The sequence below is a fragment of the Malania oleifera genome, chromosome 6, assembly GCF_029873635.1.
Source record: "Malania oleifera isolate guangnan ecotype guangnan chromosome 6, ASM2987363v1, whole genome shotgun sequence".
Classification (NCBI taxonomy): Eukaryota; Viridiplantae; Streptophyta; class Magnoliopsida; order Santalales; family Ximeniaceae; genus Malania; species Malania oleifera.
Window position 1 is genome coordinate 78,443,908 of NC_080422.1, and position 72,089 is coordinate 78,515,996.

The 72,089-nt window shown below is 34.0% G+C and overlaps 1 protein-coding gene across 3 annotated transcripts; it reads left to right on the top strand.

Moving 5' to 3' along the window:
* The first annotated feature begins 3,922 nt into the window (after positions 1-3,922).
* Positions 3,923-9,702, top strand: LOC131158247 (uncharacterized). Of its 3 annotated transcripts, none has more exons than XM_058112985.1 (11): positions 3,923-4,092; positions 4,366-4,434; positions 4,555-4,613; positions 4,707-4,764; positions 5,162-5,201; positions 7,753-7,866; positions 7,962-8,017; positions 8,155-8,215; positions 8,507-8,598; positions 8,683-8,919; positions 9,302-9,702. In XM_058112985.1, exons 2-11 carry the CDS (start codon positions 4,390-4,392, stop codon positions 9,452-9,454), a joined length of 915 nt encoding a protein of 304 aa, XP_057968968.1. In that variant the 5' UTR covers positions 3,923-4,092; positions 4,366-4,389; the 3' UTR covers positions 9,455-9,702. The 3 variants fall into 3 exon arrangements, with proteins under 3 accessions (XP_057968968.1, XP_057968969.1, XP_057968967.1); XM_058112986.1 differs by having other exon boundaries at positions 4,369-4,434; XM_058112984.1 differs by having other exon boundaries at positions 4,025-4,434.
* The last annotated feature ends 62,387 nt before the right edge of the window (positions 9,703-72,089 follow it).

Here is a 72,089-nt window from a genome sequence, read left to right on the forward strand (position 1 = left end):
CCCAAACATCCAAAACAATGTAGTTAAGAATGCCCTCCATTTTGTGTGTGGTTGTTTTATGCAAAATGGTCTTATTTGACGTAGAATTTTCTGTAGCTCCACTTACAACTATGTTATCCAATAGTGCATAGAGATTCCTGGCTAACCTTTATCCCTTCATCACCATCAAGACACCTTTATACCTGGCATGATTCAAATCCAAAGTTGTCATCACTTGTGAAAGGTGATTGAACAACGTATTCGTGTTAGCAGTGTCGTATTCATTATACGATGGAGGATGAAAAAATGTTTCCTTTTGCATAGTTGAAGCTCCACCCATACTCTTGCTTCGAGGGATGCGTTTAACAAAAAGTTTAACTATATACACATCAAGACAAGAACTTTGTGGGTCCAATGTAATTAGCACATTTGCATCATCCTTTATTGGGACTTCGACATACTGTTGACTTTTTGAGTTCGATTCTTGTTTTGATGTTGACAAAGCACAAGAATCTTATGTGTGTTTTTAAGTGCTTGAACAAGTTTATATCTTGGTACACACTTAAGGCGAAGGGAAATGGAAGCCAGAAGGAACTCAAAGAACACATACATTTGGCGTAGTCAATGAAGTGAAGAGCACTGAAGAAGACATATATTTATTTTTTTTGTAAATGCATTTTTTTTTAATTTGTTCAGTAATAATGCATGACATGCATGATATGAATTGCTAAGTTCAGATGATCGTACATAAACTGTAGGGAACCAAACAAGGGCCATAGACCAACCTTAGAGACCAATAAATTTTCAAGAAAAACCTTTCTCTTAAAAGATGTACTCATACGAAGGTTTTCAAAATAACTTAAGGTGAAAAACCGGGCCAAAATGAATTTTACAAAGACTTGGTCGACCGACATTGGGTTTTTGGGCCTAATTTAAAAGCCTAGTCGACTGAACCCTTCCAGTATTAATTAGCTCAGTTGACCGAACATATTGTAGGCAAGAAAGTCAAAAGTTTGACTAAGCCTCGATTAACTGACCGATTTACGTTATAAATGCTTCGGTTGACCGAAAAGGTCAGAAGTCAACATGTTGACTTCACTCGGTTGACCATATTGAATTGAACACACTGTCCTCAGTCGATTGAATCATTAACCACTGACACCCCAACTACTTGGTCGACCAAATATGTAGTTCAAGTTAGCCTTGGTCAACCGAACCTAGATGAGTGGCCAACCAGACCTTTGTCTTAGTCGACTAAACCCACAAAGGGTTCAGAATCGCCCTAAGATGGTCGACCAAACTTGTAGTTAAAATTTGCCTTGGTCGATCGAACCTTGTCCTTGGTTGACCGAACCTCTCAGGTTGGTCAAATTTTTACTACAGTTAAGCAAGGTTAATTTTTATTAAACATAATTAAACAATTCCCAAAATGCCTTTTATGTCCTCAATGGTTATATTTTTTGTGGATATCTATATATACTCCCTCATTGGTCTAAATTAAAAAAGAGATTAGTATAAAAATTCTCTAAAATTCTTTCTCCCATTTTTACACTTTCAAGCAAAAATCTCTTACTCTCTTCATCATTCTTTTGCAAAATCATCTTGTAAGAGAGCATTTGTTTAAGGCATATATTTCATATCTTTGATTTCATAAACCATTTACTCTCAATTGTTTATACATTTTTCACATCATCTTTAGAGAGTAAATCCAAGGTTTCTCCCATATATTTTATTTGATAAATATCTTTGGGAGCTTACTTTGAATAGCTTGTGAATCTTGCACATTTATTGCAAGTGTTCAAAAGCTTATTTGTGCTATATCGCAAAAATACTTTTTGAGCATTAAACCCTAAGATCTCCTGTGATTTATCCTTTGTATAAATTTTCATTTGGAGATATTCCTTTGGGTTAAGATCTTTGAAGTACTTATTGTTTGCTCCAGTTAAATCAAAGATCATATATATTTGTTTGTGAAAAATTGTTTGAAATCAAAAACCCTATGTTCTCTTTACTTCATTTGAAAAAAAAAAATTGGAGAAAATTTCTATTAGGGGTTGAATCTTTGAAGCAATTATCATATACATCATTTTCAAAGATTGCAAATATATTTTGAGAAATTATCCATACTCACATTGAGCTTCATTTCATATCACACGTGAGGGCATCGTGCTTTAATTGTTGCACACATCTACTTAATTTAGAAGCACATTTGTTTGTAGCTAAAATTTATTGATTATCTGTTGTATTCTCGAGGAGTTGTCGGAAGAGGGAGACTAGTCTTGTGAATAGTCACGAATTGCTCTGACTTGGTTAGGAGACCACCGTATTGGTTCAGACCCGGTTAAGAGAACTACGTGCACCATCTTGGTAAGGTGTTGTAAACAGTGTCGCTCCACCCGTGAAGTGAGCAACTAGTGGAATCCTTGAGCTGTGGCTTAACGCAAGGACGTAGGCAGTATTGGTCGAACTCTGAAAACATATTTGGTGTCAATTTTATTTTTTGCTATTTACTTTCTGCACCTGCATGTTAATATTTATTGTTCTAAATGTTCGATATATTGAGATTGCTTTAATTGCTTATATATCTGCTCAGTAGTTTATCTGTTGAATTGGTATGTGTTTTAGACAGACCTTAGGTTGTGGTATACTGCTATTGGATTAATTATACCTAAGAAGATATAATTTTAAATTTCTAATTCACTTCCCTCTTGGGAATACACCAAAGTCAACACATACACTATATTTCCACTATCCCCTCATTGCGGATATCTTGAACTCAATTGTAATATAATTATTCGGATAAATGTCTAATCCTTAATATATTTTCGGTTTGAAACTTTCTAACTTCATCCTCATTCTAACTTGAATCACTTTCGTTGCCCTTGTGCTATACTCAATATCGGTCGACCTATGCATAATCTCACCGTCAACGTATAATAAAACCATAATTTTGTTAGAGGAACTTGACGTCACTCTAAATTTTTAACACAAATTAAGATATTTAAATTTTCAACTAAACTAATATTTCTTTTCTTAATAAAATGAAATATTAAATTGACCTCATGTAATTATTATTTTCTTGCAAAAATAGATTTTAACTACAATATGAAAAAATGTTAGACAAATAATAAATATTATGATTAAATTACAATAATATTGAAAAAATCTTATTTTATATATATAAGCCATTATTTCATATATATATATATATATATATATATATATATAAGCCGTTATCTCAAAAAAATATATTAATATAAATATACCATAATCATAAACATACCTTAATATTAAATGAAATTATATTAGTGAAAATGTTCACTGACAGTGTGCTCACTAATCCTTGATAGAGAGTAGTTAGAAGAGTAAATCGCTGAAAATGTTCACTCAGCAGTTGAAGGTGGTGAGGGAGGGTGGAGGAGAAAGGAAAAAGAAGGAAAAGGAAGAAGAAAGGAGAAGAGACGAATTGCAAGTGGGAGGGAGAAGGAGAGGGAAGGAAAATAAATAGAATACTGGGGTGGGGGGAGAGGGGGCACGTGAGGAGGGAGTGGGGCGCAGGGGGTCAAGGCATGTAGGGGGGAGTGCCGAGGGAAGGGAGTGCGTGTGGGAGGCCACGTAGTTGCATACTAGAATCGACTTTTGGAAAGTTGGTTATGATTTCACTTTTTTGTTTTGTTTTGTTTTGTTTTTTTTTTATTTTTATTTTTTGCACAGTGGCCTCAGGAAGGGGGTGCAGGGTTGGCCGTGGCAGAATAGACTTTTAAAAAATCGATTCTAACTTACAGGTTTTTTTTTTTAATATTATTTTTATTTGTGCCACGAGGGCAGAGGAGTAGGGTAGGGGGTATCAGACATAATTGATTTTTGAAAACTCGGTTCCACCATATTTTACTTTTTTACATTTTTTTCATATTAAAATCAACTGAAAGTCGGTCAATTCTATAATAATTCTCCCACCTGCTCTATAATTGTGTTTATTTTTATTTTTTATTTTTTATTTTTTAATATTTTCCTAAAATGCTTTGTGAAGAACTCTGGGCCGCTTTGATGAGACCAATAGTGTTGCTGCTTGGGCAGAGATCATAGAGCTTGGATTAGTAAGGGCAGACAAAGGTTAGCGGCTTTCTTTTCTTTACCGCTCATAGTCGCTCGTCTTCTTCAACAGATTCCCTGTGAAATCTCCCTCCCACCGGGGAGCACTCAACAGTGAACACCTTCACTTCTTCCTTATTATCCTTTCTCTGCTGCTGCTGCTGCTTATTCGTCTGAAGATTGATTCCAAACCACCACATTTTGTTCTTTGAACGGATACACTTCTGCTCTGGTGCCATCATCTATCTTATTGTTCGTCTGAAGGTTAATTTATTATTTTGTTTTATTTCTCAGTAGAAATTCATAAAGGCAATTCTAATGGAAGCTGGATCTCTTCAAAATCCTACGAATGCCCCCAAGAAGGTTCGATTTTTTAATTTTGTTTCGAAGTTACCCTAATCTCTCTGTAGATGGAAAAATAAAAACACTCTCTTTCCTTTCAACATTCTACTAGAATGTTAATTTTTTTTTCTTCGGTTTCAGATGAGATTTGCTCCGAAAATTCCTCCACGCAAAGTACCAAAGGCGGCCGTACCCAAAGCGTTGTCTCGATTAGCAGCTTTTGTTGTTAACTCATATATTGATTTAAATCCGATTTAATTTTTAACTTATGTTAGCCTGGTTGTTGTTTGCAGTGAGCAAGTTGAAGATGCTGATGCCGTGCAGGCCAATGATCTGTTGCGACGTTTCAAGGTATTGTGGTTTGTTTTAGGGATTTTTGATTGAGTTTCACATTAGTTGTTAATGAAAAGAACATCATGTGTGTATATATGTACACTATAGATATACATAAATAACCATATTCAATCAATTTGGAACTTTTTTCTAGATAATCTACACTAATTGAATCTCATTTCTAATGGTTGATTTAATGAAACACAAACAGTTTAAAAGCTATAGAGTGGTCGATGGTGTAAGATCAAAAAATTCTTACACTTTTGTTATTGGAATCCCTGCTCTCTCTCTCTGTCTCTCACACACACACACACACACACACACACACACACACACACACACACACAAACGCACACCCACCCGCACACAGAGATTTTTATGCTACAATTTTGCTCACTCATGTTCATTCACACAGGAGGGTTCGTCAATGGGAAAGCCAAAAATTGAAAAGAAAGGTAGGATCCCTTTATTGCTCTACACTTTTGCTGTATTGTTTTTATGTTCGCGTATTATAATTTGCATTTGCTTTTTCTGAATCGATAGAGATGTAGTGTTATGTTTCATTGCTGACACTGAATTTATTGAACATGTTCATGGTAAGAAATAGTTCTGCGAGTCTTACAAAGCAGGATGTTTAGGATTCTATTAGGGAAGTTCTCCTTTACTGCAAAGACGTGGAAGTCTAAGCTTCTAGATGTCCTAAATAATTGTTGAATTTTAACATTTTCATTTTCTTCTGTTATTTTTTATTACTTGCGTCATGCAGCCCTCATCTAAGCAATTTTATGTACTCTCTCTCTCTCTCTCTCAGCTTGCCTAGCTAGAAAAAATGCTCTTTTCTGAGCTGCTTCCAAGTGTTACTGTGTTAGTTGAATGCAACTATCAATACCTCTCTTAGTGCCTCAAGCCACGCCATTGCCCATAAAACTGGATTGACAGGAGTCTTCGTTTAAAATTAGGTTTTGGTTCATTGTCCAAGACTTCATGTAATGATTTCTTCTTTGATTTTATGGTGTGATCCCAAGGGGGGTGAATTGGGATTTAAAAAAGATTTGGTTAATTTAATATTCGCCGATTCACCAACAAATATATCATTTAAAATTTAAAGGCATGTATGAAAAATTAAATATAACAAATAAATATTCATACATGTGCGAAAATTAAAGTGCGGAAATTTAAATGAGAGAGAGAGAGAGAAGCATTTTAACGAAGTTCGGCAAATCCCGCCTACGTTCTCACCTTGGGAAAATCACCCAAAGATTACACTATCTACTCCTTAAAACCGAGTGGAGCTTTCCGTTACAATCTGCTTCTTATCAGGGCGAAACTTCCCTTTACAATCCGTTGCTTACACAAGGCATAACTAGCTCTTTATAATCCGCTGCTCTTAGGTGTAGCTGCCTATCAAAGTGATGTACCCTCACGTGACCCATGGTTCACAACCTGAACCGCGAAGGGCTTGTTTATAAAATAACTTTTCATACAATAAAAATGCTTCTAAAAAGCTGATTTGTACACATTAAAAATTAAATGCACTTTCATATGATTTAAACATGAAGTTCAATAGAGTCATGATTTTTCTCTCAAAAATATTTTTCAAGTAAATCGATGAGAGTATGGTAAATGATTCTCTCTTCAAAAACAATGACCTTAAAAAATAGTCAAGCCTTTCAAACATAAACATATATAATTGAATATGTGTTCAAGGCTTTTCACAAAAAGCTTTTCAAGCAAAGCGTGTATCAATAAATACATGCTCAAAGCTATCTTGTCATGATTTTTTACCCATAGATTTTCTCGAAGAAAATATTGTCATGAAAAAGAGTAGGAGAAGCTAGGGATTTCTTTCTAAATGATGACCTAAAAAACAAGTATGCTTTCAAGCAAAAATATATATGAGATTATATATATGCTCAAGCCTTTACTTGAATAACAAAAAATAATACCTCCAAAAGAATTTTCAAGAAGAGTAGGAGAAGTTTAATCTTTGAAGAACAACAATAATAAAGGGCCTTCAAGCTAAATATATATGAAGGATATATAAGCTCAAGCTCAAGACTTTCTTATATAAACAAAAGGAAATTTCTCTAAAAATATTTTTCAAAATAAATGAGTATGGGAGAAATTTTGATCTTCAAAGAACATTTGAAAAAACAAGGCATTCAAGAAAAATATATATAAGAGATGATATATGCTTGAGCCCATTCAAATAAAAACCCCAAAAGATTTTCCCCAAAAGTATTTTTCTAGGAGTAGGAGAAATAAAGAAATTGAAGCATACTGGGGTATAAAAATGAAGAGAAACAAAAATTTGTAAATATGCTCCCAAGATGTTTCTCCCGCATTTTTCAAGTGTATTTGGCTTATATTTATAGGCAAAAAGGGTTTGTAGCCGTTATATAGCCGTTGGGAGGAAGAAAAGATATTTTATTTTATAAACTAGTCGTTTTCCACCCGTTGGAGTAGTTCTTCCTGTTGGACTCGTTGACTAGTCCATGCACTCGTCGACTAAGTAATGCATGCACAATTAATTCCTAATTACTATTACAACCCAAAAATTGGACAAGTCTTCATGCTTTTGCTCCTCGAATACACCATGGAATATGCTAGGGTTTGCTCGTTTTGGCGCTCTTACGGCTTTCATTAGTCATCTGTCACTTGTGCTTCCCGAGATGTAAGCTTGTTTACATTCAATGCACAAATGAGATGCTTGTTGCCTGTCATAATCAAAATAGGGATCGGACTCAAAAAGTCAACATCTTCTTCAGTCTATCTACAAATTCCAGTAAAATGTTTGTCAATTATGTGGTTCTATCAATGACTTGTTGACAAGGCTGTGTTGTATTATTCTTTTTGTCAAAGATGATGGGATTTTGGATTGATGGTTTCCATTTATTGGGGAAGCAAATGTTGCTTATCAGATTTTCGACACTAGTCTTGATTCTTTAATTAATTATATCATATATTAAGTATATCATTTTTTTTTTTCCCTTTTCTGATTTTCAGCTACGCCTTCCCAAGTTGCCTTTGGATATGGAGGTCAATCAACTTTCATAAAATCATATGGTGCCCCCAAGGGTGGCAGCCATAATAACAGATACCAAGGCCCAACTTCTGATGGTAACAAAATTTCCCCCTCCCCTTTATTTTCATCAGCATTGGTTTAATTAGTTGTTAACCAGATGAATATTACACTTGTGATGGTGTTTTTACAGGTGGTAGTATCGACAACTTGGGCTTACGGGAGGATAAAGAATACAAAGAACCATGGGTATGTGAAAACTCAATTCTACCATCCTGTGCAGCCATAGAACTCTGCACTAGTTATTGTTTTCCTGGTTTCTGCCCTTCCTTTCCGCCCTCTGCCTTCTCCCCACCTCTTATTTTTCTCGCCTCATGCCACTGCAGGATTATTACAGTTATTATCCTGTAACTCTTCCTTTAAGAAGGCCATATTCGGGAAATCCAGGTATGCTTTGAGATGCATCTCAAAATGAATCGCTGTGTTACATGGAAAAAGTAGGATACTTTAGTAAACCGTGGCAAACTGTTATTATGTTCACATAATTTGGCAGGCCACCACCATTTACCTAGCTGACATCTTATTAGCCCAGAAAAAAACTGACATCTTATTACGGTGGATCAAGTCGTTTACTTTCTTTTTTCATTTAGAGTTGAGGATTCATGCACCATTATTTTGCAGGGGTGTGTTAGCACCTTAATCATAGATTGTATGTAACTTGCTTTTTTGTGCCTGTAGAACTTCTAGATGAGGAGGAATTTGCAGAGGTTTCAGAAAGCACTGCTTATGATGAAAATTTGATAAAGCCAGCAATAGAGCTTGGGCTAATGGTTGGTGTCTAATAAATAAATATCAACAATGTTTATATGTGCACATGAAAATCCTTTCTTATACTTCTCGAGGATGATGGGCAGGAAGAGGACCTGGAACCAGGAATGTTCTTTCTTCAGTTGCCTGAATCTATGCCTGTGAAAAAGCGATCAGCTAGTGCAGAGGGGCAGGATACAACTGGCAGCTTGAAGCAACCAAGTGGTGCGGGCAACCTACAGAAAACCTGCAGTCTGGATGATTTGCCAGGAGGTTTCATGGGTAAGATGCTTGTGTACAGAAGTGGTGCAGTCAAGCTTAAGCTTGGGGATACCCTTTATGATGTAAGTGCACACCGTAATTATATGATTGGAGCTGTATATTTGATTTCCTGATTTATGTTCCAATGGCTTGTTTTAATCCATATTGGACTGATTCTAAAATTACAAGAAAAAAATCTAGATTAGAAAATGAATATAATGGTCTTCATCTTTCTTCTATACAGAAAAGTGAAAGTGATATAAAATGCTTATATAAACTTGTGCAACTCTGCAATAATTTTCTCTGAAAAAACTTTCGAGGTTCTAAACTTCTAATGTTGCAAGATATATTTATTCATATTATTGCATAGAGACTTTAAAAATTCAAGTAGTCAATCAATTGCAAGAAAATGAGAGCAAATTTTATTTCTTTTGAGGTATCTAATTTTTTTGAGAGCGGGTGCAGGTTTCCTCAGGTTTGGATTGTGTATTTGCCCAAGATGTTGTAGCTATTAATACAGAACAGAAGCATTGTTGTTCAATAGGCGAGCTGAACAAGCGTGTCATTTTGGTCCCAGATGTAGACTCCATTATAAGCAGAATGGCTGATTTAGTGTAGGTTTGTCCCTTTGCTGAAAAATTTTGATTTATACATGGATAAATATGATATTTAAGAGAATGCATAGTGGATTAGCTTGCATCCTTTGAAATTCTTGCAAAAATTACAGAAGAAAGGTGATAAGCTGCAAGAGAGTAGCACATTATATGAATGGAAAGAGAAGGAAGGCAAATATACTTTTTATGTTTCTAAGGGATTATCTCATTTACCCTTTTCACAATTGGATGAAGTTAAGAGCTTATTGGTAATCTCCAAATTATCACACAATTTTGCATGTCATGCAGTCTAATGCCTTGGTCTTTTAGGTTACATGATCAGTTGATTGTGCTTATTGCTGAAGAAAATGTTGTTCTCGACTTCAAGATTACTTTTAGGTATTGTTTGAGAGCATGAATTTTGAGTCTTGAATATAGACTTGTGTGCATATAGAAGAAATTCAATACAATTTTATGCTATATTTTGTTTAAATCCGTACAAAACTAAATTCGAGTCCCGGAATTAATGTTCCCAATGCAGGGTTAATGTTTTTAATGGCATCAGTATGTTTTTCTATTTGGATGTTTTTCTATTTGGCGCAAAGATATACGTCTAGTATGTTGCTCATCTGGGTAAAGATAAGTTTGCATTTGGATTGGTTTACTTGATTGTATGGATTTATGAAGCCCACCACTGGCTTTGTTTTGTGAAAATTGGGGATCCGTTTGCTTGTTGCACAGCCCTCCAGACCTCATCTCTTTATTGTTTCTCCTTCGCATAGCTACTTTTGTCAATTTGCTGCAGACTGTATGATTTTAGTGCTTTTCTTCTTTTAGAATAACTGTTGTATTCTATATAGACATCAAAAACACCATGTTTGTAATGTGGGTTTTATTTAGTTGATATATTTTGTTTATTTTTATAGCTTAGTTAAAATTCTTTTGTGTTTTGAAAATGATTAGAAGTAAACAAAAAGAGTTACGTAGGTAGCTATGAATTAACTGTGTTTCATTATAAATTTTAGGGCAAAAGACATTATCCTCTCTTGGGGTTTGACAAAAAGATAATGAGCTCTTCTAAGATTTTAAAATTTTAGAGACTCAGATTTTAAAAATTTCAGAGATTTCCTTTGAGATTTGTCAAAAGTATAAAAACCTTTTATTGTATTTTGTAAAAAGATAAAATTTTTTTAAAAGATGTCTGTATGTTTTTGGCAAATCTCAGGAAAGGTTTGTGATATTTTTTATACTTTAGAGAGAAGGTTTGTGACATTTTTGACATTTCAGAGGAGGTTCTGTATTTTCTGTTGAATCTTGGGGGAAGTTAGTGGCTTTTGTCCTAAATTTTAATTTTTAGATATAAATTTTAGGTTTCATGATATTTTTTCTATTTTGTCATTAGTTTTGTTTTAGTTGATTACTTTGAATTCTTTACAAGATATTTTAAGAAAAAGAAATTGGACATCAAAGTCTGCAAATTCCCTTTAAATATGTGATGGATATAATGTGCTACAATTGAACGAGGGATGGGACATTTTAGGATCGAAAACTTTAGGATCCATTTAATTGTTGAAAATAATTTTAAAATTTCTTTAAGAATTATAAAAAATTAGTTTAATTTTACTTTTGCAAAATTTTGCAATATGAATATAGAAAATGAAAAGTTTGTTTAGCTATGCAAAATAATTTTTTATTTTTATTTTCCAAATTTAATATAATTATAAAAAATAATATATTTATTTTTAATATTTTAAAATTATAAAAGGTAGTAATTGATACCATGCATTTTGGGGTGTGGATTTGAGTTTATGTGACATAATTCATACAAATCAAAGAATTTAAATTCTATGTTCTCATAAGTTAAGAGAAAAAAGTTTTAGAAATTTATAAAATGACGTTTTTTTTATTTTTTGCGATATAAATTTAGAAAATTAGAAAATAAGATGGTAATTCTGTAATTATATGAATAATTCAAAATGTAAGATAAAATTATTTTCACAAGCACGCTGTAAAAATTTTTGTTGTTTTAATATAAATGTTGCAGAATTAGACAAATTAGCTAACTTTTAATAATTTTTTAACAAAAATTAAAATGAAAAATGAAAACTGTTTTTAGAGTTAAGTGAGTGCATACCTTTTGAGTGTGGTCTCACGTTTCTTCATTGATCGGTGACCTCATTGGCTGATGCATAGAAATGATGCTTGATTTGTTAGTGATAAACTCCAAAGATTTTCCCAAGCAGGAGGTAACTATACTTTGAGGTAACACTACATGCAATTTTAATTTAGAACTTGTGTATTTGTCAAAATGAAGTATTAAACAAAACTAAGTTCTAGGTGAATCAAGCTAAAAATTGATGTAGTGTGATAGTTAAACTTGATTAATTTTATAATTGTTGAATTTGAGCTTGAGTCATCGTAAATATTTTTAAATTTTTATTTTATTAAGCAATAAGATAGCGTTTGATTTGAAGTTGGAATTGGAATCAGAATTACTTGGAATTGAAAAGGGAATGTCAGATTTCTCTTTCATGTTTGATTCGATACATAATTAGAATCAAAATTTTACTAAAGTGTTTGGTATATATAAACATAGGAATAAAAAATGAGTTTAGTTAGTATATAAAATTTATTCAATTAATTTAATAAAAAATAATAATATTATAAATAAAATTAGTATATAATATTATTTTTTAAGCTATGTAGTAAATCATTTTTTTACAATAAACTCATTTTAACAATCATGTACTTGATGATACTTTATGTATTATGTTTTATCATATTTATTATTTGTTGACTTTTTGAATCTGCATCATGTTTTGATTATGACAATTCACAGCATCTAACGTGTGTGTCTAGTGACAGATGCAATATGAAGCCATAAAAAGACGTAAACGATCATACCTCAGCATATTTTGTGGGATTGCAGAGGAACAAAGCATGAAGACTTTGTTTTATTTTTTGATTGTAATGGTAACTTAGGGTTGTATGTGTATGCATGTTCATGTGATTTATATTGAAACTCAAATGACCTTAGATTGACAATAGGATCTCCAAGTAAAATGAAAAACTTTTTTCATAAAATGCCTGACTTATACAGAGGTTTTAAAATGGTTTTAAAGTTAAAAGAAGGCAAAAACTAAATTTAAATTTTTTAAAGAGGTCGATCGATCGGCCAGTTGACCGAACAGCAGAAATAAGCAATTTTCTCACTCAATTTGATTTAATCTCAAAATATGTTCAACATGAAAATCGTGGCGCATTTTTCCTTAACTTTCTTTTGATACCAAAAATGTCGAAATTGGAGTTACACAGAAAATGCTATGGCTAAAACATTGAAAGGTGTCCATAAGAGAAAAACTCCCTTCATGTTTATTCCCGTCTCATTGATGGTCGTTTTTCTCAATCCATAACTGACACACTCAAAAAATGAGCAGCTCATAAACTATCCTAAGTATAGGAGTTTTGTCGTGTAATATTCAGTCCAAATGCTAGATCGTCTCCTCAGGGAATGCAGTTTAATCTCAAATTTTACGTATTTTCAATCTAAAATAAAAAGTTATTGAACTCGGTTCAGATTCGGGGGTTTCAGGATTGTTAGAGATTTCTTTTGATAAATTAAATGAACGTGTGCAAATTAAATCCTAATCTTAACATGCACTGAATTTAAAACGAGAAATGAAAATCCTACATTAACAACCAAACAAGAATTGGAATACGTGTTGAATTTCGGAATAAAAACTAAAGATAATAACTTTCCTATTTAAATTAAACATGCAATTAGAAAAATCTCAATCAAACACAAAAAGAAATAAATTTTAACGCAAGTAAGAACAAAAATTAACTTTCTAACAATTAACGATAACCAGAAGCATAATAAAAATTCGAACTTTAACTAAACTGCCCTTAACTTTAAAAAGACCCAACACACAGTTTAATCTTAAAACAAAAACAGCAAATTTTAATCCTAAAAATTTATTTTTTCTTTTTATATTTTATTTTTTTTAGAACCAAACTTATGCGAATGATAATTAAAAGACAAAGGAAAGAAATATATTCTAATGACAACACCCAACAAAATTTAAAAATTAACATGTCAATTAAAATTCTTCAAAAGAAAAATAACAATTATTCAATTAAATAAAAGCTAAAACATAACTAAATAAAAACAAGAAGAAAGAAGAGAGAAAGATTGAGAAAGAAGAAGAAGAAGAAAGATATATATATAAATCTATCAAAAAAATTGACTAGCCATTAGAGGAGTTGTAGTAATAGCAATTAAGGGAACCTAACACAGGTAGGAATGCAGGGGAGTTCATGAAAGAGGAGCAACACACACGACAACTAGAGGAGGCTTCTCGGTTGTTCTTGAGTAGCTACAATGGCACGACTGCAGGGCTGAAGTTTGGGTCTCCTCACGAGCAGTAGCAGCAGGTAGGAGAGGCTTCAGGTTGCAGCAATGGAGGAGCAGCACAGGGGACAGAGGAGAGGAGAGAGATTAGGGGAGAGGGAAGACGGAAGAAGGGAAGCAAAGAGAGAGAGAAGAGTTGAGAAGGAAGGAGAACGAGAGAGAGCAAGGAGAGAGGAAGTGCTAGAGTATTCGAGAGGGTTGAATAGAGAAGGGAGAAGAGAATGAGGAGAAGAGAGAAAGGAAGGAAGGAAGAAAGGGCTGGGAGCTGCTCTTTGTGAAGGGAGAAAAGAGGAAATATAAGGGAGGAGACGGGGAAAAGACCTACCCAGCACACGGTTGAGAGAGACCCGGACCTGGCTGCATGGCCAGGTCATATCAAGTGATCATTTATATATATATATATATATATATATATATATATTATTTTTCTTTTTCATTTCCTTATTTCTTCTTTCTTCTTCTTTTTATTTTTTAGCGAATGGTGGCGACTTTGATAGTCTTAGGGTCTGTATCTCTCGAAACTTAAAACACGAAAGTTGTAGATAATCTTCTCATATTTTTTCAAAATTTTGAATCGTATTGATCAGAGCTCAGACGAGAAAACTATGTGCAAATTATGAAGTGGTGCCGGTTTTAGCTTCCAATAATTTCCTACGATAAAAAATAAAATCCCAATATTACAAATAGGACACAATGTTAAAATATTGAGAGTAATTAAGTATTTAATTTAAAAATATAAACCTCAATGCATAAATTAAAACGCCTAATTACGCAATTTAAGTGCGCAATCACACCCCCCAACTAACGTTTTGCTAGTCTCTAGCAAATAACGTGAATGATTTCAAGGGCGGTATTCACAAATACTAACTCCAGCAAACATGAAATTAATGGCCATGCAGCACAATCATACCATTTCACATACAAGGATATAATTGAATTTCACACAAGCTTGTTCATATTCAATGCACACAACTCCGAAGTACATCGCTCATGCAAGTTTCATCATTATATAACATTTAAGAACAGTATACTTACATGAAGTTAACTAGCAGTACAATTTAGAATTAATGCGGTCATATAAGTTCGAATATAAACAGGTGAAATCTTGAGGAGTGTGTGATGTGTGTGACTTATTACACCTAGGATACCAGGGGATATCTACAGAATAGTCATTTTGACTCGGCCTTACTGGTATACCCCCAAAACACTCAAAATGAATGGGTTCACTCGTCATATGTGAGGAGAAATGTCGCGATCAAACATCCCATACATTGCAATGAACAAACGTTAAGTATATGGAGTGGACTAGTTTGAGAAAAATCTAGGCTATTTGTGAGGTGTCGGGTCTTTCACCTTAGCATCTTCTCACCTACTCGCCATATCCAACCGAGACCACCCTAGATCAACTTATTCACAAACTTGGTGTAAGTACATAAGAGGTATTAAACGGTTGAAGAATCTTCATACATGGAGAACATGTGTCGTGTCCTTGACTTTTTGTGGTATTTCTATGGAGCAGTCATTAGCATTTTATTTCATGTGCATTCCTATTTCTTATTCCTTCTTTTGCTCATTCTTCAATTTTCAGTCTTTTCTTTGTCAATTAAGACAATCATTACACTTCTTTCATTATCTTCATATCACTCATATGAGTTAAGCTTGAAAAGTAGTCCATGAACTAAGTCTATCTCTAGGGGTGGTTCAGCCTTCACATCTTGAGTAGGCTACAAGATTTAGGTTTTTATCTCTCCACTAGATGTCACCTATAGGCTAGAAAGTAAAAAACAGAGACCAGTGTACAAAAAATTGTCCAGAAGAAAAAAGAACGGAGTTTCGTGAAGTCTGATTTGATGTTAACACTCAAAAGGATGATAAATAATTCAAGGATATCTCACAAGGTGTCATAGTTACCACAGGTGTTCTCTCAGTGCTCACAAGGAACCCTAAGTACTACAAGTCATGTGAACGTGTATTTTCAGCCTCATAAAATGCTGTGTAAATACAAGAGTTTATATAACCAGATTAATACGAGTGTACTACTAATCAATTCTTCATGGGGTTACAAAATCATATAAAGAGAAACAAATGACTCGAGTGTGTAATTCTTAGGTTATATGCAAGTATGTGAAGGGTATAAGTCAGTGTTAATCATGACATAAGTTAGTGTAATTCCTTAATACTCTTTTATTTTTTTATTTTTTTATTTTTTTAATATAAAACCCATCAAGTATACGTGCACAGTGTCACATGCAAATGCTCACCCCCCAACTAAAATAGAACATTATCCTCAATGTGAAAGCATAAGGGAGATAGAAAAGATGTGCACGGGAGAAGTATGACATACCTGGGTGAAGAAGTAATGGAAAAGAAAAATTGAAACTATAGAAAAATGTACTTGAAAATTAACTAAAAATAAAATAAGGTAAAATAGAATGAAAAGAAGGGGAAGAAAAGCATCACAGCTGTCTGGCAGAGGGTCTGGCGGAATTTTGTTTGTTGGGTACAGGTCTATAAATTGAACTAACGGGTCTCCAAATTTGAGCCGCTATAATGAATCAGTCTGCTTACCTACACGAAAGTCAACCTCAATTGAATTAATACGCTTCAAAATACCAGACAAAACATGTTCAGATTGACTTTCTTGTTTTAACAAGAAATGATCTTTATTCAGCATACTTTTCAGGAAATTTACTTCTTTATAAACTGGTTTTTGAGGAAAAATTGTTGGAACAGTTACTTTTAGTTCTTCAGAAGCATTAGCATTAAAAGTTTTACCTAGTTCCTTGAAAGTTAAACATTTACCATTCTGCTCACCCTTTTTATCGGGTATACCAATTATCTTACCATTGCAGAGATTTGCTTCAATATTGGACTCCTTGCCATTTATTCTAATCGAGAGTGACGGTTTCATGGCTGCCAAGCTCTGAGGATAAGATACCATAGGTTGGCACTCCTTATTAGTATCAGCCTCCTCATTAACTGACTGCTTCACTTCTAGGCCCGCTTCCTCTGGTTTTTCTTTGACTTCATCTATCTCAGCTGTAACTTCAGGTGCTAGGATAACTGGTTGTCTATCAATAAGCATCTCAGGTTGGGGAACTTCTTTCCCGCTTCTCAAAGTAATGACGGCATCTGCTGTCTCAAGGGAAACATTATGTATTTGTTGTTGCTGTTGCTAGTTGATGGGGATCAACATACCTTATATATCCCTTTTACTAATATGATGACACATGGACGACCTCCCGATGTCCACTCCTTTGCTGACATGGTGACATGTGGACAACCTCCATATGTCCACTATTGTTTATAGCTATTTTGCACGAACACATGAGATTAATTGAAGATCTTCTACTTCTTTGATGGAAGACTATTTTTATGTGAAGACTTTGCTATTGTGTTAATTTATATTTTTCGTGGATATGTTATTTCAAGATTATTAGGTGCTTGAAGACCCAAGTGAAGTATTGAAGCAAAGTTCAACTCAAAACCCATGTGGGCCCCACATGGCTCCAATGGGTCCCACACAGTTTTGGTCTTCCTTTTGGAATATGTTTAAATTTCAAATTTGAATTGTAATAATGCAAGACAACTAAGCTTGACTTGTGTGCTTATAAGTTGGAGTTTCTTATTTTTTAGTAAGTATTAATTGTGTTAGGTTAATAGTTGTTGAAAGTTGTTGAGAGTTGTTGAGAATTGTTGAGTATTTAGTGCTTTGTCTCTCAGGCTATGCCTATAAATAGCCTTCTTATTTTAAGAACAAGATACATGAAGTTGAAGTTGAATATTGAAGAAGCATCTCTTTGCTTGAGCTTGTAAAGCTTGTTCCTCTCCTCGTGAGTAAGTAGTGTGAGGCTACGACGTTCTCTTCGGAGATCAAGTGGTGAGAGACCACTAAACTATCCAACGACTCCATTAAACCCTCCTCCATCTAATACTCTCACAACCCCCATCAACACCACACGACCAACATCTTTATACACCCACACGATGATCATCTTCTACACTTCATTGCTGCGTTCATCTTGTGATTCAAATCTTGTACGAAGGACCTATGGTGTGATCTAACTATGTGTGGAACAACGTCAAGTCATCCAAACCAATCTCTTGGTAACTTCAGGACTTGTGTTTGAATCCTTTATTATATTTTGTAAACCCTTGCTAGTAGATTAAAATCACATCTTTGAATAGCCCATTTGATCCATAGATTGCAATATTGGTACTTGCTAGTTAAAATCAATCGTGTGAATATTAGTTTGCTCACATAGAACTTTTATTCTTGAATCTTTGAAATAACAACTTTTCAGCATATAACTTGATTCCTTTGTGAAAGAATCAATTGGGACTTAATTGCTAGACAAGTTATACACCTTTTGAAAATCCTTGAACATGTGAAATAAAGTATGATTTATTGTGTTTATGTTCGGATAATTAAATTCTTAAATTAAAGTGTTTAAGAGTATGTGCTTGTGTGAGGGTTGAACGTAGGACATAGGTCGATCATTCCCATCCTACATCACTGGTATTCTTTAGGACTGGGCTTAGGTTCCACTGGATATTCCCCTTTTCTAAGATATCCAACTGCGTGCTTATCGCATTAACGGTGTCCCAAAATTCATTGATATCCCGAGTATACTAATTGATTTGAATTTGCATGAACTGCTGGAAGACATCCTTAAGAGACATCCCCGGTGGAGTAGGTGCTGCATTAGATTGAAATCTTGACGGTGCATAGCTCTGAGGGTTCTGTTGTGGTTAATATTGAGGCAAAAGAGTGTCTGGATAATATGTTGGCTCATATTTATCTCCACCACATATTGTGCTAAGAGGTTGTACTGTCATGGGTGCCTGATTATATCATGTATTCCATTGTTGTACATTTTCAGTTAGGTAATCAAAGAATGATAGTGCTTGATCCGGTTCCTTGCTGAAGAGTTCTCTATTACACATGGTCTGGACAAAATGCTTACAATCAGGAGTAAGAGTTGTATAGAAACAATTAACTAACCTCCATGATTCAAACCCGTGATGTGGGTAAGTACTTAGCAGATCCTTGAATCTTTCTCAGTAAGCTTGAAAAGTCTCGTCGCCCTTCTGCATAAGCTGAATAATCTGTTCCTACAAAATTTGAGTTTCTCTGTGAGAGACAAAACCTATGCAGAAATTCACACTCCATATCAACTCAATTAGAGATAGAGTGAGGTCTCAAAGAATTAAACAACATCGGAGCCCTATCCTTCAAAGAGGCAAGAAATAAACACAGTCTAGTAGATTTATTAGTTCTAGCATGAGAGAAAAAGTAATGCAAGTCAACTCGAACTCCGTTAGGTGCTGATAAGGGCACTCAGATTCTGTCCCGTAGAACTGAGGTAGCAACGACTTCCTCCCGCGCTGCATCATGAAATTAAGTTTGTCATTAGGTAAAGCAGTGTCAGATGGTGCACTGGTGTATTGAAGTTGCAAAAAATCCATAAGTGTGCATGGTGTAGGTGCAGTCATATTTATTTATTTATATATATATTTTTGTTTCAAAAATCAAAATTTTTTTCATGAGAATAATTAAAATGACGAAAACACTAATTTGAGACTAAGATCGACATTCCCCGGAAACAACGTCAAAAACTTGACTCACTCGAAAAATGAGCAGCTCAGAAGTTATCCCAAGTATAGGAGCTCTGTTGTGTAATATTCAACCCAAAGGCTAGATCGTCTCCTCAGGGAATGTAGTTTAATCTCAAATTTTACGTATTTCTAATCGAAAATAAAAGGATACTGAACTCAATTCAGATTCGGGGTTTTTAGGATTGTTTGAGATTTCTTTTGATAAATTAAACGAACATGCAAATTAAATCCTAATCCTAACATGCATTGAATTTAAAACGAGAAATAGAAATCCTACATTAACAACTAAAGATAATAACTTTCCTATTTAAATTAAGTATGCAATTCGAAAAAAACTCAATCGAACACAAAAAGAAATAAATTTTAACGCAAGAAAGAACAAAATTTAACTTCCTAACAATTAACAATAACTGGAAGCATAATAAAAATTCAAACTTTAGCTAAATTGCCCTTAACTTAAAGAAGACCCAACATAATTTAATCTTAAAACAAAAACAGCAAATTTAAATCCTAAAAATAATTTTTTTCCTTATATATTATATTCTTTTTTTTTTAGAACCAAACTGATGCGAATGATAATTAAAAGGTAAAGGAAAGAAATATATTCTAATGATAACACCCAACAAAATTTAAAAATTGACAAGTCAATTAAAATTCTTCAAAAGAAATATAACAAATATTCAATTAAATAAAAGCTAAAACATAACTAAATAAAACAAGAAGAAAGAAGAGAGAAAGATTGAGAAAGAAGAAGAAGAAGAAATATATATATATATATATATATATATATATATATATATCAATCCTTCAAAAAAATAATGACTGGCCGTTAGAGGAGTTGCAGAAAGCGGTTAAGGGAACCTAGCACAGGAAGGAATGCAGGGGAGTTCACAACAGAGGAGCAGCACACACAGCAGCTGGAGGAGGCTCTCGGCTGTTCTGGAGCAGCTACAGCGGCACGACAGTAGGGCTGGAGTTTGGGTCTTCTCACAAGCAATAGCAGTAGGTAGGAGAGGCTTCGGGTTGCAGCAATGGAGAAGCAACATAGGGGACAGAGGAGAGAAGAGAGATTAGAGGAAAGGGAAGAGAGAAGAAAGGAAGCAAAGAGAGAGAGAAGACTTGAGAAGGAAGGAGAATGAGAGTGAGCAAATAAAGAGGGAGCACTGGAGTATTCGAGAGGGTTGAAGAGAGAAGGCATAAGAGAATGAGGGAGAAAAGAGAAAGGAAGAAAGGGTCAGGGCTGCTCTCTGTGAGGGAAGAAAAGAGGAAATATAAGGGAGGTGGGGAAGAGACCTACCTAGCACACGATTGAGAGAGACCTGGACCCGGTTGCATGGCCAAGTCACATCAAGTGATCATTTATATATATATATATATATATATATATATATATATATATTTGCCTTTTCTTTTTCTTTTCCTTATTATTATTATTTTTTTTATTTTCTTAGCGAATAGTGGCGAATTTTATCGTCCTAGGGTCAGTATCTCTCAATGCTTAAAACACAAAAGTTGTAGATAATCTTCTCATATTCTCCAAAATTTTGAATTATCTTGATCGGAGCTTGGACGAAAAAATTATGCACGAATTATGAAGTGGTGCTAGTTTTAGCTTCCAATAATTTTCTACGATAAAAAATACCAAAAATTCATAAATTACTCAATAAAACCCAAATATTACAAATAGGAAACAATGTTAAAATATAGAGAGTAATTAGGTATTTAATTTAAAAATATAAACCTCAATGCATGAATTAAAACGTCTAATTACGTAGTTTAAGCGTATAATTAATAACTTTTTATCTTAAAAAATGTTCAAAATGAAAGTTGTAAGATTTTCTCTTAACTTTCTGTTGATACCAAGAACGACCAATTTGGAGTTGTATAGAAAAGTTATGGCCAAAACACTAAAGCATGTCCGTATAGAAAACCTAAGGCCGACCGACTGGATCTTCACTATGACTGACCGAACCTCGTGATTTTCAAGCCTCAACTGACTTACTGTCTCGGGAAAGCGTCCTAGCTGCCGAAAATAGCTAGTTTTTGAAATATTATAATATTTTAACCCCCCAAGTGGCTACATAACGACTATATGTAATTTTTGTCTATAAGTACAACCCCAAAACACTTGAAAAATGAGAAATTATTTTTTGATTCTTCCTCTATTTTTACACCCTGATATGTTTTAATTTTTTATTTCTCCTACTCCTTGAAAATATTTTTGGGGTTTTATTTTGAATGGGCTCAAACATGTATAATCCTTCATATGTATTTTGGTTGAATGCCTTGATTTTCAAAAGGGTTTTAAAGTCTAAATTTCTCCCACTCTTTTATAGAAAATCATTTCTGGAGAAATTAAATTTATTTTGAAAAGGGGTTTGAGCATATATATTCATATATATATATATATATATATATATATATATATATATATATTTTGAATGTAAAAATTTCTCCTACACTTCTAGTTGAAAAATAATTTTTGGAGAAAATATTTTTTAAGTAAATGTTTGAGAGCCTTGAGCAACATATTTAATTCATATATTTTTGCTTGGAAGACGTCTCTTATTTGAAGGTCAATTATTTTATAGAAAAACATTGTTTCTCCTATTCCTTGATTTGGATATATTTTTTAGAGAAAACATTAGGTTATATAAGGTAGCTTTGAGCATATATCTCACTCGTATATATTGGATTGAGAAGCTCATTGAGAAAGGCTAGAACATGTATTTAATTTCATATGCTTTACTTGGAAGCCTTTTAGTAATTATTTTCAAAAGGTCATTTTGAAAAGAGAAATCATTTTCCATACTCTCTTAATTTTTATTGAAAAATGTTTTTGAGTGAAATTTTTAAATACTCCACTGAACTACATGTTTAAATCATATGAGAGTGCATATAAGATCTTCATTGTGTATATTTCTGATTTCTGAGAACCATTGTTGTCTGTACAAATATTTTTATTGTTGTATTCCAGGTGTGGCCTGAAGAGGGAGACTTGTCCTGTCAAGAGTCTCGGATTGGCTTAGACCCGATTAGGAAAGTCTCGAATTGATTCAGATCCGGTTAGAAAATCTAGGAGGTGCACCTTCCTATTAAAGGGTGTACGGTGTGGTTTCTCTTGGAAAGTGAACTGAGGTCTCTCTGCCTCGTAAGGAGAATTGGTTGTGACTCAGCTCCATAATTTGAGTTGGGGAGTCTCCACCTCATAAGGAGAATGTAAACGGCTTCTGCTCCGTTTGGTTAAGTGAGCAGGTTAGTAGAATCCTTGGGGGTTTGCCCAAGGTGGAGACATAGGCAGGGTTGGCCAAACCTCGATAACAAATTGTGTGTGTGTGTGTGTGTGTGTGTCTCTCTCTCTCTCTCTCTCTCTCTCTCTCTCTCTCTCTCTCTCTCTCTCTCTCTCATTTAAATTCTACACTTTAATTTTCGCGTGTGTATAAATGTTTATTTATTGTCATTCTTATTTTTCATACACGCTTTAATTTAATTTTTAAATGAGATTTAATGTGGTGAATTGGTAAAGTTCAAATTAGTAAAATATATTTTAAATCCCAATTCACCCCCCTCTTGGGGTCACACCATAACTCTCATTATTATTATTATTATTATTATTATTATTATTATTATTATTATTATTATTATTATTATTATTATTATTATTATTATTTTGTTTTAAATATATTATTATTTATTGTGTTATAATATTATTATATTGTAAATATGAATAATAATGGTTACAATATTTTATATTATAGTGTATAATATATTATTATATATTTATATTTAAGGACGTCATAATATTAATATTATTTTTTAGATTTACGTAATATATATTTTATTGTATTATATATAGTATTATATTAATATTATTTTTTATATTTATATAAAATATAATTTATTATATTATATATACTTTTATATTATAATATATGTGCGCTTGTGTATATTAAATATACAATAGTATTATATTTTTTGTATACTGTATCATCATTAAATTTTATTATTATATATTTATAATTGATAATAATAATATATATTTCATTTTATTGTACTTTATTTTTAAGATTATAAATAATAGTACAATAAATAAATAATCATACCATAAGTATATTGTAATATTTTAACATCTAATATTTTTATATTATTATATTACATTATATTATATTATATAAATTATTATATTATAATAAATATTGTGTTTCTAGGATTCTAAAATAAAAGTTGGGAATCAAAATATGAGTAAAATGGTGAATCTCATTCATGGATGGAATGAGAATGAGAATTGAAATATGATCACCATAAAACTAACGTTAAGAATGAGAATCAATCATTTTGATTCCCATTCCTAAAATTGATTCCTAATTACCAAACATCATATAACACTTTTGCCTATCAAACGATATTAATTTATTTTTGAAACAAATTCAATAGTAGAGAACAACTCCTCACCAAGGGAATAGGGGGGGGGGGGGGAAAGTAAAATACATCAATATAATAGAGCGACCAAATTTAATAGTGAAGCCAAATATCACAAAGAAGTCTCAATGACAATTTCTTCCCAAATGAATTTTAGCATTTGTCTAGCAAAAATTCCGAGAGCATGGTGCATTTACCACCTTCATAGCCTCATAGTATTCTCACCCTTTTAAAAACTAGTAAAAGAAATAAGAAAAAAAAATCTCCTCCATCAACTTTTTTTGGGGGGGGGGGGGTGGGAGATAGTAAAATACATCAACATAATAGAGCGACCAAATTTAATAGTGAAGCCAAATATCACAAAGAAGTCTCAATGACAATTTCTTCCCAAACGAATTTTAGCATTTGTCTAGCAAAAAATCAGAGAGCATGGTGCATTTAGCACGCCTTCATAGCCTCATAGTATCCTTACCCTTTTTGAAACTAGTAAAAGAAATAAGAAAAAAAAAAAAAAAACTCCTCCATCAACTTTGGAAAAGTCAACTTTACCAAGAACTCCAAAGAGTAAATTCCAATCCTATAAGCAAAAGAACAGTGAATAAGAAAATGCATTTCTAGAGTTTTCCCATGCATAAAATACATATGAGGGAGACAATGCTTTAAAAATGTCTCATACTTTGCAGCAAATTGTTGGTGTTTACTATTAACCACCACTAAGCAAGTGCCTTTATTCTAGAGGGAGCTTCCTATATAACTCGAGAGTGGGAAAATACAACATCAACCTTAAAAGGTGAGAAAAAGAAGGATTTATTAGAATAATCCCCTAATTAATCCAAAGGCTAGACCCTACCATTACTCCTATTCGAGATATGATAATCTTTTAGCACATAAAGCAAAGAAGACAACCGATCTTCTTCTTTATTGTTCATGTCCCTTTTCAAAATTGAAAATTGAGGAATCACATCATTGAGATGAGAAAGAGACACTACAAACAAGTAGAGGAATAAGATAATGGGACTTCCCTAATATGAACATATTTTCAAACTTACTACAATTGCTTCTATTTAATTGAAACTTTGTTGAAGGAAAGAAAATAAACACCTCTAAAGACTCTTAGAAGAATTTCTAAACCCAACTTAGCATCCCAACTATTTTCTTGAATGTCCTATTTACTTTTTATTACTTTGTACCTTAGGGAAATCACCTTTGGAGAAAACAATCATAACCATTTATGTAAAAGGTAGTGTCTTTAGACACTACATTACCAAAACCCAATCCTTGATTTTATTTCTACCTACACCACCTCCTAATTAACCAAATATCTCTCTTCTCCTCCACACTTGACAACATAAAATCCCTTATAAACTTCTCTCAAGCTTTTTAGCAACCTTTCTAGGAGTCCTAAAAAGAGAGAAAAAAATACATAAGAATAGTAGAAAGATTGGCTTGAATAAGACTAGTTCTACAATCAAAAGAGAAAAATGCCTTTAGCTACTTCATAGCCTTGGTCACCACTGGATTCCCAAAGCTAAGGAACATAGATTTCCTCCTAAAGGATTAAATAAGTCAAAAGTCGCACTAAAATACTAGACCTTGCTAGGAAGGTTAGAAATCTAAAGATTTGTTCATATATAACAATTAACTAGGATATGGATCGAGTAATGTAATTCAATCTTCCCAAAAATCCTTGTACTTGCTTTTGAGTAAAGGGAGGCTGCAACTTCTCTATAGTTGAGGTTTTAGCTGGATCCACCTCAATTCCTTTTTGACTTAAAACAAATCCTAAAAATTTATTTGTTGTTGTCTCATAGGTGCATTTATCTAGATTTGACCTCAACTTATATTTTCTCAACCTTTCAAATAGCTTTTTTAAAAACCTAGGGATGTCTTCATCAATCTTTGACTTAGCAATCATGACATCTCTACATACTTCAATTTCCTTGTGCACCATATCATGGAATAATGTCACCATGACTCTTTGAAAGTAATCCTAGTCTTTTTAAACCAAAAGGCATGACTTTGTAGCATAATGCGCCTCATTGAGTAATAAATGTGATTTTAGCTTTGTCCTTTTTTGCCATTTTTATCTAAGTGTATTCAAAGAAACTATCTATGAATGAAAACAACTTATGTCCCTATGTATTTTCCACCAAAATGTCATTGTGGGGTAGTGAAAAATCATCTTTTGGGCTAGCCTTGTTTGGATCCTGATAATCAACACGCAATCTTACTTTTCCATCCTTCTTAGGAATTGGAATGATCGTTATTAAAAAATGGGTTTTGGCTATGTTGATTTGACATTGCCAAAAATGAGGCAGACATTGCTAAATGTTTCGGCAATGACATCACTAATGTTGCCTATAACTATGTAGTGTAAGTTATAGTAACATCAGGAAATGTTTTAGCAACATTAGTGTGATGTTGCCGTAAATATATCATTTTGCAATGATAGAGACAAGAATGGCAAGAAATATGGAAACAGTTGTGAAATAACTCCTCTTAAACAATACACATTGAAATAATAATAAGAGCCACACACAAATTCAACAGATACATCAAATGAATTTTTGGCAACGCTAATCTAACACTGTTAAAAATAGTTTTTAGCAACATCGATTTTCTGATGATGCAAAAAATTATCTTTATTGATGACAACATTAGATGTTGCAGAAAATGTAGCTTTTTTTTAGCAAAATTAGTCTAATGCTACCAAAAAAAAGTAGTAAGTGCTCCTAAAAATGGTAATTGGCAACATCAACGTTTTGACTTTGTGAAAAATGAATGTTTTTTAAATACTATTCTAATTGTGAGCTTATTTTCCAAAAAAAAAAAAATTATACATTGCATCCATTTAAAGTATTCAAAATACAATTTAGCGAACCTACTTAATCCAAATACAAGTCATTTCATAAAGTTAATCTAAATACAAGTCATTTCATAACGTATCCAAAATAGAAGTCATTTCATAAAATATCCAAAATACAAGTCATTGAACCTTCTTAAAGTATCCGATATATGTTCAATATCATCCTACTTTAATTAAAAAAAATAAAATTATTGTTTGTGGCTCTTATACTTTGTTTTTGTAAGCAATGAAAAAAGAGGGAAAAACATGAAGGGCCAGCACATCAGAGATCATCAACGAATGCCCTCTGTTCGTAGACGAGGGGACATCAATGGTTCGTCAACAAAGGCACTAAAATTCGTTGATGAGAAAATATTGAAAGTAGGAAATTTCAGAGTTCTGGATTTGTTGACAAAAGCCTGTTCTCATCTACAAAGTGTCTTCTGTGGATCGTCAACGAAGCCCTGTACACGTCAACGAAAGACGCCTGGGTTGCAAGCAATTTTTCTGAATTTTGAATTTTTGAATGTTGGGTGGTTGGATAAACGGGGGGGAAACCTCCGAGGAACTTCTATATATATTATTCTGGGCATATATTGAAGAGAGAGTGATCATTTTGAGAAGTGTATTGTGTATATTGTGATTTTCATAGTGAAATTTGTGTGTCATTGCTTTCGTGGATGTAGGCTTTGCCGAACCACATAAATCTTTGTGTTGTTTTTGTTTTGGTTGTGTGTTATTTACTTGTTGTTGTTTATCCCATTATGCATTTTATTATTCAATCCATATCACAACAAATTGGTATCAGAGCGATTGTTGTTATGGCATCGGGATCGTCTTCTGTAAGATTTGACATTGTCAAATTCGATGGAATCGGAAACTTCGGTTTATAGCAGAGGAGAGTGAAGGATATTCTTGTGCAACAAGGAATGACTAAGGCTTTGCTTGATACTCAACTGGAAGGAATGGATGAGACCACATAGGTAGATTTGAAAGCAAAGGCAACGTCTACAATACGCTTGTATTTAGCTGACGAAGTTCTCTATTGGGTCATGGAGGAGGATTCTCCAGTGGCTATCTGGCGAAAGTTAGAAAGTCGGTACATGTCTAAATCCCTCAATAACAAACTTTTTCTTAAGTAGAGTTTATATTGGCTTAAGATGATTGAAGGATCAAGTCTAGATCAACACATCAATGATTTTAACCAAATCATAAGTGATTTGATGAGGGTTGATGTGAAGTTTGATGAGGATGATAAGACTTTGATGTTGTTAAATTCTTTTCCCTCGACTCATACCTATGAAAATCTTGTGACCAATTTTACGTGGGGAAAAGAAACTCTTGATCTGGAAGAGGTAACAAGTGTCTTGTTAAATTTTCATCATAGGTTGAAGATATGTGATGAAGGAGAAGGACTTGTGGCAAAGGGTAGTAATGAACAAGGAAAAGGAAATTTTAAGAATGGATCTAGTCAGAAATTAGCCCGAAATCAATCCAAGAAGAAGAAGGAAATTCGGTGTTATAAATGCGGTAAAAAAGGGCATATGAAATATGAGTGTCCAGATTGGAAGAAGGGAAATGTCGAAAAACATAAGAGGATTTCAAAATCTGTGAATGTTGTTCAAGAAGAAGATTTAGCGGATGGTGATGTTCTATCAGTTTCATTGAAGTCGAATAATCTAACGGACTCTTGGATACTTGACTCGGTATGTTCTTGTAACATGACTCCAAATAAGGGGTGGTTTAGAACTTATAGGTTAGTGAATTCTAGATCAGTTCTTATGCATAATGATGCTTCTTACAAGATCGTTGGCATAGGAAATGTAAAGATAAAAATATTTGATGGTGCTGTAAGAACATTGTGTAATGTAAGACATATACCTGAGTTAAGAAAGATTTTGATATCTCTTGGCACTTTGAATTGTAATGACTTCAATCACAAGTCCAAAGGTGGAGTCTTGACTATATGGAAAGGTAATATGATTGTAATGAAAGGGTAGAAACTGGATGGGAATAGTTACATGTTGCAGGGAACTACCGTTGTAGGTGGAGTTGCAACTGTGGATGCTGAATCAGATGAGATCGTCTTGTGGTATATGCATCTTAGGCATATCGGAGAACATGGCATGAAAGAACTACACAAGAGAAAATTTGTAAAAGGTTTAAAATTATATAAGTTGGAATTTTGTAGGTTTTGTGTTCTTAGAAAATAGAATAGGGCAAAGTTTAGATCAGTTACTCACAAAACGAAAGAAATTCTTGACTATGTGCATTCAAATGTTTGGGGCCTGGTAAGAGTTGCATCAAAGGGTGGACATGTGTATAATGTGAGTTTCATTGATGATTACTCATGGAAGGTTTGGGTTTACTTCATGCGTCATAAATATAGTACATTTGTCAAGTTTAAGATTTGGAAGGCTGAAGTGGAAAACCTAACAGGGAGGAGAATCAAATATTTAAGGTCGAATAATGGGACCGAGTACGCTGATTCTCGGTTTATGGAGTTTTGTGCAGAGTAGGGCATTAAGAGGCATTTTACAGTTCGCCGGACACCTCAACAAAATGATATGACAGAACAGATGAACCAGACTCTTGCTGATAGGGCTCGATGTCTCAGATTGAATACAAGGCTACCGAAGAACTTCTGGGCCGAGGCAGTTAGTATGACTTGTTTTCTGGTAAACCAATCACCAAGGGCATCACTAGCAGGTAAAGTGGTGGAAGATGTTTGGAAGGGAAATGCAATAGATTACTCCAGATTGAAGGTATTCGGGTGTCCAGCCTATGTCCACGTGTTTAGTGAGGAGAGGTCTAAGCTTGACCCGAAGTCTCGTCGTTGCATCTTTTTAGGATATCCAGAAGGTGTAAAGGGGTACAAGCAATGGGACCCAATGGCAAACAAGATGGTGATTAGTAGGGATGTAGTCTTTGATGAGAAGGCTATGGTGAAGCGCACTCAAAAGTTTGATGAATAAAAACAAGAGCCAGGAAGTTGGGGCCGTGATGAACATGTTGTGCAGGTGGAGTTGGAAGCTCAGGGCAACAAAAATGATCATGGTCCTATAGTTATAGGGAGCTCTAACTTAAGAAACCAGCAAGATGCCAATATTCCTATACAGAGATCTAGATGCACTGTCAGGCCTCCATCAAGGTATGGTTTTGATGAGTTAGTATCTTATGCTTTCCTTACTTGTTGCAATGATCCAACTACATTTTAAGTGGCAGTGCATGACGAGGATAAAGATAGGTGGATGGGAGTGATGATTGAGGAGATGAAATCACTACATAAGAACCAAACTCAGGATTTGGTTGAGCTTCCAGATGGCGCAAGAGACTGATAGGTTGCAAATGGGTATATATGAAGAATGATGCAATTTCAGAAAAGGAAGGAGAGAAATTCAAGACACGGTTGGTGGCAAAAGGATACTCATAGAAGAAGGGGATATATTATGATAAGATTTTTTCTCCAGTGGTCTGACATACTTCTGTTAGAATTGTATTGGGGTTGGTAGCTTATTATGGTCTTCATTTAGAACAAATGGATGTGAATATAGCGTTTCTTCATGATGACTTGGAGGAACAAATCTGCATGGTATAGCAGGAGGGATTCATTGAACCAGTAAAAGAAAATTTTGTTTTCAGGTTGAAGAAATCTCTTTATGGACTAAAACAGTCTCCAAGGAAATGGTATAAACGATTTGATTCTTACATGATTAATATTGGCTACAAAAGGTGTTAGTATGATTGCTGTATATATGTGAATAAGCATGAGGATGGTTCTCTTATTTTCTTGTTATTGTATGTCGATGACATGTTGATAGCTGTAAAAGATTTAACTGAGGTGAATCAGGTAAAGGACCTGTTGTATGAGGAATTTGACATGAAGGATCTTGGTTTAGCCAAGAAAATACTTGGGATAGAGATTTGCCGAGAGAGGACTACAGGGAGATTATGGCTATCTCAGGGCGGTTATGTCCATAAGGTGTTAGAGAGGTTTAGCATGGCTGATGCGAGACTGGTGAGTACACCTCTAGCGAATCATTTTAAGTTGTCTACTGCAGATTGCCCAAGTTCGAATGAGGAAATTTAGGACATGTCAAAGGTCCCCTATGCTAGTGCTGCGGGGAGTTTGATGTATGCCATGGTATGTACGATGCCAGATTTGGCTCATGCGGTGAGCATGGTAAGTAAGTTTCTTTCTAATCCAGGAAGGCAACATTGGGAAGCCATCAAATGGATACTTAGATATTTATGGGGTACATCGGGATATGACATCATATTCGGCAAGCAATAGGGTTGTTTTTCAATTATAGGATTTGTTGATGCAGATTATGTTAGAGATATGAATGACAAAAGGTCTACAACGGGATATGTGTTTACCCTTGTAGGAGGACCAGTATGTTGGAGATCCATGGTACAATCTCTGGTAGCATTATCCACGATTGAGGCGGAATATATGGCAGTTGCCGAAGCTGCAAAGGAAGCCTTATGGCTTACTAGTTTAGTTAGAGAGCTGGGGCTACAGTAAGATTGTATGGTGCTGCATTGTGATAGTCAAAGTTTCATTTATTTGGCAAAGAATCAGATATACCATGCTAGAACCATGCACATTGATGTGAGGTTCCACAGGGTTTGGGAATTGATTGCTTCGGGTGAACATGTGTTGGGGAAAGTTCACACGTTTGAAAATGTAGCGGATATTCTGACAAAATCAGTTACTTATGAAAAGTTCAAGCATTACTTGGACTTACTCCATGTCTCCAAGTGATAGAAGGGAGACATACCCAACCAAGCGTTTTCAAGTTCAAGATGGAGCAGCTCATGTTTTTTAGGATTCTCCTAAGGGGCGTGTAATCGCCAAGGTGGAGATTGTTGTTTGTTGCTCTTATACTTTGTTTTTGTAAGCAAAGAAGGAAGAGAGAAAAACATGAAGGGGAAGCACAATAGAGATCGTCGATGAATGCCCAATATTCGTCCATAAGGGGACAACAACGGTTCGTCAACGAAGGCACTGAAATTCATTGACGAGAAAATACCGAGAGTAGGAAATTTCAAAGTTCTAGATTCATTGAAGAAAGCTTGTTCTCATCTACGAAGTGTCTTCTGTGGATCGTCGACGAAGTCCTGTACTCGTTGACGAAAGATGCCTGGGCTGCGAGCAGTTTTTCTGAATTTTGAATTTTTGAACGTTGGGTGGTTGGGTAAACGGGGGGAAACCTCCGAGGAACTTCTATATATGTTATTCTAGGAATATATTGAAGAGATAATGATTATTTTGAGAAGTGTATTGTGTATATTGTGATTTCCATGGTGAAATTTGTGTGCCATTGCTTCCGTGGATGTAGGTTTTGCCGAACCACGTAAATCTTTGTGTTGTTCTTATTCTGGTTGTGTGTTATTTACTTGTTTGTTGTTTATTCCACTGTGCATCTTTATTTTTCGATCCATATCACAACAAAAATAAAATTAAGGCACGGAACATTAAATTCTCAAAGTAACATGAAATTTTTTTTTTCAATAATGAAATACGACTTATATATTGAAATTGCCATTCTCTCAAAGTCATGACTAGCTTGATTGCCTAAACTTATGATTCGGGAGAAGGATTTATTTGCACCTGAAAAAAAATTTACAAACATATATTAGCAAACTAATGTATTAAAAAAAAATAATAAAAATGATTTTTCTTTTTGTAATTTTATTTAACAAATGATTACATTCCTAAGAACACCTAAGCTTGGAGATGGACAAGCATCCTGACTAACTACTTGACTCATCAACACATGCACCTGTATAAATAATCAAAATTCTTTCACTATGGACTGCATGGATACAACAATACAAGCTTATATATACTACCACAAACTCTACTATTTAGCGACACCAAAAGAAAAATAATAATAATTCAATGTGTAGTTGTCAATTAATTGTGATATAGTTATGTGTTAGTTGCACATAACTATAATTTATTATCAAAAAGTAATATGGCTATTTGATTTTAATATTTTCTTGTGCTAAATCTAAAGTCTAAAATCTAAATGCAATAGATTTAGCAGCTTAGAGCCTTTAAAAAGATTGTTAGTGTTAAAATTAGCACTAATGGCGATGAGATGATGGGATATTTATTAAGGGGAAACCTTTTTGATTTGTTTTGTTTGGTGTAAGGGATGCCTTGGAGTTTGAATAAGACATAGAGTCAATTTAGAACCATACTATACTAGGTTTTCCCCTGTTAGTTGAGTTTTGTTTGCTTCCACAACAGACCCAAGTATGGAGTAACATTATTTGCTACAACAAGGGTGTAGTAAAGTATGCTTTATGTGGTAAAAAAATTCTTTAAGAGAATATACTTGATAAATAAATGAATGATTCATTCTTGTCGACATCGGATTCTGGTTGGGGGATGTGCCAATGAATGGGATGTATGGCTATTTCTCCAAACAATAAAGTAAAAAGGATGGATAAAGACCCTAGGAATATACAAAATATTGAAAAATCAGAGTCGCCACCTTTATTATTTTTTAAGGGAAAACAAAGAAAAAAACCCTAAGAAGTCTACGACATAGAGAACTAGGTTCAGAAGTACATTTGTGTGTAGATAAGGTGATTAACTAACCATTATAAGGGGATTAGTCAACCACTACCCTTATCGACACCCGTTATAAGAATAGTTACCACTCTGTATGTGTGTGCTTTAGCTAAAAGAAAAAGAGAAAGAAGTAAGATTTCCCTTTTTGGTCATTCAGTGAAATATCACCATCTAAGAGCTAAAACAATAAGGTTGAAAACCATGGTTTGCCCTCTAATCAATGCAAATAAGCCCCTAGGTCAAATCTGGGTATTGCCAACTACTCCTCTTTGACCAATGTCTTCATATGAAGGCATTAGACAAAGAAAGAGATGCCTCATTTTGAATGAGCATCCAAAGCCAAATAGAACCACAAGCAAGGGAGGATAGGTCACTCATAGGGATTAGCCACCCACCTCAAATGAAAATGATGTATATAAGAATAAAGTAATGAAGACGAGGGTAAGATATGAAATGCTAAATGTTTGTGAAATCGAGAGTCATTACATGCACTAAGGCAAAAACCACATGCAAAAGCGTGTGAAATTGGGAGCCATTACATGCACTAGGGCAAGACTTGGAATGAAAATATTGAAGTTGGGAGCCATTACATGCGCTAGGGCAAGGCTCGAAATGCAAAAAAGTGTGAAATTGAGAGCCATTACATGCACTAAGGCAAGACCTACATAGAAAAATTTGGAAGCCAGATGCCATTACATGCGTTATTGCAAGACATAGAATGAAAAAAAATTGAAGTTGAGAGCCATTACATACACCAGGGTAAGACTTGAAGTGCAAAAATTGTGTAAAATCGGGAGCCATTACATGCACTAAGGCAAGACATGTATGAAAAATGTTTGAAGTCAAGAGCCATTACATGCACTATGGCAAGAACTAGAATGAAAATATTGAAGTTAGAAGCCATTTCCCGTGCCCACGGTAAGGCCTGAAGTACAAAAAGTGTGAAATCAGGAGCCATTGCATATGCTAAGGCAAGATCCAAGTGAAAAATGTTTGAAGCCAAAAGCCATTACATGTGCTAAGCCGAGACCTAGAATGAAAATATTGAAGTTGGGAGCAAATACATGTGCCAAGGCAAGATTTGAAGTGCTAAAAGTGTGTGAAATCAGGAGCCATTACATGCTCTAAGGCAAGACCTACATGAAAATTTTTTGAAGCTAGGAGCCATTACATGTGCTAGGGCAAGACCTAGAATGAAAATATTGAAGTTGGGAGCAAATATATGTGCCAGGGCAAGACTTGAAGTACAAAAAGTGAGTGAAATTGGGAGCCATTACATGCACTAGGGCAAAGACTTGTGCTAAAAATGTTTGAACCTAGGAGCCATTACATGCGCTAAGGAAAAACCTAGAATGAAAAAATTGAAAATGGGAGCCGTTATATGCACGAGGGCAAGACCCAAAATGCAAAAAATGTGAAATTGGGAACCATTACATGTGCTAAGGTAAGACCCACACAAAAAGATTTTGAAGCTAGCATCCATTGCATGCACTAGGGCAAGACCTAGAATAAGAAAATTGAAGTCGGGAGCCATTACATGCGTCGGAGAACTTGAATTGACTTGTCCTCAAGGGTTTGAAAACCTTGAACTAACTCGTCCTCAAGGGTTTGATGACCTTGAATTGGTAAGCGTTTGGTGACCTTAAACTGACTTGTCTTCAAGAGTTTGAAAACCTTGAATTAACTCATCCTCAAGGGTATGGCGACCTTGAATTATGAAAGACAAAAAGATGGACCTCTAGGGTTAGATGACCTAGAACTTACCTCTCCTTATGTAGGAATGATGATGGATCTCAAACATTTGAAGGACTCTAAACTAACTTGTCTATTTAAAAAGGGGATACTTTAGAGATTTGAACTAGCTTTCCTAAAAAGGATAAAAGAAAAAATCTCAAAGATTTGATGACTTTGACTTTCCCACTTGAAAGGGTAAATTGCAGACCTCCAAGATTTGGTGACCTAGAATAGACATACTCCTAAAAGGAAGGTGATAGACCTCAAAGATGGGATGAATCTAAATTGACTTTCCTAATTAAAAAGGTAAATGACAGATCTCCAAGATATGATGACCTAGAACTGACATATCCCTAAAAGGAAGAAGATACTTCTCAATAATTAGATGACTTTAAATTGACTTGCCCATAAAACAATAGATCTCAAGGATTTGGAGACATTGAATTGACCTAAAATAATATGAATATTGCGTAGCATAAAGGATATAATGAAACAAAGGTTAAGAAAAAAAAACGTACAATGCTACCCAAGAGAGTCATCAGCCACTGCTTGAAACCTCATCATTACCCATGTATTACCGATTCCTTTAGCTGTGCCAAATTGTGAGGGCTTAATAGAATTTCCTGATCAAACAAGTAGGGGTTCTACTTTCTGCTAGTGCATCTTCTGTGTTTTTTTTTTTGAAAATCTATGAATGCTTGGAGACTATATGGATATTTTGAATTAGAACCCAAAAAATTGCCTCAATTATTATGATTTAATATTGTCATTATTGAAAATCCAAAAATAAAAAAAATAAAATAAAAATAAAAATAAAAAAAGGTGAAAAATCCTAAAAGAGGAGTTGTTGTCTCTTGTTTTCCAAAATATAATTTTGGCTTATTATGGGATAAAGAGGAAGATTTTACTATATAGTGTCTTCTTCCCCTTATCCCTAGGCATGGTAAGAGTTTTTGACCTTCGAAAGTTGCATGATTTGAGAAGGATTATGAGTTTGACCAACAAAGTTAGACCAAACCAGCCATGTTCACTTAAAGTTGGAGCTTTTTTTTTCTAAAAATGTTTCCAAAAAAAAAAAAAAAAAAAAGTTTGTTTTCCTAGTGTTGTTTCTTGATTTTGAAATGCCGATAATGAAACCCTAACTTTTATAAAAACTTATGTCTTTCATCATGCTTTTCAACCTTAAACTCCTTTTTCCAAACTCACTATTTTCACTCACCATTCTCAAATACCAGTGATACAAGCCTAGGGTTATTTTATTATTATTATTATTATTATTATTATTATTATTATTATTATTATTATTATTATCAAACGTTGGTTTTCAAGAAGGTAATATAGGCCCTACATTTTCAAATCAACTGTTTCCATCATCCCTCACCATTATATTTTATATAGGGTTTTGAAGCCAACTCCTTTTAGAGCATTGCTCTAGGCTCGTCAAATTCATGTTGAAGTGTTCTAACAGTGATAACAACATTAGAGGACCAAAAAGGGTCATTTCTCTTTTATATATACTTTGATGTAGGATGGGATAGGGTGGCCTAGTCCTACGGTTTCAACCCTCACATAAGCATATGCACTCAATACACTTCAAATTAAGAATTCAATTATTCGAACATAAACACCATAAATCAAAAGACATTTCATATGTTTTGGGATTTTGAAAGGGTGTACGATGTTGTCCAGAAAATAAGTCCCATGAGTTATTTCACAAAGGAATCAAGTTAAATGCATAAAGATGCTATTTCAATATTTCAAGAATAAAAGTCCTATGATTAGCACAACAATGTTCCCATAATTGATTTAAAAGCTAGCAAGTATCAATAATGAAATCTATGGATTCAAAGGGCTGATCAAATATGGAATTTCATATTTCTAGCAAAGGCTTACAGTACAAAATAAAGGTTCAAATAAGTTCTGAGATTACCAAGAGAATTGTTTGGATGACTTGACGCTGTTCAACACAAGTCTTAGACCACGCTAGAAAATTCCTTGGAACAAACTTTAAACACCGAGACAATCGTAGCAATGCAATGGAGGGGAAGTGGAACTGCTGTAAGTATGTAATGATCCAAATGAATGTTGAATTTGCCAATCAAATGATGGTTGACTTAACGGTATTCTACACAAGATAGAACTCTCGTGAAGTCCTTTGTGCAAAATTTGAAATGTAATATGTATGCTGCATTGGAATGGTGGATTGTTGGCCTTAGGTGTAACTTGGTGGTGGCTATGTGGGTGATGGAGAGAAGTCGTGAAAGTGGGATAGGGATGGAGTTGCTGGATAGAATAGTGGTCTCTCACCACTTGATCTCCGAGGAGAACGACGTTGTAACGCCTCGAACCCAAAACTGGGGTCTGGAGTGTTATTTTGAAATAAATCTTTGACACCATATAATAAAACAGCAAAAGATCTCCATAACAATTACTAGAACACTAAAAATTAACCTTTGTCACAATAAAATCCCAATACACAATGTGGTTTAGAGGTCATCAAAACATAAATAAAATACTAAAAATTCTAACCAAGGATCTTCTATTCCACCCACATTTCCACTGCGCACTTTGATTACTACTATACTTCTCATGACATCTAAAAAATGATATGATAGTGATGGGGTGAGACACTTTTCAGTAAGGATGGAATAAATTATTATTAAGGTGTGGCAACATGAAATTTAGTGTATAAAAAATATAGTTATTTGTTAATCAACTTTAACTGAGAAAACATATGCAGACTATACTCACACACACACACACACACACACACATAAACATTTATAAATGAGAGTTCCCAAGGATTGGGGAGATTACACACCCATACATGCAATGCCTCTTTGCTTTAATACTTTATGTAACCTTGCTCATTTAGTTTAGGTGAACTGATATCTATCAGGGCACTCGCCTTACTCAGCAAGCCCTTGGGCGGAGAATCTTACCTCTCTGTAATTTGTTTATGCATTTTAATTCACATACATGTACTCACACACATTCATCATCAATCATACCACAGAGTATGCATACACGTACTTTCCATAATAACACAGCATATCCAAAATCATAATGTAATCAATTCACCTACACATACTCACACCCACCAAGGATAATGCACAAGTACTTCAGTATTCATCATTCTCATTGTGTACCGAGCAGATCTCAATACATGGCCCACGTAGGGACTTTCACAGATACAATACACACAACACCATTTATAGCACATTGACAAAAACAAACTCCTCATCCATCCTGCCAACATTTTTGCCCATTTATATAAATGACAATATAACGAACTCCTTATAATCCTACCAACATTATATCGCAACTTATATCATGGACAATATAATGAACTCCTCATTTGCCTACCAATGTTATATTGTGATATGCATCAAGGACATTAAATCACACAAACATATAAGTACTCACACCACAACAATCACAACCGGTTTATTAAAATAAAATATTAATCTCATGCCACAAGATTTATGTATTTAACCATACTTTACTAAACTGCCTGTAAATAATAAATCATACTTTAATAATCCAAGACCATTAATTTCATCCATTTAATTTATTCAGAAAATCCGTTATAATCATCCATAAATCAAATACTTTAATTCAATCGATTCAACTTTAAAATAATTAATATTTTAAAATCCCTAAGCTCACAAACACCAATTTAATAAATTCATAATAATAATTGTTGATTTAGGTGTAATCCCAAAAGGGGCGATATTTTAAAAATTCTTTGAAATTTATTCACCAATTAGTCCCTATGTCTAAATTTAACCAATTACTTATCTAGTTCGTGTGAGATTATTCAACAAACATACATGCAATGTAAGTAATGAAGTGCGTTGCAGAAATTAAAAAGATAAGGGAAGAGAGAAGGCAAATGCGATTTTACGAGGTTCAGCCCACCCGCCCTACGTCCTCTCCTTGAGCGACCCACTCAAGGATTCAACTATAATCCTCGCTCCTTAAATTGGGACGGAGCTTCCCTTACAATCCGCTGCTTACAAGAGGTACAACTTCTTCCTAATCCGCTGCTTACAAGAGATACAACTCTCTCCTCAAAACCGGTTCGCAACCCGAACCTTGATTACAATACAATATGAAATCTGCAAAACACTGAATGTTGCTTCTAACAAAGCTAGTGAGTACAATTGAAATTCCAAATACATGATAATATGATGAAACTTGAAGCTCAGAATGAAAGTAATGATATAATCGTTATATGCAAAAATATGATTCACTAACTCTCAATTTTATCAAATCTCCCAAAAATATTTATATAAATCAATGCTTTGGAGAACTTAGGTTAAATCTTTGAATACACAAACAACTTTGAAGATTGCAAAGATTTGAAACACACTTTGTCAAAACAATATTTCTCTCAAGTGTATATAGACAACTTTTAGACTTTTCAATCAAGTGGATTTTGGAATATTAAAAATATCAAGTCTTTGAATGAAAAACTCACTTGAATAAAAAATGTCTAATCAATAATAAAAGCTTTTCTCAAGTGGTAATCTTATCAAAATGATTTAATATATATGCACACTCAAGATCAACCTCTTATCAAATATTCAAAAATGAATTTTGCAATGACAAGCTCTTTGAAAAATGGATATCAACAAGTAGTTCAGTATATATATATATACATGAAGAACTCTATGAGACTAACTTTTAAAAAGTAGTGTTATTTACCAAACCTCAATATCAAAAGCTTGTACAATAATCACAAGAAAACCTTTTGAGGATGAAAGTAGCCTTGGCTTAGATGTGTAGTGTAAGATTTGAAATCCCAATCACAACCTCAGTAGTGTGATCTAGTGCTAATATGCTCAATCGTATTGCAAAGCTTTGATTTTGAAATTCGGAATAGCTTCCCAAGAGAAGGGGGGGGGGGATGAATTGGCTTTTAAAACTTTCTTTTAACTTCTTTTAAGAATCCTTAACTTCTTTAAACACTTAACCAATTCTTTAACTTGTTTGTTTAATTTCACCAATCACACAACAACTTAATCTCTTTAATCAACCACGCAGCTATTAAAACATTCAAATAATAAATCACAATCTCCAAACCGACACAACCACAATTTATTTATCAATATAAGTTCACTGCTGCATTATTGGATTGATGAAATCATTCAAGATTTAGCACTCTTGGAATACAAACACTATCCAATCAATCTCAAGCTTTATACCATTCAATCACAATATATCTTTTGTTGTCAGCTCTGGATATGAAATTGTAAGCCTTGTAGTTGAATTATAATTTATACTTCGCTGATATAGATTTGCTTCTTCAATATGTTTTTCAACAACACATTCACACGCTTCCCAAATACTTAGAATTCAAATAAACTTTCTGTTAATCTATCTTTGGGTGTTTAACCAAGTAACGTACTCCCGTATGGTTTCCATAAAGAATGGTTCGACCAATGTACTCCCTTTTGGTTTTCGCAACTCAAATCAAAATCAAACTTAAAGTTTACTTGATTTCCAAATATACATAGTTTATATGATTTTCAAATTTAAACCATCCACGCAATTTAAATATGCACTGAAAATAAAGAATAGGGAAAAAGAGAGTGAGATGGAGATTTTTATGAGGTTTGGCTTCAACACAGCCTACATCCTCGCCTTTGGCAAAACCACCAAAGGATTCACCAAACCTGTTCCGTTGATGGGTGGAACAAACCTTTACAACACTCCTTGGTCAAGGCTAGAGCCCGCCTTCTCCAAATGATATTCCCTCGTTCGGTCACTCCTTACATAGGCTAGAGCCTACCTCTCCAAACAATATCCCCTTACTTAGCCAATAATCCAAACACCTTGGAACGTCAATGAACTACAAGAAACACTAGATAAAATCTGCGTACAAGTATACTCTCTTAAAGAGCAAGTTAGTACAATTTCAGCACTATATACTTCAATGTAAAATATCAATAGGAAATAGAATGAAGCTCAAGTGTAGAATTCACCAATATCCTTCTTAGATGAGGATTAACAGTAGGAATTCAGAGGAGGAAGAATTAGCACTTTAGAATATCTCAGCAAAAGAATTTTTCAATGAGTGAGCAAGAGAACTTTGAAAGAACAAGAGTGCTTTAAGCTTCTCAAAAAAGAAATTTCAATTCTTAGATGTATTTTGGTTTGCAAAACCATGTATTTATAGGCTTTCAAACTTGTTTCCTTGTTGCAAAATTTTCCTTTAAGTGTTTCCCAAAATTTTAGAAAGTTTGGAGCTCAAACGGCTATTTTTTAAAATATTATATTTTAAAATTTTCTCGTTGAACAGTGTTCAGATGTCTGAAGGTTCAAGTTCAGTCATCTGAAGTTCTTGAAACCCCTTTAAAAATGTACTGGACATAGGGTCAGATGTCTGAAGAGAGGGTTCAGACGTCTGAGGTGTAGGGTTTAGATGTTTGAAGTGCCGGGTTCAGACGTCTGAATAGCTACTGCCTCTTTCAATTCTATCCAAAAAATCTTCAGACATCTGAAGTGACGAGTTCAGACGTCTGAGGTCTGTGTGCTATTCAGACAGCTGAAGTCCCTTTTGTGAACATTGTTTAGATGTCTGACAGTAGTGGTCCTGCTTCAGTGTTTTGGCCATAACTTTTTCTGTATAACTCCAAATTAGGTGTTCTTAGTGTAAAAAAGAATAGAAGAGAAAATACTACAACTTTCATGTTGAACACATTTTAAAGCAAGGTGTTTTTGATAGATAAATATTCACATAATTGCAGATGTATAAAAACTGACAGCATTTGGAAAAACTCTTTTTTATGCTTTTCATTCCAAAAATGATTCTAACCTTTTTAGAATAATTTTTGACTCTATAAAAATATTTTACAGGTATTTTTAAAAGGTATCTAGGTCCAAGAAGTTAACCTAAGAGCTTCAAAATATTTCAAATGATATTTTAAATATTAAAGCACTTATATGAGACTTCTAAGACATTAACATTCTAGGTTCTTGAGTCTTCATACTTTGTTCTTGGATTGAGTCCATCTTTTCTTCAAGCTTCCATATTCTTTGAGCTTTCTCACTTTGCCTTTCTTTGGCTCTTTGGACTTTAATATGCCTTGACTTTCAGCAACTCATTCATGTCCTCATATTCTTCAAGGTTTCATATATCATCTTTAAATCCATGTTTTGACTCATTTAAGCTTCATTTGATCCTTGTGAGCACTTTCATCTTACTTTTTCATATATGAGCCCTGAAATAACAGTACTCATACAAATATGTTAAATTCCACTTGTTTGTTAGCATCAAAATAAGATAACAAGATTTTAAGTCTTGTAATACCAACAATCTCCCCTTTTTGATGATGACAAACAAGGAGCAAAAATTTGAGTAAGCCTGACTCTCCCTTTCAATAAGCTTCATCTTAATGAAATCAATATTAATTTCATCAATCATGATCATCACTTTCTTTTGGTTTTACAAGCTTTTTTAATCAATATTAAATACTTAAATACTTCTTTTGAATAGATATTATGTTCATGCTCAATTTTTGCTTCACAACTTCTCCCCCTTTTGACATCAATCAAAAAGAAAAAAAATGATTTAAATTCAAATACAAATCATTTTAAACATATCAATAACCATGTATTCCAAACATATGTACACACTCAAGTTATTGTTTTTCAATATAGCATGGGTAGTGTGTAGCTCACAACATTTATTCAAGATACCAGCTGATATTAATTTGATGGTTTTTATGATACCAATTTAAAATTTAAAAATTAATTCATGATATCAATTGATTAATGATTCATGACACTCTCCCTGAATTCAATGTATTCAGTTTTATTATTAATATTGCTTTTATCACCCCATGTAAAATATTGAATCATATCATGTATCAAATATCAATATCATGCTAAGATCATCAATGTCACATCATGCTCATAAATAATTTGACTTTGTGATACCAAGTGAGCTTTTAGATTTGATATCTATTGAAATTTTTGACATGTGAAACCAAAAATACTTTATAGATACCAAAGCTTAATATCACATAATGTATAGTTCATGGATACCAATATAACTACTATATCTTTCATAGCTCATAGATAAAAAATAGTATGTTTATCCATGTGATTCATTTAAAATCATGCATGTTCAAGAATTATCCTTATATAAAAAATTTATGCTTAAGCTCAATAATCTCATTCTCAATTTTCAACATTGTGAGTCATACTTTTCAATATAAATCAAGTCAAGTTAATTAATACACATGTAGCATATCAATACATCACATGTAGGCAAGTAAGCATGTAGTATGTAACATCAAGGCGCTTATATAACAAGCTTAGATTTGATATTTTCTTTATATTTTCTTAAGTTAAGCCTTGTAAAAAGTCATCCTATGATTTGGCCAACAATGCCATTTTCTATTTTATATATGTGTGAAGTCATTATTTCATTTTTTGTACCCATATTTTCTTGGGTCCGGAGGATTTTTCAAGGGAGGTTTCTTTTATTTTCCATGCTTGTTTGGTTTTAACACCTTTCCTCTTAAACGGACATTCAAACTTTATATGCCCCTTTTTCTTACATTGATAGCATATGGTGTTAGTGTAGGCATTAGAAGATGTGCAAGTATAGTTTTTGGATTCTTTCGAGAAATATCCCATATAGGAATTCTTTTTCTTTTTATTTTCAATTCCATTGAAACCAATGCCTTCTTTATTTAAAGACATTCTTTGTAAGCCAATCATCTTATCAAGATTTTATTTTCCTTTAGTGAAGTTATGAATGATCTTATCTTTATCTTCAATCTGACTTTTTAGATTTTTTTTTCTCTTTCTTGTTATCAACCTTCTTTTGTGATTTCTCTAACTCTAGAGATAATTTTCTTATCTATCCTCTAATTCAGAAATATACATATCTTTCTCCTATACGGTAGAGGATAGGGATCAAAGGTCTTCTATCATTTGTTCATTCTTGCTTTCTAGTTTCTCAATTTTCAAGTTGTTTCTTTTTCAGCAAGATTTTTGGATTCTATTTCTTTCACTGCTGATTCATACTTATGTTCTAATTGCTTGAATTTTGAGTCTTTATCTCTTTCAACATTCTTTAGGAATTCTAACTCTTTCATTAAACTTTCATTTTTATTCTTCAATGAGGTGTTTTGTTTATTTGCTTTCATCAGTATCTTATGTACTTTGAATAGATCATTTTGAAGTTCATCATAAGATGGCATACCCTCATCACTTGATTCATCACTACAAGAGTTATTTGAAGATTTAGTTGAAGAGTTTTCCTCGTTATCCCATGCCATAAAGCATGTGTAAGCAACCTCTTGATCACTTATTTCATTCTCTGAACTACTTGTACTATCCCAAGTAGTGGCTTTCATAGCCTTCTTGTTTTTCCTTTTAGACCCTTTCTTTAATAGTGGACATTTCGATTTTAAATGTCCAGCTTTATTGCAATTATAGCATGTAGGAGTTTTATTTTTAGATTTCTTTTTGCTGATTTCTTCTTCTGATTCATATTTTTGATTTCTTCACTTGAATTTGTTTCTCCTTCTTAGTATCCTTGCTAGCTTTTTAGATATGAAGACTTCTTCATCTTCATCCATTTCACTACTTGAGTTTTCTTTTAAGGCTTTAAAGGCTATTTTTTCTTGGGCTTTGGTTTTCCCACTCTTTTCATTCATTACCATTTCGTATGTGAGGAGAGAACCTATAAGCTCATCTAAGGATGTATTTTTCAGATTTCTATCTTCCGTGATAGCCATAGCATTTGGTTCCCACATGAAGGGAAGGCCTCTTAGAATTTTTCTTATCATCTCATAAGTAGTGTAAGTTTTTCCTAAGACATTTAGGGAATTTATTATATGAGTGAACCTAATAAACATATTTGTAATTGGTTCATCCGAGTTCATCTTAAAGGCTTCATACTCGCTTGTGAGCATATCAGCCCTATTATCCCTAACATCCGTTGTTCCTTCATAAGTAACTTCTAGCTTATCACATATTTCCTTAGCTGATTTACAAGCCATTACTCGATTAAATTCATTAGCATCTAAAGCACAATATAACACATTCATAGCACTAGCATTCACTTGTAGTATCTTATAGTCTAGGTCGGTCATATCATTTTTCTCTTTGGGAACTTGTTTTCCATCAACTATCTTAGTGGGAATTTGGTCACCTTCCATGACAACTTTTCATACTTTCCAATTCATAGTTTGAAGATATATTTGTGTTCTCTTTTTCCCGAAGGTATAGTTCAAACCACAAAAGATTGGTGGCCTAAGTGAAGATTGTCCCTCTCCAAAGGGAGCTACGCCTAAGTTAGCCATCTAGATCTTTTTATAGCTACCATTTAAGATTTGCTAAAACCCCGCTCGGATGCCAATTGAAATTAGGAATAGCTTCCCCAGAGGGGGGGGGGGGGTGAATTGGCTTTTAAAACTTTATTTTAACTTCTTTTAAGAATCCTTAACTTCTTTAAACACTTAACCAATTCTTTAACTTGTTTGTTTAATTTCACTAATCACACAACAACTTAATCTCTTTAATCAACCACACAGCCAATAAAACATTCAAACAATAAATCACAATCTCCAACCAACACAACCACAATTTATTTATCAAATATAAGTTCACTGCTGCATTATTAGATTGATGAAATCATTCAAGACTTAGCAGTCTTGGAATATAAACACTATCCAATCAATCTCAAGCTTTATACCATTCAATCACAATATATCTTTTGTTGTTAGCCCTGTATATGAAATTGTAAGCCCTGTAGTTGAATTATAATTTACACTTCGCTGATATAGATTTTCTTCTTCAATATGTTTTTCAACAACACATTCACACTCTTCCCAAATACTTAGAATTCAAATAAACTTTCTATTAATCTATTTTGGGTGTTTAACCAAGTAACGTACTCCCGTATGGTTTCCGTAAAGAATGGCTCAACCAACGTACTCCCTTTCGGTTTCCACAACCCAAATCAAAATCAAACTTAAAGTTTACTTGATTTCCAAATAAACGTAGTTTATATGATTTTCAAATTTAAACCATCCACGCAATTTAAATATGCACTGAAAATAAAAAAAAAAGGGAAAGAGAGAGTGAGACAGATATTTTTACGAGGTTTGGCTTCAACATAGCCTACGTCCTCGCCATTGGCAAAACCACCAAAGGATTCACTAAACCTGTTCTGTTGACGAGTGGAACAAACCTTTACAACACTCCTTGGTTAAGGTTAGAGTCCGCCTTCTCCAAACGATATTCTCTCGTTTGGTCACTCCTTACATAGGCTAGAGCCCGCCTCTCTAAGCAATATCCCCTTGCTTAGCCAACAATCCAAACACCTTGGAACATTAATGAACTACAAGAAACACTAGATAAAATCTGCGTACAAGTATACTCTCTCAAAGAGCAAGTTAGTACAATTTCAGCACTATATACTTCAATGTAAAATATCAATAGGAAATAAAATGAAACTCAAGTATAGAATTCACCAATATCCTTAGTAGATGAGGATTAACAGTAGGAATTCAGAGGAGGAAGGATTAGCACTTCAGAATATCTTAGCAAAAGAATTTTTCAATGAGTGAGCAAGAGAACTTTGGAAGAACAAGAGTGCTTTAAGCTTCTCAAAATAGAATTTTCAATTCTTAGATGTATTTTGATTTGCAAAACCATGTATTTATAGGCTTTCAAACTTGTTTCCATGTTGCAAAAGTTTCCTTTAAGTGTTTCCCAAAATTTTAGAAAGTTTGGAGCTCAAACGGCTATTTTTTAAAATATTAGATTTTAAAAAATTTTCCCGTTGAATAGTGTTCAGATGTCTGAAGGTTCAAGTTTAGTCATCTGAAGTTCCTGAAACCCCTTTAAAAATGTATTGGACAGAGGGTCAGATGTCTGAAGAGAGGGTTCAGATGTTTGAGGTGTAGGGTTCAGATGTCTGAAGTGCCGGGTTCAGACATCTGAACAGCTACTGCCTTTTTCAATTCTATCCAAAAAATCTTCAGACGTCTGAAGTGATGAGTTCAAACATTTGAGGTGGTTCTGTGTGCTGTTCAGACAGCTGAAGTCCCTCCCGTGAACAGTGTTCAGAGTCTGACAACAGTGACCCCGCTTTAGTGTTTTGGCCATAACCTTTTCTGTATAACTTAAAATTAGGTGTTCTTGGTGTCAAAAGAAAGCTAAGAGAAAATATTACAACTTTAGTATTGAATAAATTTTAAAATAAGGAGTTTTTGATAGAGAAATATTTACATCAATGCGGATGTATAAAAACTGACAGCATTTGGAAAAAACTCTTTTTGATGCTTTTCATTCCAAAAATGATTCGAACCTTTTAAAAATAATTTTTGACTTTATAAAAATATTTTACTGGTATTTTAAAAGGTATCTAGGTCTAAGAAGTTAACCTAAGAGTTTCAAAATATTTCAAACGATATTTTAAACATTAAAGCACTTACATGAGACTTGAAAGACATTAACATTGTAGGTCCTTGAGTCTTCATGCTTTGTCCTTGGATTGAGTCCATCTTTACTTCAAGCTTCCATATTCTTTGAGCTTTCTCACTTTGCCTTTCTTTGGCTCTTTGGACTTTAATATGCCTTGGCTTTCAATAACTCATTCAAGTCCTCATATTCTTCAAGGTTTCATATATCATCTTTAAGTCCATGTTTGACTCATTTAAGCTTCATTTGATCCTTGTGAGCACTTTCACCTTAATTTTTCATATATGAACCCTGAAATAACATTACTCACACAAATATGTTAAATTCCACTTATTTGTTAGCATCAAAACAAGATAACAAGATTTTAAGCCTTGTAAGGCCAACAAATTTTCTTCTTCTTGTAGTTGAGTCTTATCGTTGTTCTTGTTCTTGTTGATCTTAGCTTTAGCACTAGGGTTTAGATGTTCAATATATAGGTGCCTTACCCTTAGAACCAATCCTAACCGTTGGATGAAAGAAATATCGCACAAGTTCTCTTATTAAAAATTAGATTTTTAAGTTTTCTCACAAGTTTAGACGACTGAGGTTAAAAGCTTAGATGACTGAAGTTCCTTAGAGTTTTGAAAAAATAACCTGGATACAGAGTCAGTCGACTAACTTTTGAGGTTTAGATGACTGAAGTGTCGGGTTCAGACGATTGAAGTACGAGTTCAATCTTTTGTGGTGCTTCTGCCAGATTCTGTGTTTCACCATAAATTCTTCAGGTGACTGAACTTAATCTTCAGTTTTCTAAAGAAATTTTTTGGATGATTGAGGTTAAGTTCGGTCTTCTGAAGTGGCAACTTCAGGCGACTGACCGTTGACTTTGGTCTACTGAAGTTCCCAAGTCCTGAATTTTTTCTTTATACTTTGAAAAACTACTTTGCTTTCTTTCTTGGCTCTTTTATAAAAATATTATCTGGGGTTTAAAAAATATTTCTTAGTCCATGAAAGTCCCCTAATGATGTTCATGAAATGCATGAGTCCTAAGGTCATTTTAGGGTATATATAGAGTCTCAAATTAAATCATATGAAAATATAAATACATTGGTTCTAAGTACTCATTCCCATGGCGCTCTTGAACTTGTTGCTTGCATCTTTATTCTTGTACTCTTTCAGTTCCATGGACTTTTCCAAGTTGTGTATGCTCTACTCTTCATGGCTTCTATGACTTGTTATCCTTCCATGCATGCTTAATATAGTTCCTGTTCACAATCTCAATGCACATATCAAATACCAAGTGATTTATCATTATCAAAACCGGATTGGACTCATAGAGTCAACAATCTCCCCCTTTTTGATGATGACAAATAAACGAGCAAAAATATAGAATAAAATAGGTTACGTGATTACGCGCCACAGTTGCGTAATTATGCATTTAATTTCATGCATTCAAGATCATAATTTCAATTAAAATGCCCAATTTTGTCTAATAGTTTAATCATTGAGCTCACCCGATAATTTTAAGATAATTACCTTATTTTTTGCCGAACATTTATGGATACTTGTGTTTCATTATTGTAGGATAGTTTTTTTTTTTTTTAACATTAAATTTTAAATTAGAATGTACATGGGTCATGAGCATGAAGATGTGTCGTGTATATGAGGCAGAGTCCAAATCAAGACCGTTTCATGAACATTTAAAGGATAATTTTCAGAAGCCGAGTCATGCAAGCAAAGAGAGTGTTAGCTTTATCGCGATCCCAAGAGGGTGGGTGAATTGGTATTTTTAAAATCTATCCCCTAGGTATTCTTCCTAATAGCAGTATGTTCACAATCTTATGGTCAATCTAGTGCAAGTAATATAAAAAATTAAATAAAGTAGTTTAATCAATTACACAAGCACCAGAAAAGCAATAAATAGAAGGGTGACACACAAATATGTTATCGAGGTTCGGCCAACTGCCTACGTCCCCGCCTTGGCTAACCAACACAAGGATTATCACAATAACTTGCTCACTTAAACGGGTGGAGCGGCACCTATACAAACCAGGTCAATTAGCACAAGGCTGACCTCAACCTTTATACCAATCCTTACAGGGCTGGATTACCGACCCCTCAGGCTACGCCTGGAATCTCTTAGATATATAATCAAATAGTACAATATAAGTGTGCTTTCACGTAAAGCAGAATTGTACCCCAAATGTGCACAATCATAAACAGAACAGATGATTTAAAATATAAGCTCTGTGTGGTCTAGATATTTCAACTCTCAAATATGTTTTCTATCATTGTAGTGAGTACGTGAGAGTATCAATAACAATCTGTGTATTTCAAAATATTTCAATCAAGTGTGTTCACACAGAATATCAAGCAAGCCTAAAAAATATCAATCTGAAGAATATCTCAATCACATGAATATGTATATGCTTGGATTGCAAAATAGATAATCTTTGTATTCAGCAAATGATATATACTTGAATAAATATTGCCACAAAGATTAAGGTAACATACACAAATATCTTTTCACAAATAGTTCAATAAAGATTCCACAAGATATTTGAGTAAGTTTGAAATTTTTTTTGCAAACCAAAAACAATACAAACTTCCAAAGATATTGCAATAAGAATGCAATACTCGAAAGTTCACCACAAGCCTTCTTAGGGTAGGCTTATTAGCAAAGCCTCCTAAGAATGCTTAGGTTATGCTCTCGTAAAAATCGATTCAAGCACTCACGAAATAAGAGAGCAAACCTCTAAAAGAATACACTCAATACACTTACAAAAGATACAAAGAAGTAAGAAGGTAAGTTTGAGTGGCTTTAGAAATAGTATGAGCAGTAGGGAGTCTTTAACTTGAGAGAGAAATTGAATTTTTGTTTTTGCTAATCGATGCTTAATTCCCCCAAATGAAAGAGTATATATAGACATACTAGAATTTTTGACCGTTGGGGATCTATTAGGGATTGTTAGAAAAGTTTAATGACATTTAAAACATTTTAACCCTGTTTAAAAATATTAACTGCGGTAAAAATTTAGGTGCAACCCGAGAGGTCCGGTCGACCAGAATAAGTTCGGTCGACCAGGACTCATATGCTTCGATTGACTAGGGCATTTTTGAACTGAGTGGTCGGTCAACCGAAAGGCCTTTTCCAAAGGCGATTTTTCATTTTTTCGAGGTTCAGTCGACCAGGCCATTTTGAACTGGCTGGTTCGGTCGACCAGACCGCTGGGATTTTTCTCGAGGACCCTCGGTCGACCAGGAAGTTGGAGTACAAAATTGGTTCGGTCGACTAGATGGTCAAAATGTTGACCTAGGGAGGTTTCGGTCGACCGGGGCTTTTTGAACTACCTGGTTTGGTCGACCAGTGCCTTGGTCAACTGTTGACTCAGGCCTGGTTCGGTCGACCGAACAATACACACAAATCCGAATGAAGTGTCTTAACAAACATATGTGCAAATGTGTGTGTCCTAGGGTCATTTATGTCCAAAATTAAGACACCGAAAAAGTCCGGTGTTGGTCGACTGAAGGGTAAACCCTAAGGTCTTTCTACGATCACTTTTAGTCCATATTTGGTTTGAGCATACAAAATAAACCATGCATGTGTTGTGTGTGAGCTTATTACAAACCAAAGACCTATTTACTATTACAAACAAATTTCACTACTGAATATTACAATTGAGAACATAAATTTGTCTTCAAAATTTGAGCTTTCACATGCCATCAATGCATCTGCTAATATAGACCTGCAAATGAACTAGATATTTGTTAAATACAGGAGTATTTGTCATTATCAAAACCGGGCGTGACCTATAAGGTCAATAGAGAGGCCATTTTCGATACCACTTCATAATCTTTGCGTAACTCTCTCATATGACCTCCGATTTAGATGACTTAGAATGCCATAGAAAGATAAGAAAACACTCTACAATTTTTCATGTTTTACGTTTTGTGAAATACTGGCTGCATCAAGGTCTAAATCAAATGTGAATTTACCATACGCTGTTTTATGGACTATTTCAACAATTCTTTGTAATCTGGGTGCAACTTTCTCGTTCAAGCTTCGATCAAGATGATTCAAAATTCTAGAGAAAGTTGTGAAAGAGCTCTACAAATTTTTTTTTTTTTTGAGTTTTAAGAGTTACGTGCTATGGGTGGGTCAAAATTGGGCTTGAAGGTGGAGGGTAGACCATGTGCCTTTGAAGAAAGAAAAGAAAAAAAAAAATTAAAAAAAAAAGTGAGATGTGACCCGACCATGCGGCTGAGTCCTCTTTGTGGTGTCCTGGGTGAGATGCACATGGATAGGAGGGAAGAAATGCAAAGAAAGGAAAGACACAAAGAAAAGAAAGAAAAGTCAAAAGAAAAGGGAAGAAAAGTCAAAAGAAAAGGGAGGATTTTGGGAAACAAAAGGAAAGAGTAAGGAGAGATATTTTGGTAGGGTTTCTTTGGGGGAGCTGGGGGGTGAGAGGCATGCGTTGGGGCTGAAGGTTGGAGGCCGCACCACACAGGAGGAAAGATAATTTTTTTTTTGTGAGACACACAGGGGAGGCCGCAGAAAAAAAAAAAAAAGGATTGAGAGTTGGAATTATTTTGGGGGTGCACAGATTGGAGGCCAAACAGGGGCGCAACAGCAGCTCCTTGGAGATATTTTTTTGTTTCTTTTGGCATGCTGCACAGATAGAACACACGACTAGCAAAGGAGAAGTGGTGGTGTGCAAAAAATTAAAATCTTTTCGGAAACGAAAGGCGGCAGACAATGGCGGTGCTTGGGGTGTTCAGCGAGTGATAGCAGTGCTGCGAGTGTTGATTTTTTCCGTACGCTCCAAATAGAAGAAAATATGATGAAATTTGTTATGTTGGATTTAATTTTCATAATGAACTAATTTTTGTATTCTAGGAAAATGATGTAGCCCGATTTTAAACTATGCTTGCTCGTTGATGCTAATCTGAAGTAGTTTTCCTTTATGTTTGTTTGAGTTATTCTGCACTTAATGCTTTTAATTAACTAGCCATTAATTAAATGATATTAGTTTTTTGATTTGCTACCGAAAGGGGGGATCATAGGATAGATCTTGGATAATTCAGCGTAGGTAAATATAGAGATTGAAAGACTTGTTTGAACCTATGTAGCATTAAAAATCAAGGGTCTTGTTGCGTTTTTGCATTATTAATTTGCATAATCTTATGTTAAATAATGAACAAGAATAGGTTCTTATTGACTATCGAAAGAGGCTTTTGGAAAAATTGGAGATTTTCTAACAAGTAGAGATTACGAATTCGAATTGGCTAGATGAGTAAAGTGTAGTGAGAAACTAGGTGAAATCGGTTTCCTAGAAGTTTTCACCATTAGTAATTTGATATGTGGCATCCAGTTTTAAATTCTCTTGAATAGTTTATTTAAAGTAGCTTTATTTAAATTTTGTAGTCTAAAGTTATTAATATTTCTAAATAAAATCAAGGTTCATAAAATTTCGGTACTTGGTAAAATTAAGACATCAATCCCTGAGGACGATACTCTACACATCATTATATTAGAAAACTACAATACTGTGCACTTGCAGTCTGCACCGATCATTACGCTTAACAAGGCTCCTCCTCAATTAATGCATCAAATATTCAGTAAGTGAAATATGTTCATGCCAAATGAAATATGCTCATGTTCTGATCCCGAATGAAATATGATGAAATATGCTCATATTCATACACAAGTTGTTTAGCCTTATTCTTCTCCTATAGCTTGATTTTTCTCATAACCTAATTCTTCTCCCCCTTTACACAATTAGTGTTGTCAACAATTTTTGCCCATTTTTGGCTAAAGCCAGATTCTTATTTTTGCCTAAAGCCAGATTCTTCTCCCCCTTTTGACATCAACAAAAAGGTGGATAATATTAACGCATGAGTGGACATAGTCTTATATTTTTCTCCCCTTTTAAATCTTAAAGTTTATAACTTATTCAACCATCAGACTTGAAAAATTTTACTTCTCCCCCTTTTGACATCAACCACCCCCTTGCTAATGCATAAATCTATGTTGTGGAATGTAAATTGCATTGTGAACAAACACAGTGTGCCAAATTTCAAATTGATTAATGTGAGGATACCAAATGTTGATTAATGTGATACCGAGTGGGAACAAGTGAGATAAATATGAAACTTTTGACAAATTTGTGAATATTAACTGACGTTGCTTCCCCTGAATTATGTCATTTAATATAATTCTAGGCAACCTCTTGACTATGCATCAAGCCTAATTCTCACCTAATTTGGATAAACCTATCCTCTGCAAGTGGTTTCGTGAATATGTCTACCCATTGTTCATCCGTGCATACAAAATTCAAGTGTCATATCTCATTTTTGCACATGATCACGAAGAAAGTGATGTCGTATTTCTATATGCTTAGTTCGTGAATGTAATATGAGATTCTTTGAGATGCTTATTGCACTCAAATTTTCGCATCTTATAGGAATTGTTTCATACCTTAATCCAAAATTCGTCAGTTGTTGCTTCATGTATAGCATTTGGGCACAACAACTACCTGTCGCTATGTATTCAGCCTCAGCTGTGGAAAGAGCAACTGAATTTTACTTCTTGGAAAACCAAGAGACTAACGAATGTTTTAAGAAGTTACTAGTACCACTTGTGCTCTTCCTATCCACTTTGCTACCTGCAAAATCAGCATTTGAATAACTGATAATCTCAAAAGATGTATACTTAGAATACCATAATCCAAGTTCAACGGTTCCTATCAGGTATCTAAGTATTTGTTTAATAGCTAGCAAGTGTGACTCTTTTGGTGCAGCCTGAAATTTTGTGCACAAACATACGCTAAACATTATATCAGGTCTACTGGCAGTCAGATATAGTAAGCTATCAATCATTCCACGGTATAACTTGACGTCTACTAGTATACCTTGTTCATCTTTGTCTAATTTCAATGAAGCACTCATAGGTGTACCTAGTATTTTTCCATCTTCTATATTAAACTTTTTAAGCAGATCTCTAATGTACTTTGATTGATTTATAAAGATTCCATGTTTTGCTTGTTTGATCTGAAGTCCTAGGAAGAAATTTAGTTCACACATCATGCTCATCACAAATTCATTTTGCATAGTACTAACAAATTCATTACATAATTCTTTATTTGTAGCTCCAAATATGATATCATCTACATATACTTGAACTAGGATAATGTCATCTTTCTTAGACTTTATGAACAAAGTTGTATCTATCTTTCCTCTGATAAATCCATTTTCTAGTAGAAAACTGCTTAGCCTTTCATACCAAGCTCTAGAAGCTTGCTTTAAACCGTACAAGGCTTTTGTCAATCTATACACGTGGTCTGGATTCTTATGGTTTTCAAAACCTGGGGGTTGTTCTGCATATACTTCTTCACTTATGTAGCCATTTAAAAATATGCTTTTGACATCCACTTGATATAACTTGAAATCCTTAAAAGCTGTATAGGCTAAAAACATTCGAATGGCTTCCATTCTAGCTACAGGTGCAAAGGTTTCTTCAAAATCTATACCACCTTCATGGTTATATCCCTGAGCAACTAGTCTAACCTTATTTCTAACAACTATCCCATGTTCATCTTTCTTGTTCTTATATATCCATTTTGTATCAATGATTGACTTATCCTCAGGTTTAGGAACTAATTTCCATACTTTGTTTCTCTCAAACTGGTTTAACTCTTCTTGCATAGACAACACCCACGATTCATCCTCAATTGTTTCATTCACATTCTTAAGTTCTTCTTGCAATAGAAAGACAAAATGACTAATCATATTCCTAAGTGAGGATCGTGTGGCTACTCCACATAATGGTTCACCTATTATTTGATCAATGAGATGATTCTTTATATACTTCCATTCTCTAGGTGGTTCATTAACCTTATTTTCAATTTGATTAGTTTCAATGGATGGTTCCTTAATTTCATTTTTCTTTTATGAATCATTCTCAATGGATAGTTTCTCAAGTTCCTTGTTTATCTCAATTTCATCTTCATTAGTTCTTTTGGAGAAAGGATTTGACTCATTGAACTCTACATGAATAGATTCTATAACCGTCAATGTTCGTTTGTTATATACTCTATAGGCTTTACTATCTAGGGCATACCCTAGGAAGATACCTTCATCTGATTTCACATCAAATTTTCCTAAATGTTCATTATCTGTAAGCACAAAACATTTATAGCCAAAGACATGAAAATATGATATGTTTGGTCTATGACCATTCCATAATTCATACGAAGTCTTATTAAGAGATGGTATAATCAAAACTTTATTTAGAACATAGCAGGCGATATTCACTGCCTCAGCCCAGAAATACTTAGGTAATTTGTGTTCATTAAGCATAGTTTAGGCCATTTCTTGTATAGAACTATTCTTCCTTTCAACTACACCATTTTGTTTTGGTGTTCTAGGAGCCGAAAAATTATGAGCAATTCCTAATCAATTATAGTAGTCTTTTATGCCTTGATTTTTAAATTCTTTACCCTTATCACTTCGAATTTTAGTGATAGTATATCCCTTTTCATTTTGGATTTTCTTGCATAGGTTTAAAAATTGTTCACATGCTTCATCTTTGTGACCTAAGAATAGTACCCATGTAATCTTGAAAAATCATTAACTGTGACGAATGCGTATGATTTTCCTCCTAAACTCTGAATTGGGTTAGGATCAAATAGATCTAAGTGTAGCATTTGAAGTGGCCTAGTAGTGGAGGTTTCTTTCTTCTTTTTAAAGCTTGTTCTTGCTTGTTTTCCTAGTTGACAAGCCTCACAAATTTTATCTTTGACAAATTTTGTCTTAGGCAATCCCTTAACTAAGTCTCCCTTAACTAGTTTAGATATTAAGTACATGTTTGCATGTCCTAGTCTCCTATGCCAAATCCAACTAATTTCATTCATAACAGAAAAACATGTCACACTCTGTGAGGTTAAGTTATCAAAATTGGTGGCATAAACATTTTTATGACGCTTAGTTGTGAATAGTATCTTATTATCAGTTTTGTGTTCAACTATGCACTTGTCATGTTCAAAAGACACTTTGTAACCTTTATCACACAGTTGGCTTATACTTCATAAGTTGTACTTTAAACCATCAACCAGTAAAATATCATCTATAATTAATGACGAATCATTACTAACTTTGCCTACACCTGTGATACTTCCCTTAGCATTATCTCCAAAAGTGACAAATCCTTCATCCTTGGGTGTGATGGATGTGAACTTCGCTTTATCCTCGGTCATGTGATGTGAACATCCGATATCCATATACCATCTGTCTTTTGAGGATGATGATCTTATGCATATCTACAAGACACAATTAGACAACTATCTTTGGTACCCAGATTTTCTTGGGTCTGGGGGGGGGGGGGTAGTACTAGATTCTCCTTTTACCTTCCATAATTTCTTAATTTTAACATCTTTATTTTTGAAAAGACAGTCAAATTTTATGTGACCCAACCTCTTACATTTAAAACATGTAATATTTCTATAATAATCTTTAGTTGGAACATATGATTTTGACTCTCTTATAAAATATCCCATTAAAACCAACACCTTCCTTTTCTAGGGAATTTCTTTGAGCTCCTAGGAGTTTTTCAAAATTATTTTGTTCTTTAGTAAATTTACAAATAATTTCAGATTTATCTTTCAAATCCTTTTCTTCCTCATTTTTCAATTCTGTCTTTCATGAGGGATGCATGAGATTCATTTTGGTGTTCAACTAAACTTGAAAGTTCTTTGACTTTCCTTTTCAAATAAGAAATTTTCTTTGTTTTCTTCTCAAGCATTTTAATAGAGTACAAGTATTCTTGTTTCAATTCATCACATGAAAGCATGTCATTCTCATTTTCAGAATCACTAGAATAATAAAAAGATGATGAGAATGATGATTGTACCTCAAGGTCATTATGTGCCATTAGACACAGATTGGTTATCTCGTCATCACTAGATTCAGATTCTAAACAGCTTGTGGTGTGCGTATCCCAACTGAATTTTAGCGTCTTCTTCTTTTTCTTTGAGGCTTTCACTCGTTTGGGACACTCAGGCTTGATGTGTCAAACCTCTCTGAAAATAAAGGTGTAGTCCCAAGAGGGGGGGGGGGTGAATTGGGTTTTACAAATTTTCTTTTAAATCCTTTTAGGAATTCTTAACTTATTGTTGATTCTTCAAACTTTTAGAAAAAACTTATTTCTTTATTTAATCCACAACCACACAAACATTCAATCATTCAAGTAATCAATCAACCAAACCAATCAACCAAAATTTGAAAGCAAACAACCAAACCAAAATTAAAATATACCGCACTTTGGTAATGTAAGAACTTGAGATGGTTGGTTTGTTTATATAAGCCCTATGGATAGAATTTGAACCAATCTCTGTAGTGAATGTGAAATCGTTCCTTTAATGCAAACCTCAACTTAATTTCCAAACAACTCAGAATTTAAATAAACTCTTTAGTTAATTTGTCTTTGGGTGTTTAACCAAGTAATGTACTCTCGTATGGTTTCCGCAAAGAATGGTTTAACCAACGTACTCCCTTTTGGTTTCCGCAATCCCAAATCAAAAATTAAACCTTAAGTTTATTTAACTTCCAAATTATGTAGTTTGTATGATTACCAATTAAACCATCCACACAATTTAAATTTGCTGAAATTAAAGAGTAAGGGAAAGAGAGAGTGAGATCGGGATTTTTACGAGGTTCGGCTTATACCCAGCCTATGTCCTCACCTTTGGAAAACCACCAAAGGATTACTAAATTCAGTTCCTTTGCCGAGCGGAACAATACCATTTACACACTCCTTCAGTAGGTTAGAGTCCGCCTCTCCAAATGATGTACCCACATTCGGTTACTCCTTTAATTAGGTTAGAGCCCGCCTCTCTAAGCAATATCCCTTTTCTTAGCCAACAATCCAAACAATCCTTGAAATCGTTAATCTACAAGATACAAATCAAATAGACATGTACAAATAATGCTCACACAAAGAGCTGATTAGTACAATAATTCAGCACTATAATATACTTCAAAGTAAATAACAATATGAAATTTAACTTGAAGCTCAAGGAATTTTTCACCGTATGATTTTTAAAATGATTGAAAGATTTAGAATTTGTAGCACAAGATTGGTGATTGAATCAACAAGACCTCAACAAATTTCGTAGACAAGATGAGAGTGAAAGAGCCTTTGAGAGTTGAGAGCAATTGAGAGAGATGCTAAATTTAATTCTTAGTTCTTGGTTAATTAATTCAATGATATTTGAGACTTATTTATAGACTTGAAAAAGTATGTAACTTGATCCCTAAGTTACTTGGAGCATACCCTAAATTTTCACAAAGTTTGAGCCCCAAGCAATCTCATTTAAAAAAAATTATCCGTTATAGAAATTTAAAAACTACTACGTGGCAGTAGACTGGCTGTTTTGTCAGTCGCCTGCCTAGCTATTTTTAAAGGGGCAGTCGGGTGGCAATTGCTTGCTAGGACAAAGGCAGTCACCTGGCTTGACCACCCAGGCGCCTATCATGGTTCAGGCAGTCTATTGGTAGAACACAAGGCTGCTGTCAATTTCGAGCACCCTTCAGTATTGTGATCATAAAATTTTCTGTGTAACTCCAAATTTGATGTGCTTGGTGTCAAAAGAAAGTTAAGAGAAAATCCTAAAAATTTAATGTTGAATACTTTTTAAAATAAGGAGTTTTATATGGATAAAAATACACCTTAATTCGGATGTAGAAAAATTCACAGCATTTGAAAAATCCTCTTTTTGGTGCTTTTCATTCCAAAAATGATTCTAACCTTTTCGAAATAATTTTTGACTTTATAAAAATATTTTACAAGTATGTTAAAAGGTATCTAGGCCTAATAAATTGACCTAAGAGTTTCATGTATCCATATTGAAATTATTTGAAGTACTTATATGAAATTTCCTATAGACTCTTTCAAATTTTCAATTCTTGAATTCCTTGAGGTCTTTATGCTTGCTTCATATTTCTTTAAGCTTTCATCAAGTTCCCTTTAATTCTTATGCTCTCATGATCTTCAAGCTTTATCTTTAAATTCATTTTTGAATCCATGCTTTAAGCTTCATATTGACCATCCTTCTTTGAAATATAAGCTTTCATGAATCCTTCTAAACACTTGACCTTGCATTCATCATTGAATCCTGAAATAACATCACTTAACCAAATATGTTAAGTTCCACTTATTTGTTAGCATCAAAATAAGATGTTAACCCTTGTAAGGCCAACACTCTCTGCATTTGTAGCATGTTGGTGGATCTTCCTTCTTTTTCTTCGTGCTTGACTCTCCTCGTTTTGATTTTGAGTTCCAGAATTTTCTGTTAAACTTCTTATTCTTCTTCAAGAACTTTCCGAACTTCTTTGTTAGCAAGGCCATGTCATCATCTGACTCTGAATCACTTCCCTCATTGGAGCAGTGAGATGATGCCTTAAGCATTGTGGCTTTCTTTGCTTTGCTTTGCTAATTCTTCCTCTCATTTATTGCCAGTTCATAGGTGATGAGCGATCCAATGAGTTCATCAATAGACATCTCCTTGAGATTTCTCCCTTATGCTATTTCTGTAGCTTTCACTTCTCAAATTGGAGGTAGTCCCTTGAGTATTTTCCTGATCAACTCATAAGTAGGGTAAGTTTTTCCAAGTGCTTTTAAATAATTTATGATGTGTGTGAATCTAGTGTACATGGATTGAATAGATTCCTCAGTAGTCATTTTAAATGCTTCATATTCACTGGTGAGCATATCTATCCTACTATCTTTTACTTCCTTAGTGTCTTCATGTGTAACTTCTAATTTTTTCCAAATTTCTTTTGTAGAGTTACATGCCATTACCCTATTAAATTCATTTGCATCTAATGCATAGAAAAACAAGTTCATCGTAGTAGCATTTATTTGCACTGATTTCCAGTCCTCTTCAGTATACTCATCTTCATATTTAGGTACATTTACCTTATCAATTACTTTCATGGGAACATGGTTTCCCTTAGTAACTATTTTTCATACCTTCCAATCTACATTTAACAGATATATGCTCATCCTACGTTTCTAATAGGTGTAATTTACACCACAGAAAATTGGTGGTCTAGTGGATGAGTGTCCCTCATAGAATGGAGTTACACCGATATGTGCCATGTGATTTTTTTACAAATAAACTATTAAGTCTAAGTAAATCCGCTTTGATACCAAATGTTGATTTAGGTGTAATCCCAAGAGGGGGGGGGGGGTGAATTGGGTATTTTGAAAATTCTTTGAAACTTATTCACCACATAGTCCTTATATCTAAATTTAACCAATTACTTATCTAGTTCAAGTGAGATTATTCAATAAACATACATGCAATGTAAGTAATGAAGTGCGTTGCGGAAATTAAAAAGATAAGGGAAAAGAGAAGGCAAGCGTGATTTCACGAGGTTCAGCCAAACCAGCCTACGTCCTCGCCTTGATCAACCCACTCAAAGATTCCACTATAGTCCCTATTCCTTAAATTGGGACGGAGCTTCCCTTACAATCCACTACTTACAAGAGGTACAACTTCCTCCTAATCCGCTGCTTACAAGAGATATAACTCTCTCCTCAAACCTGGTTCACAACCCGAACCGTGATTACAATACAATATGAAATCTATAAAACACTCAATGTTACTTCTAACAAAGTTAGTGAGTACAATTGAAATTCCTAATACATGATAATATGATGAAACTTGAAGTTCAGAATGAATGTAACAATATAATCATTATATGCAAAAATATGATTCACTAACTATCAATTTTATCAAATCTCCCAAAAATATTTATATAAATCAATGCTTTGGAGAACTTAGGTTAAATCTTTGAATACACAAACAAATTTGAAGATTGCAAAGATTTGAAACACACTTTGTCAAAACAATATTTCTCTCAAGTGTATATAGACAACCTTTAGACTTTTCAATCAAGTGGATTTTGGAATATTAAAAATATCAAGTATTTGAATGAAAAACTCACTTGAATAAAAAATGTCTAATCAATAATAAAAGCTTTTCTCAAGTGGTAATCTTTTCAAAATGATTCAATATATATGCACACTCAAGATCAACCTTTTATCAAATATTCAAAAATGAATTTTCCAATGACAAGCTCTTTGAAAAATGGATATCAACAAGTAGATCAGTACATATGTATACATGAAGAACTCTATGAGACTAACTTTTAAAAAGTAGTGTGATTTACCAAACCTCAATATCAAAAGCTTGTATAGTAATCACAAGAAAACCTTTTGAGGATGAAAGTAGCCTTAGCTCAGATGTGTAGTGTAAGATTTGAAATCCCAATCACAACCACAGTAGTGTGATCTACCAAGCTCTGCTAATATGCTCAATTGTATTGCGAAGCTTTGATCGTCTTCTTCTTGTAGTTGAGCCTTATCGTTGTTCTTCTTCTTGTTAATCTTAGCTTTAGCATTAGGGTTTAGATGTTTAATATACAGGTGCCTTACCCTTAGAATCAATCCTAACCGTTGGATCAAAGAAATATCTCGCGAGTTCTTTTATTAAAAATTAGATTTTTAAGTTTTCCCGCAAGTTCAGACGACTGAGGTTAAAAGCCTAGACGATTGAAGTTCCTTAGAGCTTCGAAAAAATAACTTGGATACAGGGTCAGATGACCAAAGTTTGGGGTTCAGACGACTGAAGTGTCGGGTTCAGACAACTGAAGTCTGAGTTCAGTCTTCTGAAGTGCTTTTGTCAGGTTCTATGTTTCACCATAAATTCTTCAAGCAATTGAACTTAATCTTCGGTTTTCTGAAGAAAGACTTTAGATGACTAAGGTTAACTTCGATCTTCTGAAGTGCCAATTTCAGGCGACTAACCATTGACTTCGGTCTACTAAAGTTCCCAAATCCTAAATTTTTTCTTTATACTTTAAAAAACTACTTCGCTCTTTTTCTTGACTTTTTTATAAAAATATTTTTTGGAGTTTTAAAAATATTTCTAAGTCCATGAAAGTCCCCTAATGATGTTCATGAAATGCATTAGTCCTAAGGTCATTCTAGGGTATATATAGAGCCTCAAATTAAATCATATGAAAATGTAAATACATTGGTTCTAAGTACCAATTCCCATGACGCTCTTGAGCTTGTTGCTTGCATCTTCATTCTTGTACTCTTTGAGTTCTATGGATTTTGCCAAGTTGTGTATGCTTTACTCTTCATGGCTTCCATGACTTGTTATCCTTCCATGCATGCTTAATGTTGTTCCCATTCACAATCTCAAGGCACAGATGTCATTATCAAAATCAGATTGGATTCATAGAGTCAACAATAATAATAATCCAAAATCCAATTTTCATATGCCAAATTATTCATAAAAACGCTTCTATAGTTCCTATAATCTCATATTACAATTTAATCAGTTAATTTATAAAAATTATTGACATAATTTATTCCCCTTACCTTATCCCATGAGTGGTGCCTAGGAAGCCTAAACCTAAAATCTACTCTGATTAACTTGTTAAGGATCAAAGTTGGGACCTCATGGTAGTGTTCGTTTTTTGACTTGGCTTACGGATGGAGAAAAAATGAAGAGAGAGAGTGGGAGAGCGTGAGGAGAGAGAGAGTGAGTGTGAGAGAGCCTGAGAGAAAAAAAGGGGGGGGGGGGGGGCGCGTGAGAGATAAAAAGAGGGGGTGAGCTAGGGGGGTTACTTCATTAGTAAGGAAGTAAAATACTTCCTTACTTTTACATATATAAAAATATATACATATATATTATCATTATTGTTTTATAAGATTATAATATTATATTATATTATTTAATTAATAATAATCATTATTTAATTAATTTATTAATTTAATTTAATTTAATAATAATAATAATAAATTAATTAATTAATTTTTTTCCCGTGTTACTACATTCTCCCCTCATAAAAATTTCTTCCTCGAAATTTTCTAATCAATCATTTTATGTAACCCTAAAATTACTTGACCATCATCATACCAAAAATTCAATATACTCCACACATATGCATAAATACGTTACTTAACATTCAAATCTTCAATTAAAAACATCGAGCACCTAACTTGACCACAAACCTTCAAATCACAACACCTAAATTACCAAGATTCTCCTTCAAAGACTTTTCCCACTATTAGCTAACCAAATCATCGAGTTCTAATTTCAAATTCCCATCTCTCTGCTCAGAAACATTACCGTCGATGGATTTACCGTGGTTTTCTGAAACCCACGACTGCTTCAGAAAATCACAGAAGACCATCAAGGGATTTCTGCCTCCAAGCTGCGAAACAAAACTCAAAATTCCTACCAGTATCCTAATTTACCCATTCCTATCCTCATCACCAGTCATACCTATACTCTGGTAATAATCCTCTTAAAGTCCACAAAATCTATTTCCTAAGCTCTAATACCACCTTGTAATGCCTCGAACTCAAAATTGGGGCTTGGAGGGTTTTTTTAAAATAAATCTATGATACCATATAATAAAACAACTAAAGATCTCCACAATAATTACCAGAGCACTAAAAATTAACCTTTATCACAATAAAAATCCCAATACACAATATGGTTCAGAGGTCATCAAAACATAAATAAAATACTAACAATTCTAACCAAGGACCTTCTATTCCACCCACGCTTCCACTGCGCACTTTGATTACTGCTATACTTCTCATTACATATAAAAAAAGATATGATAGCGATGGGGTGACACACTTCTAAGTAAGGATGGAATAATTTATTATTAGGGTGTGGCAACATGCGTTTTAGTGTATACGAAATATAGCTGTTTATTAATCAACATGAACTAAGAAAACACATGCATACTGTAGTCACACACACACACACAAACATTTATAAGCGAGAGTTCCTGAGGATTGGGGAGATTACACGCCCATACATGTAACAACCCTTTGCTCTGATACCTTATGTAACCTTGTCCATTTAATTTGGGTGTGGCTACAACTGATACCTATCAGGGCACTCGCCTTACTCAGTAAGCCCTTGGGCGGAGAGTCTTATCTCGTCGTAATTTATTTATGCATTTTAATTCATATTCATGTACTCACACACATTTATCATCAATCATACCACAGAACTCGCATACAAGTACTTTTCATAATAACACAACATATCCAAAATCATAATGTAATCAATTCACCTACACATACTCACACCGACCAAGGATAATGCACAAGTACTTCAGTATTCATCATTCTCACTGTGTACCGAGTAGATCTCAATACGTGGCCCACACAAGGACTTTCACAGATACAATACACACAACACCATTCATAGCACATCGACAAAAACAAACTCCTCATACCTACCAACGTTTTTGCCTATTTACATAAATTACAACATAACGAACTCCTCAAAATCCTACCAACGTTATATCGCAACTTATATCATGGACAATATAACAAACTCCTCATTTTCCCGCCAACGTTATATTGCAATATGCATAAAGGACATTAAATCACACAAACATATAACTACTCACACCACAACAATCACAATTGGTTTATTAAAATAAAATATTAATCTCATGCCACACGATTTATGTATTTAACCATACTTTACTAAACTACTTGTAAATAATAAATCATACTTTAATAATCCAAGACCATTAATTTCATCCATTTAATTTATTTAGAAAATTCATTATAATCGTCCAGAAATTAAATACTTTAATTCATTAGGTTCAACTTTAAAATAATTATTATTATAAAATTCCTAGGCTCACAAACACCAATTTAATCAATTCATAATAATAATAATAATAATAACCCAAAATCCAATTTTCATATGCCAGAATATTAAGAAAAACGTGTATATAATTCTTGTAATCTCATATTATAATTTAATCGGTTAGTTTATAAAAATTTCCGATATAATTTATTCCTTTTACCTTATCCCAGGATTGGTGCCTAGGATCCCCAAACCTAAAATTTGCTCCGATTAACTTGTTAAGGATCGAAGCCGAGACCTCATGGTGGTGTTCGTTTTTTGATTCGGCTTATGGATGGAGAAAAAATGAAGAGAGAGAGTGGGAGAGCGTGAGGAGAGAGAAAGTGAACGTGATAGAGCTTGAGAGAAAAAAAAGGGGGGGGCGTGAGAGATGCAGAGAGGAGGTGATCTGGGGTTACTTCCTTACTTTTACATATATATATATATATTATCATTATTATATTATAATATTATAATATTATATTATTTAATTAATAATAATCATTATTTAATTTAATTTAATTTAATAATTTTTAATTAGTTAATTTTATTTTTTCACGAGTTACTACAGACGTAGCCTCTCACTACACAATCACAAGGATTGGACAAAGCTTAACAAACTTCACAAAGGAAATACCCTTTAATTTAATATCAATACTTTTTCTCTCTACATAGTTCTTACAATGAAGGGGGTATATATAGCTAGCATGGGGGGACAAAGCATTAACAAGCTTAGCTAGCATTGGGGGACAAGGACATTAAATAACTAACAATTCCCATACAAGTATGGGAGACAAAGAAAATAAATTAAACAACTTAGAAGACACAATAGATACTAAACATAACTTACTAACACTCCAACTCACTAGACACCATAAATGCTAACACAACTTGCAACACACACAACTTACTATGACATGCACATGCAAACAAGCAAGTTGTCTTCCAAGATTACAAATTAAATATAAAACAAAAGTCAATGGAAGACCCAATTCTGTGTGGGGCCCAATGGAATGGTATGGGGTCCACAAGACTGTGTGGGGGCCCACATGGGTCTTGAACTCGAACTTACTTTGGCATCCCTACTGAGGTCTTTCTCACGCTAAAAAATTTTCAAACATTATCAAAATAATTATGAGCTAATGTGGACATCTAAAGGTCATCCATGTGTTAGCATATCAGCAAAGGAAATGTGGAAATTAGGAGGCCGTCCACGTGTCACAACATTTGAAAATGACATAGGTAGGGCATGCTGATCCCCATCATCTCTCCCGAACCCAAAAGAATTCTTCTCTGAAGAATTAGAGGTGAAGTATTGGGAGTAAAATTTCGGGTTAAGATGAAGGAGATCTTATTTAACATTCTAACTCCTCTAGGGAAATGGTTTACCTTTCCACTTGACCATGAAATTCCGGTATGATCTAGCCTGTGTGAACTTTGCTTTGTCATCTAAGATTAAATCAAGGTTATTAGGCATGGATAAGGGTATATGCAAAAACAATTTCAGGTTTTCAGGTTCAAGAGGAGTGGGAAATGAAGTGGGGTCACATGTAGGGTTAGAATTTGAAGGTGCTTCAAAAGAAGATGCTACAAGAAATGGGGTTAGAACCTCAATATGGAAAACATTGCTTATGCTAAAATCAACAGTAATATTAAGCATGTAAACATTAGAACCAGTTTTCTTTAAAATTTTGAAATGATCCATCTTGTTATCATGTAACTTCCTCACCTTTGCTACAGGAATCTGCTCAGGATGAATACAGACTATAACCATATCACCATTTGAAAATTCTTTCAACTTGCAATGTATGTCAACAGTAGTTTATATTGTTCACTATTCAAATTAATCTTCATTCTTATTTCAGAGTGTAGATTGTGTATATGCTTTGCAAAAGCATCAGTCGACTCACTCACTCTAGACTTAAGTGGTAGTGGAATAAGATCTACAGGCTTCCTAGGACTATATCTTGAGATAACCTGAAATGAGCTTGTGGTCCTATCCACTGAACTACTGAATGCAAAATTGATCACGCGAAGGCATAAATCCCAAGCTATGATCTTTTCAACTACAAAACATCTCAATAGGTCCCTAAGGCTCCTATTCACTACTTCAACTTGCCAATTCGTTTGGAGGTAGTAAGCACTAAAAGACTGATTGACACTAAAATATGAGCCTAGCATAGTGCACAAGGCTTTTAAGAAGTAGCCTATGAGCTGTACATCTCTATTGCAAACAATGGCTTTAAGAAACCTATTCTTGATGGCAATCTTTGTGATTTTTGGTGTAATCCCAAGAGTGGGGCTGACTTGAAGATTTTAAAAATTCTAGGTCTAATGTTCTACAACATTATATCATAACCTAGGGTATGCCTAGACAAATATTAATTCAGCAGATATATGAACAATTAATTAATTTGCACAAGTACAACAGTTCAAGTATTTCCCAATCAAACACAAAGTAACACTCAAATATTCAAGTAGTAAAATCAACAGATAAAATAAGTAAGAAAATGTAGGAAAGTAAAAAGTATAAGAAAATAGTGACACAAAGATTTTATCGAGGTTTGGCCAACAGTGCCTACGTCCTCGCCTCAAGCTCACCAGCAAGAGGACTCACTAAATTCTCACTTAACGGGCAGAGCGATGCCGTTTACAACCTCTCCTTACGGGGCGGAGACTCCCCAGCTAAAATTTCGGGGTTGAGCTACAACCTACAACCACACCTTATAGGATGGTACTCCTAGCACTCCTAACTAGGTTTGAGCTAATCCGATGCACTTTACAATACAATGCAATCCTCTTCCGACAATCACACACCGGGAATACAACAATGATAAAAAATTTGTGTACAAGTAGAATGCTTCTACAATAAGCTAATGATGTACATCAATAAGCACAACACACTCTAGAATGATGGGAGATTAAGCACAATAGAGATTTTGTAGATTTTATGTCAACTCTCAAAGTATGTGTATAAATATATGTGTGTGAGAGTAAGGTCTTTGATTCAAGATAAAATGTTCACGTAATATATTATCAAAAGATCTTTAAGAACCCAAGCAATATCTCAAAAAATATATCTTTCAACTATGAGGTTAGGGAGATATTAGGATTTTACTTGCCAAAATATTTTTCCAACAAAAACACAATGCAAGCCTTTGAATCTTGCAATGAGTATGCAAAGATTCACAAGCAATAGAGTGTTTTGCCAAAAAATATTTATGAATCAAATACAATAGGAAAAACTCAAGCTTACTCTCTAAAAATAAATTTTCAACAATGCAAGAATGAGTTGAGAGTATAAGCTTTGAAATAAATATGTAATGCTCACCATAATGGATACTCAGCCTAACTTCAAGTTGCAATCAATGTGCAAAAGAAGAATATGAGTATTATGCTCTCTTTGTAAAAGAATATACAAACAATAATGTGAAAGAGAGTAAAATAAAATCTTGTTTATGAGAAAATAGCAAGAGTAGCACAAAATATTTTTGGAGGATTTCTTTGCTAATCAAAAGTGCTAATCTAGCTTTGGAATGGAGTGTACGTAGATTCCAAAAAAATTATAACCATTAGGGGCACAGTGGGAATTTTGGAAATTTTTAATGACAAAAATAATTGTGTTTAGCACTGAAAAAATTCAGCAACTTGAAAGGGTCGGTCGACTGACGAATGCGTTAGTCGGTTGACCACACAAAAAATTTAAGCCATTCAAAGAAGGTTGGTCGGCTGATCCGTGTAATTTTCAACTTTTCAATGAGGCTCAATCGGCTGGGCAAGGTGTTAGTCAACTGAGCCAAAGGCGATTTTCGAGCCTTCGTGAGTTCGGTCGACATAGGCTCAATTCAGTTCATTTTGGTCGATCGATTGTGCACTAAAATTTTCTAAGAGTTCATGGCCAGTCGACGGGTCATTTCAAGAGTAAATCAAGTCAGTCGATTGAGCCTAGATAAGTTTACAAATTTGCCCTCAAGGCAAGGTTGGTTAACTGAGCTAATTTAAACTGGAAAGTGCCAGTCGACTGAGCTGGGTGAAAGCCAAGATTTGTCCTTAAAACATGCACCCTTATATGTATGAGGATGTTATTTTAGTTAGGGGAATTTTTCATGAAAGGTTTTGGCAACCTAAGGTCAGTCTAAGGTCTTTTTTGAGCTGTCATTCCCATCATGCATGAATGCATTATTACATGCCCAAAATTAAATGCAATTACAATACAATATAAAAAAATGTCTTCATTCTCTTTTCCTTCTACTGATTGCCATGCCATATGTTGGTTAGAAGTGAAATTTTAGCTCCTTATGGCATTGATCGCACCTTGACTCTACGTGCCTTCGAATAGGAACTCTATTCACGCACTAGATGCACAAGTGAGATACTTTGGATTTGTCATAATCAAAATGGGATAGGACTCATAAAGTCAACAATCTCCCCCTTTTTGATGATGACAAATACAAAAGAAAAAGTGGGTACAACCTTAAAAGGCTCCCCCTAAGAATATGCATAAATTAAAATTTTAGAATAGTTCAAGCATATTCATGACAAAAGACATTTTAAAAACATATGCATTTAAATTTGGCATTGAAACTCATTGAAGTCCAGATACTAGTTTTGTTAGTATAGTTCTCCCCCTTTTGGCATCAGCAAAAGAGCTAAGGTAAAATGTATATGCATTTCATTATGGATAACAATTGTGTTCCTCACAAGACATAAAGCATATGAATATAAATAAGTGTGAGAAAGCTAAATTTTCAGAGCCGTAGAATTCTAATGGTGAAGTTGCTCCCCCTTAGTTTATGCATTCCATCATATCTCTAGGCAACTTCTCTAATGTGCATCAGGCCTAATTCATGTTTGATTTGGATATACCTATCCTAATGAAGTGGTTTTGTGAATATATTGGTCCATTATTCATTAGTGCAAATGAATTCAAGTGCCATATCCTCCTTTTGCACATAGTCACGAATAAAATGATGTTGAATTTTTATGTGCTTAGTTCGTGAATGTGATGTAAGGTTCTTTGAGATATTAATTGCACTAGTGTTATCACATTTTAAGGGAATTGTGTTATAGTACAATCCATAGTCTGTGAGTTGTGGCTTCATATAAAGCGTTTGAGCACAACAACTCCTAGCCACTATGTATTCAGCCTCGACTGTTGACAATGCAACCGAGTTATGTTTCTTAAAGAACCAAGAAACCAGAGATTGTCCTAAATAATGACAAGTACTTCTAGTGCTCTTTTGATCTAGTTTACTACTGGCAAAGTCAGCATCTGAATAACTGACAATCTCAAAATAAGTGTGCTTAGTATACCATAAGCCTAATTCGACAGTTCCAATAAGGTACCTAAGTATCCTCTTAATAGCTAACAAGTGGGACTTCTTAGGTGCAGCCTAAAATCTAGCATATACACACACACACACTAAACATAATATCACGCCTGTTTGTAGTAAGATATAATAGGCTACCAATCATGCCATGGTAGAGCTTAACATTATACCTTACTCATCTTTGTCTAGTTTTGTGGAAGAGCTCATAGGCGTTCCTAAAATTTTATCATCTTCCATATTAAATTTCTTGAGCAAGTCTCTAACATATTTTGATTGACATATGAAAGTTCCATGTTTGGCCTATTTTATATGCAATCCTAGGAAGAAATTAAGTTCACCCATCATGCTCATTTCGAATTCATTTTGCATACATTTGGAAAACTCATTACACAACTCATCATTTGTAGCTCCTAAAATGATGTCATCTACATAGATCTGTACTAGAAGCATATTATCATTTCTAGCCCTTATAAATAGTGTTGTGTCAATTTTCCCTCTAGCAAATCCATCATCTAATAGAAAACCACTAAAGGTGCTTACTTTAATCCATGTAAGGCTTTAGAAAAATGATAGACATTTAGGGGAATTATGGTTTTCGAATCCTAGAGGTTGTTCCACATACACCTCCTCATCAATGTAGTCATTTAAAAAGGAGTTTTTGACATCCATTTGATATAATTCGAAGTTCTTAAAAGCAACATACGCTAATAACATATGAATGACTTCTATCCTAGCCATAGGAGCATATGTTTCCTCAAAATCTATACCTTCCTCTTGGTTATACCCTTGGGCTACTAGTCTTACTTTGTTCCTAATCACTATTCCATTTTCATCATTTTTGTTCCTGTAGACCCATTTGGTTCCAATAATAGTGTGATCATTAGGTCTATGAGCCAATGTCTAGACTTTGTTCCACTCAAATTGATTAAACTCTTCCTACATGGACCTTACCCATGATTCATCCTCAATGGCCTCATTGACATTCTTAGGCTCCTCTTGAGAAAAGAATGCAAAGTTCCTAAACAAGTTTTGAAGGGATGATTAGGTAGCTACACCTTGTGAAGGTTCACCTATAATTTGATCTTTGGGGTGGTTCTTTGCAAATTTCCACTCTCTAGGTAGGTCATGTACCTCACTCTCTACCAGATTATCCTTAGTAGGTGGTTATTTAATTTCTATGCTCTCATCTTTGTTATTTTCAATTGATAATTTTTCTAGTCCCTTTCTTATTTCAATATCATCCTCCTTAGATTTTTTAAAGAATGGATTGGACTCATCAAACACTACATGGATGGACTCTATCACAGTCAATGTTCTCTTATTATACACCCTATAGGTTTTACTATCTAGTGCATAACTTAGAAATATTCCCTCATCAGATTTTGAATCAAATTTTCCTAGGTTCTCATTATCCCTTAGAACAAAACATTTATAGCCAAAAACATGAAAGTAGGAAATATTAGGTCTATGACCATTCCACAATTCGTATAGGATTTTGTTAAGGGTGGGCCTAATTAAAACTCTATTTATAACATAACATACA

Excerpts from the sequence above, each read along its gene's own strand:
- LOC131158247 (XM_058112985.1), top strand. The coding sequence starts at position 4,390 with ATGGAAGCTGGATCTCTTCAAAATCCTACGAATGCCCCCAAGAAG. Across the intron at positions 4,435-4,554 it reads CTACGAATGCCCCCAAGAAG|ATGAGATTTGCTCCGAAAAT; the intron begins GTTCGATTTTTT and ends CTTCGGTTTCAG. Across the intron at positions 4,765-5,161 it reads ATCTGTTGCGACGTTTCAAG|GAGGGTTCGTCAATGGGAAA; the intron begins GTATTGTGGTTT and ends TCATTCACACAG.